The 72089-nt window shown below is 38.3% G+C and overlaps 1 non-coding gene and 1 pseudogene across 1 annotated transcript; both read left to right on the forward strand.

The window, feature by feature from the left end:
- The first annotated feature begins 15063 nt into the window (after positions 1–15063).
- On the forward strand, positions 15064–20443 carry LOC112438213 (cobalamin trafficking protein CblD-like; annotated as a pseudogene).
- Positions 20444–42346: 21903 nt separating this feature from the next.
- Positions 42347–42453, forward strand: LOC112438523 (U6 spliceosomal RNA). Its single transcript, XR_003026938.1, has one exon. It is a non-coding gene; the product is annotated as a U6 spliceosomal RNA (small nuclear RNA).
- Positions 42454–72089: the final 29636 nt, after the last annotated feature.

The following is a 72089-nucleotide window of genomic DNA, read 5'->3' on the forward strand; positions in this document are numbered from 1 at the left end:
CAGAGTAACCTTGAATGACCTTTTGTATTTCTTTGGTGCCAGTTGTAATATCTCTCGTTTTATTTCTTGTTGAGGTTATTTGGATTTTCTCTCTTCTTTTCCTGGGTAATCTTGCTAACGGTTTATCAACTTTAGTTATCTTTTCAAAGAGCCAGCTTTTTAAAAACAAATTATATTTTGTATTTTGTTTTGTTTTAATTTCATTTAGTTCTCTGATCTTGGTTATTTCCTTTCTTCTGCTGGCTTTGGGCTTGATTTGTTCTTGTTTCTCTAGTTCCTTGGGGTGTGACCTTAGATTGTATGTTTCAGCTCTTTTAGTCTTTTTGATGTAGACATTTAGGGCTGTTAACTTTTCTATTAGCACCACCTTTGCTGTATCCCACAGGTTTTCATAGGTTATGTCACTATTGTCATTCAGTTTGAATAATTTTTTAATTTGTATTTTAATTTTGTTTTTGATCTAATGCTCATTCAGGAGCAGGTTATTTAATTTCCATTCATTTTCATGGTTTTGAAGATTCATTTTGAAGTGAATTTCCAGTTTTATTCCACTGTGGTCTGAGAGAGTGCTTGGTATAACTTCAATTTTCTTGAATTTATTCAGGCTCATTTTGTGGCCTATCATATGGTTTATCTTGGAGAAATTTTCATGTGCTGTTGAATAAAATGTGTATTCTGAGGTTGGATGGAATATTTTGTATATATCTGTTAAGTCCATCTGTTCCAAAGCACAGTTTAAATCCATTGTTTCTTTGTTGACCTTCTGTCTTGATGTCTTGTTTGCTAGGTCTCTAGCAAATCCAGGGATGTTTTCCTCAATTATTCCCCCAATATATTTTCCAATGTTTTAGAATTCTCTTCTTGCTCAGGGACACCGATTATTCTTAGGTTGGGTCATTTAACATATTCTCAGACTTCTTGGAGGCTTTTTTCATTTCTTTAAAATTCTTTTATATTTGTCTTTGTTGGATTGGTTTAATTCAAAGACCTTGTCTTCGAGTTCTGAATTTCTTTCTTCTATTTCTTCAATTCTATTGCTGAGACTTTTCAGAGCATTTCCCATTTCTATAGGTTTGCCCAATGTTCTGAGAAGTTTTGATTGTTTTTTATTCATGCTGTCTATTTTCTTGATTATTTCTCCCTTCACTTCTTGTATCATTTTTTGGGGGATTTTCTTGCATTGGGCTTTGTCTTTCTCTGGTGCTTCTTTGATTAGCTTAGTAACTAACCTCCTGAATTCTTTTTCAGGTAAATAATGAATTTCGTCTTGGTTTGGATCCATTGCTGGTGATCTAGTGTAATTTTTTGAGGGTGATAAATAGCCTTTTTTTGGGGTCATATTACCAGAGTTGATTTTCTGGTTTCCTCTTATTTGGGTAGGCTCTGTCAGAGGAGAGGTCTAGGGTTGAAAGCTGTTATTCAACCCTAGACCCACGTGGTGTTCCCTTGATGTAGTAGTCTTCCCCTTTTCCTATGGATATCACTTCCTGAGAGCCAAGCTGTAGTGATTGTTATCTCTTCTGGATCTAGCTACCCACCAAGTCTACCAGGCTCCAGGCTGGTACTGAGGGTTGTCTGCACAGAGTCCTGTGATATGAACTGTCCATGGGTCTCTCAGCTGTGAATACCGGCACCTGTTCCAGTGGAGGTGGCAGGGGGTTGAAATGGATTCCATGAGGGACCTTAGCTTTGGTAGTTCAATGCTCTATTTTTGTGCTGGTTGGCCTCCTGCCAGGAGGTGGTGCTTTCCAGAGAGCATCAGCTGTGGTAGTATGGAGTGGTAGTGGTGGTGGGTGGGGCCCTAGAACTCCCAAGAGTATATGGCCTTTGTCTTCAGCTACCAGAATTGGTAGAAAAGGACCATCTGGTAGGGGCAGAGCTAGACCTGTCTGAGCTCAGACTCTTTTTGGGTGGGTCTTGCTGCGGCTGCTGTGGGTTACGTGGGTGAGGTCTCAGGTCAACGTATTGATGTACCTAGAAAGATTATGGCTGTCCTTGCTGAGTCCTGCAGGTTGTCAGGAAAGTGGGGGAGAGCCAGCAGTCACAGACCTCACCCAACTCCCAGACAATTTGAAGGGCCAGTCTCACTCCCACCATGTCCCCCATAACAGCACCAAGTCTGTTTCCAGGCAGTAGGCAAGCAGGGCTGAGAACTTGCCTCAGGCTACCCTCCTCCCAACTCCAAAAGAAAAGGGCTTTATTTCTTCTCCTGCCTGTGGAGTCTGCATGCCAGATTTGTGCCCTCCTCTGAGTTTTGACCAGGAGGCTTCTTGACTAGTTCAAATTGTTACAAAGTTTAGCTGGAGACTTCCTTCTCCCTGGGGTGTTTTTCCCACATCTCTGGCTGCCTTCCCAAAGGATTCCTGTGATGCCAGGCAGAAGTGGCCTACTTGGGGACTCAGCAAGCTCCCAGGGCCTTTTTTGCTGCTTCCTCTACCCTTGTATTTGGCTCAGCTCTCTAAATTGACTCATCTCCAACTAAGGTTGAAATATTTTCTCACAAAGTAGACCTTCAACTTTCCCAATGAAGGTTTGTGTTCATGGGTGGAGGATCTCCCTTTCCTACTTCCACAGTTTGGGCACTCATAGTATTTGGAGTGTCTCCCGGGTCCTGCAGTAGGAGTCCGCTTCCTTCAGAGGGTCTGTGGGTCCACTCAGGATACCTGATTCATTTCCACAGTTGTTCTGGAGCTAAAATTCACAATGCTAAAATTCTGCATGCTGCTCTGTTTGTCTGAGTTGGAGCTGTAATCTAGTCCTGCCTCCTGTACACCCTGATGATCCTGAGTCTCCATTTTTATATTTTCCAAAATTCTTGTTATTAATTTCTAGTATTATTCCACTGTGGTCAGAGAAGATGCTTGATATTATCTCATTTTTTGAATGACTTAATATGTGTTTTGTGACCTAACATATGGTTTATCCTAGAGAATGATCTGTGAGGTGAGGAAAAGAATGTTTATGCTGTAGTTGTTGAATGAAATATTCTGTAAATATCTATTAGATCCATTTGGTCTATAGTGCAGATTAAGTCTGACGTTTCTTTGTTGATTTTTTTGTCTGTCATAGCTAGAAGGAGGTGCTGAAGTTTCTAGCTATGATTGTATTGAGGCCTATCTCCCTCTTGAGCTCTAACAATTTTTCCTTTATGTATCTTTGTTCTCCAGTGTTGGGTGCGTATATATTTAAAATTATTATATCCTCTTGCTGAATTGTCCGGTTTATCATTATATAGTGACCCTCTTTGTCTCGTCTCATAGTTTTTGTCTCGAAATCCATTTTTTCTGATATAAGCATAGTGACTCTTGCTTTTTTTTTTTCTCCATTGGTGTGGCATATTTTTTTCATCCTTTTTTTCAGTCTATGTGTATGTTTATAGGTGAAGTGTGTTTCTTGTAGGTCACAGATCAATGAGTCTTGTTGTTTTATCTGTCTAGTTATTCTATGTTTTTTAATTGGACAGTTTTGTCCATTTTCATTCAATGTATTTTTGATAAGTAAAAACTTATTATGGCCATTTTGTTATTTGTTTTCTAATTGTTGTATGGTCTTCTTTTCCTTCCTTCCTTCCTTCCTTCCTTCCTTTCTTTCTTTTCTTTCTTTCTTTCTCTTTCTTTCTTTCATTCCTTTCTGTCTTCCTCTAGGGAATAATATTTTCTCTGATAATATAATTTAGTTTTTTGCTTTTTGCTTTTTATTTTTTGTATATCCATTTTGTTTTCTGGTTTGAAGTTACTATGAGGCTTGCAAATACTATCTTTCAACCCATTATTTTTACCTGAGAACAACTTAACACTATTTGTATAGACAAACAAAAAGAAAACTCTGTGCCTTAACTTCATCCCCCTACCTTTTAACTTTTTGTTGTTTATATTTGTTATTGTCTTTACTATGTATTGAAAAGCTGTTGTAGTTATTATTTTTTATTAGTTCATTGTTTAGTTTTTCTAGTTATGATAAAAGTAGCTTATACACCATAGTCACAATGTTATAATATTCTGTGTTTTTGTGTGTACTTACTGTTACCTGTGAATTTTATATGTTCAGGTGATTATTTGTTGCTCATTAATGTTTTTTTCTTTCTGATTGAAGTACTCCCTTTAGCATTTCTTCTAGGACAGGCCTGGTATTGATGAAATCCTTCAGCTTTTGTTTGTCTGGGGAAGTATTTATTTCTCTATGTTTGAAGAATGTTTTCACTGGATACACTCTTCTAGGGTAAAAGTTTTTTCCTTTCAGCACTGTAAATATGTTATGCCACTCTCCTTTAGACTGTAAAGATTCCACTAAAAAGTCTGCTGCATTGTACGTTATTTGTTTCTTTTCTCTTATTGCTTTTATAATCCTTTCTTTATCTTTGACTTTTCAGAGTTCAATTATGTCTTGAGGTAGTCTTCTTTAGGTTAAATCTGCTTGATGTCCTATTATCTTCTTGTACTTGAATATTGATGTCTATTTCTAGGTTTGAGAAGTTCTCTACTATTACTTATCTACCCCCATTTCTTTCTCTGTACCCTCTTTAAGGCCAATAACTTTTAGATTTGCCCTTTTGAAGATATTTTCTAAATCCTTTAGGCATGCTTCATTGTTCCTTATTCTTTTTTTGTTTGTCTCTTCTGACTGTGTATTTTCAAATAACCTGTCTTCAAGCTCCCTAATTCTTTATTCTGCTTGATCAATTTTGCTGTTAAAGAACTCTGGTGCATTCTTCAGTATGCCAATTGCATTTTAAATCTCCAGAATTTCTGCTTGATTCTTTTAAATTATTTTAATTTATTGGTTAAGTGTATTTGAGAGAATTCTGAATTTGTCCCCTATGTTATCTTGAATTTCTTTCAGTTTCCTCAACATAACTGAGTTCTCTTTCTGAAAGGTCACATATCTCTGTTTCTTCAGGATTGATCCCTGGTGCCTTATTTAGTTTATTGGTGGGGTCATGTTTTCCTGGATGGTGTTGATACCAGTAGATATTCTTTGGTGTCTGGGCATGGAAGGGTTAGGTATTTATTGTAGTTTTCACGGTCTGTGCTTATTTGTAGTCATTCTTCTTAGGAAGACTTTTCAGATATTTGAGAGAAACTAGTTGTTATCATCTAAGTTGTATCTGCTTTAGGGGGCACCCCAAGCCCTGTAATGCTGTAGATCTTGCAGACTCATATATGTACTGCCTTGATGGTCTTGGATAAGATCCAGGAGAATTCCCTGGGTTTCTAGGCAGAGACTTTTACTCCTTTCTTTTACTTTCTCCAAAAAAATACAGAGTCTCTCTTTTCTGAGCCCCCTAAAGCTGGGGGTGGAGTGATATTATTGCCATTACCTCTATGACTGCACTGGGTCAAACCTAAAGCCAGCACAGTGCTGGGTCACCTCAATAACTGCTGTCACCACTCTCTGGCTACTGCCTATGTTCACTCAAGTCCCTGGGGCTCTACAAACTGCAGATAGCAATGCCAGCCAGGCCTGTGTCCTTCGTTCAGGGCAGTGAGATCCCTCAATTACCAGGTGGGTTCAGAAATGCTATTTGGGAGTTAGAAACCATAGTCAAAAATTTTAGAATTCTACATGGCATTCTATTTTGTAGTGACTGAGCTGGTACTCAATTCACATGATGCAGTCCTTTCCACTTTTCTCTCCCCTGTCCAAAGGCAGAGAAGGCTCATCCTGTAGACATTGCCTTCACAGATCATGAAGAGTACTGCTGGACTACTGAGAATGGTCCTTTAAGGCACAAGGTCTTTCAAGGCAGCTTGCTGTGAATGCTCCCTGGCTTAGGAGTCAAACCTCAGGGCAGTGGACTCCCCTCTGGCCCAGGGCAGATCCAGAAATGCCATCCAAGAGTCAAGTCCTGAAATTGGTGACCCCAAGAGCTTACTTGGTGCTCTACCCACTTGTGATGGTTATGTGCTGAGTCTTACCTGGAGCCAGCAAGTCTCAGAGGCTCACCCAAGCCCGTGATATAGTACCAGGTATTCCTGCTGGTTATTCAGGACTCAAGGGCTATTTAGCTAGCACATGATGATTACTGTCAGGATTTCATCCTTTACTTCAAGACAACGGGTTTCCTTTTGGCCCTGTATGTGTCTTGAAATGTCATCTGGGAACTTGGACCTGGAATGGGGGCCTCATGACTCTGACTAGTGCCCTATTCTGCTGTGGCTGGTCTGATATTCTAGATATAAGACACAGGCCTTCTTACTATTCTTTCTCCTCTCCTCAAGTGGAAGGAAAAGGGTCTATTTATGGAGTCTGGGTTTAGGGGAGGAATGATGCCAGGATTCCCTTGGCTGCCCCAGCTGGAGTCTCAGTATGTCATGTCCCCCACCCCACCCCCAGTCCACTGTCTCTGGGCCTAGTTCTACCATAGGACTCACCTAAGAATTGTAGTCATTATGGCCTAGACTGCCTTTCAAGTTTACTTGGAGATACAGAGCACTGTAGCCCTTGGTTTGCAAGTATTCAACTTTGGATCCTGGGATTAGCAATTCCCTTCTGGCTAGGGCTGGTTTAAATGCTCCCTTTGTGGGCGGGCATAAGCTGAGTTTGTTGTGTTTTTCCTTTCTGCTCTAATAGGAAAGCACTGAGTTCGACGCCTCACAATTGCTGTGTTCTCCTTCCCCTAGCACCCTGAGACACTTTCCGCACCATGCTGCTGCCGCCCAGGGTTTGGGAGGGGTGGCGTCAGAGGTTCAGGACTGTTTTTTTAAATCTCTTCAGTACCAATTTTAGCACTATGAAGTTAAAAGCAGGTGCTATGAGCGCTCACCTAATTTTTTCATCTTATGAAGGTATTTTTTCTGGGTAGTTTTTAACTTGGTGTCCTTGTGGGGTAGGGTTGGGGAGTCAACCAGTGGCACTTTCTATTCCACCATCTTGCTCTTCCCTTTTCATATATGACCTTTATTGTGTTTAGGTATTTTTTTGTACCTCATTTTTTGAGTTTTTTAAAATGAAAGTTTGTTGAATTTTTTCAACTGCTTTTTCTGCATGAATTGAGATGATTATATGATTTTTGTCCTTCATTCTGTAAATGTGGTATGTCACATGTATTGATTTGTGTATGTTTAACCTCCCTAGCATCACAGGGATAAATCCCACTTGATCATGATGTATGACCATCTTAATGTGATGTTTAGTTTGGTTTGCTAGTATTTTGTTGAGGATGTTTGCATCTATGTTCATCAGGGATATTGGGACTATAGTTTCTTTTCTTGTAGTATCATTGTCTGGCTTTGATATTATGGCAGACCAATTCTCCCTGATGATCACACAGACAGGCCTGCATAACACTTCAGTTACACAGACAAATTTCCACAGAGCTGTCTTAACATTGGGCAAATAGTTAAACCTAGGGAAATCAGTGCCCATATATCAAAGCTAGAAATGAAACATATGGTCAGCAGGAGCCTTTGATGGGCTTCTCTCTAACCTGGAGCAAGCCAAAATAATAGAGACAGACAGTCTTACATTCCTAGTGCCAGGACCTGTCTCAGGTCAAAGAAATCTGAGACACATCAAGGTAATAGAGGCAGTTGTTTGAATAGAGTCATTGGAGATCTAAGGCATGTGTCCCGACCAAGCTGTGAAGGAGATAAGACAGAAATAATCACTCCATTACCACAGTAAACAAGACTTGAAGGTACTGGAGCCTTTTTAATCAGACTTAGCAAGCATTTTTTTTTTTTTTTGCCTCTGACCTTCTAGTTGTAACAAAATTAGTTATCAATAGACTTAGCCGAATGCTATACTGCACATAGACACATAACCCCAACCTATATAAGCACTACGAAAATTTTAACACTTTGAATTGGTCTGGTGAAATTATCTGCAGCCTTTTCCGTATATTCGGTAACAGCAATAAATTCCCTTCTTTCCTAGTTTGTCTGCTTCTCATTACTAGGTCTCGAGAAAACACAGCCAGACCCAGCTTGGTTCCGAGAACACTATCAGGGTAATGCTGGCATCATTAAATGAGTTTGGAAGTATTTCCTTCTCTTCAGTGTTTTGGAAAGAATTTTAGAAGGATTGTTATTAATTCTTTAAATGTTTGATATAATTCACCAGTTAAGCCATATTTTGCCTTTTTTCTGATATTAGTCCTGATATTAGTCTGTTCAGATGATCTGTTCCTCATGACTTAGTTTTGACAGTTTGTATGTTTTTGGAAATTTATCCATTTCTTCTTGGTTATCAAATTCATTGGTTTTAATTGTTCATAGTACTTTCTTTTAATCTTTTATATTTCTGTGGTATGAGTTCTGAAAACCAAAAAGTATTGGAGACAAGTCTCAATTAATTTATAAAGCTTATTTTGCCAAGATTAAGGACACACCCATGACACGGCCTCAGGAGGTCTTGACGACATATGCCCCAAGTGGTCAGGGTACAGCTTGCTTTTATACATTTTAGAGACACATAATACATCAGTCAGTACATGTAAAATTTACATTTATTCAATGTGGAAGGGTGAGACAACTGGAAGTGGGGGCTTCCAGGTCAGAGGTAGATTAATTAATTTTTATATATTTTTAAAATTTTTAAATTTTTTCATAAGTTATTGCGGTACAGGTAGTATTTGGTTACATGAGTAAGTTCTTTAGTGGTGATTTGTGAGATTTTGGTGCACCCATCACCCAAGCAGTATACAATGCACCACATTTGTTTGTAGTCTTTTATCCCTCGCTCCCCTCCCACTCTTTCCCCCAAGACCCCAAAGTCCATTATATCATTCTTATGCCTTTGCATCCTCAGAGCTTAGCTCCCATATATCAGTGAGAACATATGATGTTTGGTTTTCCATTCCTGAGTTACTTCACTTGGAATAATCGTCTCCAATCTCACCCGGGTCACTGCAAATGCTGCTAATTCATTCCTTTTTATGGCTGAGTAGTATTCCATCATATATATATATATATATATATATAGATATATATATATCTATATATATATAGATATATATATATCTATATATATATAGATATATATATATCTATATATATATATAGATATATATATATCTATATATATATATCACAGTTTCCTTAACCACTCATTGATTGATGGACAGTTGGATTGGTTCCACAATTTTGCAATTGTGAATTATGCTGCTATAAACATGAGTGTGCAAGTATCTTTTTCGAATAATGACTTATTTTCCTTGCAGTACATACCCAGTAGTGGGATTGCTGGATCAAATAGCAACTCTACTTTTAGTTCTTTAAGGAATCTCCACACTGTTTTCCATAGCAGCTGTACTAGTTTACATTCCCACCAGGAGTGTAGAAGTGTTCCCTGATCTCTGCATCCATGCCAACATCTACTGTTTTTTAGTTTTTTGATTATGGTCATTCTTGCAGGAGTAAGGTGGTATTGCATTGTGGTTTTGATTTGCATTTCCCAGATCATCAGAGATGTTGAGTATGTTTTCATATGATTGTTGGCCATTTGTATATCTTGCTTTGAGAGTTGTCTATTTATGTCCTTAGACCACTTTTTTATGGGATATTTTTTTCTTACTGTTCGGTTTGAGTTACTTGTAGATTCTGGATATTAGTCCTTTGTCAGATGTATAGACTGTGAAGACTTTCTCCCACTCTGTGGGTTGTCTATTTACTCTGCTGACTGTTCCTTTTGCTGTACAAAAGCTCTTTAGCTTAATTAGGTCCCAGCTATTTATTTTTTGTTTTATTGCATTTGCTTTTGGGTTCTTGGTCATGAGAACCTTGCCTAAGCCAATGTCTAGAAGGGTTTTTGCCAATGTTATCTTCTAGAATTTTTATAGTTTCAGATCTTAGGTTAACTCCTTAATCCATCTTGAGTTGATTTATTATAAAGTGAAAGATGAGGATCCAGTTTTGTTCTCCTACATGTGACTGGCCAATGATCCCAGCACCATTAGTTGCAAAGTGTGTCCTTTCCCCCCCCCTTTATTATTTATTTATTTATTTATTTATTTATTTATTTATTTATTTTGCTTTGTCGAAGGTGAAGGTCAGTTGGCTGTAAATGTTTGGGTTTATTTCTGGCTTCTCTATTGTGTTCCCTTGGTCTTTGTGCCTATTTTTACACCAGTACCACGATGTTTCGGTGATTATTGTCTTACAGTATAATTTGAAATCAGGTAGTGTGATGCCTCCAGATTTGTTCTTCTTTCTTAGTCTTGCTTTGGCTATGCGGGCTGTTTTTTGGTTGCATGTAAATTTTAGATTTTTTAAAAAATTCTGTGAAGAAAGATGGTGGTATATTGATGGGGATTGCATTAAATTTGTAGATTGCTTGTGGCAGTATGGTCATTCTCACAATATTGATTCTACCTGTCCATGAGCATGGGAGGTGTTTCTATATGTTTGCATCATCTATGATTTCTTTCAGCAGTATTTTGTAGTTTTCTTTGTAGAGGTCTTCTGACTCCTTAGCTATGTATATTACTATGCATTTTATTATATTTCTGCAGCAATTGTAAAAGAAGTTGAGTTCTTCATTTGATTCTCTGCTTGGTCGCTGTTGGTGTATAGAAGATCTACTGATTTGTACGGATCTCTCGGCAGAAACTCTACAAGCCAGAAGAGAGTGGGGGCCAATATTCAACATTCTTAAAGAAAAGAATTTTCAACCCAGAATTTCATATCCAGCCAAATTAAGCTTCATAAGTGAAGGAGAAATCAAATACTTTACAGACAAGCAAATGCTGAGAGATTTTGTCACCACCAGGCCTGGCCTAAAAGAGCTGCTGAAGGAAGCACCAAACATGGAAAGGAACAACCGGTACCAGCCGCTGCAAAATAATGCCAAAATGTAAAGACCATCGAGACTAGAAAGAAACTGCAACTACTAACGAGCAAAATAACCAGCAAACATCATAATGACGGGTTCAATTTCACACATAACAATATTAACTTTAAATGTAAATGGACTAAATGCTCCAATTAAAAAACACAGCCTGGCAAATTGGATAAAGAGTCAAGATCCATCAGTGTGTTGTATTCAGGAAACCCCATCTCACGTGCAGAGACACACATAGGCTCAAAATAAAAGGATGGAGGAAGATCTACCAAGCAAATGGAAAACAGGGGTTGCAATCTTAGTCTCTGATAAAACAGACTTTAAACCAACAAAGATCAAAAGAGACAAAGAAGGCCATTACATAATGGTAAAGGAATCAATTCAACAAGAAGAGCTAACTATCCTAAATCTATATGCACCCAATACAGGAGCACCCAGATTCATAAAGCAAGTCCTGAGAGACCTACAAAGAGACTTAGACTCCCACACATTAATAATGGGAGACTTTAACAACCCACTGTCAACATCAGACAGATCAACGAGACAGAAAGTCAACAAGGATACCCAGGAATTGAACTCAGCTCTGCACCAAGTGGACCTAATAGACATCTACAGAACTCTCCACCCCAAATCAACAGAATATACACTTTTTTCGGGACCACACCACACCTATTGCAAAATTGACCACATACTTGGAAGTAAAGCTCTTCTCAGCAAATGTAAAAGAACAGAAATTATAACAAATTGTTTCTCAGACCACAGTGCAATCAAACTAGAACTCAGGATTAAGAATCTCACTCAAAACCGCTCAACTACATAGAAACTGAACAACCTGCTCCTGAATGACTACTGGGTACATAACGAAATGAAGGCAGAAATAACGATGTTCTTTGAAACCAACGAGAACAAAGACACAACATACCAGAATCTCTGGGACACATTCAAAGCAGTGTGTAGTGGGAAATTTATAGCACTAAATGCCCACAAGAGAAAGCAGGAAAGATCCAAAATTGACACCCTAACATCACAATTAAAAGAACTAGAAAAGCAAGAGCAAACACATTCAAAAGCTAGCAGAAGGCAAGAAATAACTAAAATCAGAGCAGAACTGAAGGAAATAGAGACACAAAAAACCCTTCAAAAAATTAATGAATCCAGGGGCTGGTTTTTTGAAAGGATCAACAAAATTGATAGACCACTAGCAAGACTAATAAAGAAGAAAAGAGAGAAGAAACAAATAGACGCAATATAAAATGATAAAGGGGATATCACCACTGATCCCACAGAAAAACAAACTACCATCAGAGAATACTACAAACACCTCTATGCAAATAAACTAGAAAATCTAGAAGAAATGGATAAATTCCTTGACACATACACCCTCCCAAGACTAAACCAGGAAGAAGTTGACTCTCTGAATAGACCAATAACAGGAGCTGAAATTGTGGTAATAATCAATAGCTTACCAACCAAAAAGAGTCCAGGACCAGATGGATTCACAGCCGAATTCTACCAGAGGTACAAGGAGGAACTGGTACCATTCCTTCTGAAACTATTCCAATCAATAGAAAAAGAGGGAATCCTCCCTAACTCATTTTATGAGGCCAGCATCATCCTGATACCAAAGCTGGGCAGAGACACAAGCAAAAAAGAGAATTTTAGACGGATATCTTTGATGAATATTGATGCAAAAAACCTCAATAAAATACTGGCAAACCGAATGCAGCAGCACATCAAAAAGCTTATCCACCATGATCAAGTGGGCTTCATCCCTGGGATGCAAGGCTGGTTCAATGTACGCAAATCAATAAATGTAATCCAACATATAAACAGAACCAAAGACAAAAACCACATGATTATCTCAATAGATGAAGAAAAGGCCTTTGACAAAATCCAACAACCCTTCATGCTAAAAACTCTCAATAAATTAGGTATTGATGGGATGTATCTCCAAATAATAAGAGCTATCTATGACAAACCCACGGCCAATATCATAGTGAATGGGCAAAAACTGGAAGAATTCCCTTTGAAAACTGGCACAAGACAGGGATGCCCTCTCTCACCACTCTTACTCAACATAGTCCCTGTTTGCAGACGACATGATTGTATATCTAGAAAACCCCATTGTCTCAGCCCAAAATCTCCTTCAGCTGATAAGCAACTTCAGCAAAGTCTCAGGATACAAAATCAATGTGCAAAAATCACAAGCATTCTTATACACCAATAACAGACAAACAGAGAGCCAAATCATGAATGAACTCCCATTCATAATTGCTTCAAAGAGAATAAAATACCTAGGAATCCAACTTACAAGGGAAATGAAGGACCTCTTCAAGGAGAACTACAAACCACTGCTCAAGGAAATAAAAGAGGATAGAAATAAATGGAAGAACATTCCATGCTCATGGGTAGGAAGAATCAATATCGTGAAAATGGCCATAATGCCCAAGGTAATTTATGGATTCAATGCCATCCCCATCAATCTACCAACGACTTTCTTCACAGAATTGGAAAAAACTACTTTAAAGTTCATATGGAACCAAAAAAGAGCCCGCATCACCAAGTCAATCTTAAGCCAAAAGAACAAAGCTGGAGGCATCACGCTACCTGACTTCAAACTATACTAGAAGGCTACAGTAACCAAAACAGCATGGTACTGGTACCAAAACAGAGAAATAGATCAATGGAACAGAACAGAGCCCTCGGAAATAACGCTGCATATCTACAACTATTTGATCTTTGACAAACCTGAGAAAAACAAGCAATGGGGAAAGGTTTCCCTTTTTAATAAATGGTGCTGGGAAAACTGGCTAGCAATATGTAGAAAGCTGAAACTGGATCCCTTCCTTACACCTTATATAAAAATCAATTCAAGATGGATTAAAGACTTAAATGTTAGACCTAAAACCACAAAACCCCTGGAAGAAAACTTAGGCATTACCATTCAGGACATAGGCATGGGCAAGGACTTCATGTCTAAAACATCAAAAGCAATGGCAACAAAAGACAAATTTGACAAATGGGATCTAATTAAACTAAAGAGCTTCTGCACAGCAAAAAGAAACTACCATTAGAGTGAAGAGGCAACCCACAAAATGGGAGAAAAAATTTTCACAACCTACTCATCTGACAAAGGGCTAATATCCAGAATCTACAATGAACTCAATCAAATTTACAAGAAAAAAACAAACAACCTCATCAAAAAGTGGGCGAAGGATATGAACAGACACTTCTCAAAAGAAGACATTTATACAGCCAAAAGACACATGAAAAAATGCTCACCATCACTGGCCGTCAGAGAAATGCAAATCAAAACCACAATGAGATATCATCTCACACCTGTTAGAATGGCAATTATTAAAATGTCAGGAAACAACAGTTGCTGGAGAGGATGTGGAGAAATAGGAACACTTTTATAGTGTTGGTGAGAATGGAAACTAGTTCAACCATTGTGGAAGTCAGTGTGGCAATTCCTCAAGGATCTAGAACTAGAAATACCATTTGACGCAGCCATCCCATTACTGGGTATATACCCAAAGGTCTATAAATCATGCTGCTATAGAGACACATGCACACGTATGTTTATTGGGGCACTATTCACAATAGCAAAGACTTGGAACCAACCGAAATGTCCAACAATGATAGACTGGATTAAGAAAATGTGGCACATATACACCATGGAATACTATGCAGCTATAAAAAATGATGAGTTCATGTCCTTTGTAGGGACATGGATGAAATTGGAAATCATCATTCTCAGTAAACTATCACAAGAACAAAAAACCAAACACCGCATATTCTCACTCATATGTGGGAATTGAACAATGAGAACACATGACACAGGAAGGGGAACATCACACTCTGGGGACTGTTGTGGGGTGGGGGGAGGGGGGAGGGATAGCACTGGGAGATATACCTAATGCTACATTACGAGTTAGTGGGTGCAGTGCACCAGCATGTCACATGTATACATATGTAACTAACCTACACATTGTGCACATGTACCCTAAAACTTAAAGTATAATAAAAATAAAAAAAGAAGATCTACTGATTTGTGTACATTAATCTTGTATCCAGAAACTTTGCTGAATTCTTTTATCAGTTCGAGGATAGTTTTTAGAGTTTTCAGGGTAAACAATAATATTGTCAGCAAAGAGTGACAGTTTGACTTCCTCTTTATCGATTTGGATACCCTTTATTTCTTTCTCTTTTCCAATTGCTCTGGCTAGGATTTCCAGTACTATGTTGAAGAGGAGTGGTGAGAGTGGGCATCATTGTGTTTTTCCCATTTTCAGACGGAATGCATTCAGTTTTTCCCCATTGGGTATTATGTTGACTGTGGGTTTGTCATTCGTAGATGGCTTTTATTACATTAATGTAATAATGTTTCTTTATGCTATTTTTCCTGAGAGTTTTATTCATAAAGGGATGCTTAATTTTGTCGAATTTTTTTTCATCTGTTGAGATGATCATGTGATTTTTCTTTTTAATTCTGTTTATATGATGTATCACATTTATTCACTCGCATATGTTAAACTATCCCTGCATCCCTGGCATAAAACCTGCTTAATCAGGCTGGATTATCTATTTGATATGTTTTTGGATTTGGCTAGCTAGTATTTTGTTAAGAATTATAGCATCTATGTTCATCAGGGATATTGGTCTGTCATTTTCTCTTTTGGTTATGTCCTTCTTTGGTTTTGGTATTAGAGTGATGCTGGTTTCATACAATGAATTATGGAAGGTTCCTTCTTTTTCTTTCCTCTGAAATAGTGTCAAAAAGATTGCTATCAATTCTTCTTTCAATGTCTGATAGAATTCTGCTGTGAATCCTTCTGGTCTTTTACTTTTTTTATTGGTAATTTTTTAATTACCCTTTCAGTGTCTCTGCTTGTTATTGGTCTTTTCAGGGTATCTAATTCTTCCCGATTTAAGCTAGAAGGGTTGTATTTTTTCCAAGAATGTATCCATCTCTTCTAGGTTTTCTAGTTTTTGTGTGTAAAGGTGTTCATAGTATCCTTGAATAATCTTTTGTATTTCGGTAGTGTCAGTTGTAATTTCACCTGTTTTGTTTCTTAGTGAGGTTCTTTGGATTTTCTCTCTTCTTGGTTAGTCTTGCTAATGGCCTATCAATTTTATTTATCTTCACATAGAACCAGCTTTTTGTTTCATTTATCTTTTCTATTGTTTTTCTTGTTTCAATTTTATTTCATTCTGCTCTGATCTTGGTTATTTCCTTTCTTCTGCTGGGTTTGGGTTTGGTTTGCTCCTGTTTCTCTAGTTTTTTGAGGTATGACCTTAGAATGTCATTTTCTGCTCTTTCAGTTTTTTTAAGGTAGGCATTTAGGGCTGTAAACTTCCCTCTTGGCATAGTCTTCGCTGTATTCCAGACGTTTTTGTAGGTTGTATGGTTATTGTCATTCAGTTGAAAGAAATTTTTAGTGTCCATCTTGATTTCATTTTTTATCCAAAGCTCATTCAAGAGCAGTTTATTTAATTTTCATGTATTTGCATGATTTTGAAGGTTCCTTTTGGAGTTGATTTCCAGTTTTATTCCACTGTGGTCTGAGAGAATACTTGATATAATTTCAATTTTCTTAAATTTATTGAGGCTCATTTCATGGCCTATCATATGGTCTATCTTGGAGAAAGTTTTCGGTACTGTTGAATAGAATGTGTATTCTGTGGCTGTTGGATGAAATGTTCTCTATATATCAGTTAAGTCCATTGGCCCAAGGTATAGTTTGGATCCATTGTTTCTTTGTTGACTTTCTGTCTTGATGACCTGTTTAGTGTTGTCAGTGGAGTATGGAAGTCCCCCACTATTAGTGTATTACTGTCTGTCTCATTTCTTAGGTCTATTAGTAACAGTTTTATTAATTTGGGAGCTCCAATGTGAGGTTCATATATGTTTAGGATTGTAATATTTTCCTGTAGGACAAGGCCTTTTACTATTACATAATGTCCCTCTTTATCTTTTTAAACTGCTGTTGCTTTAATGTTTGTTTTGTGTTATATAAGAATAGCTACCTCTGATCACTTTTGGTGTCCATTTGCATGACATGCCTTTTCCCACCCTTTTACTTTAAGTTTTTGTGAGTCCTTATGTGTTAGGTGAGTCTCCTGAAGGCAGCAGATAGTTAGGTGTTGAGTTTGTATCTGCTCTGTGGTTCTGTATCATTTAAGTGGAGCATTTAGGCCATTTGCATTCAATGTTAGTATTGAAATGTGAGGTACAATTGCATTCATTGTGCTCTTTGTGCCTGTGTACTTTTTTGTGTGTATTGTTTTTGCTTTTTAACTTGTATACTTGTTTTATAGGTCCTGTGTCATTTATGCTTTAAAGAGGCTCAGTTTTGATATATCTCCAGGATTATTTTCAAGATCTAAGCTCCTTGTAGCAGTTCTTGTAGTGGTGGCTTGGTAATGGCGAATTCTCTCAGCATTTATTTGTCTGAAAAAGACTATATCTTTCCTTCATATATGATGCTTAGTTTCACTGAATACAAAATTCTTGGCTTATAATTGTTTTGTTAGAGGAGGCTAAAGATAGGTCTCCAATCCCTTCTAGCTTGTAGAGTATCTGCTGAGAACTCTGCTGTAAGTTTTTCTTTATAGGTTACCTGGTACTTCTGTCTCACAGCTCTTAAGATTTTTTCCTTTGTCTTCATTTTGGATAACCTGATGACAATGTGCCTAGGCATGATATTTTTGTTCTGAAATTTTCAGGTGTTCTTTGTGCTTCTTGTATTTGGATGTCTAGGTCTCTAGCAACACCAGGGAAGGTTTCCTTTATTATTTCCCCAACTATGTTTACCAAGTTTTTAGAATCCTCTTCCTCAGGAACACCAATTATTATTAGGTTTGATCATTTAACATAATGCCAGACTTCTTTGAGGCTTTGTACATATTTTCTTATTCTTTTTTCTTTGTCTTTGTTGGATTGGGTTAATTCAAAGACCTTGTCTTTGAGCTCTGAATTTCTTTCTTCTTTGTTCAATTCTATTGCAGAGAGTTTCCAGAGCATTTTGTATTTTTAAAAGTGTGTCCAAACTTTCCTGAATTTTTGATTGTTTTCTAATTTAAGCTATCTTTTTTTTAAATATTTCTTTCTTCACTTCTTGTATTGTTTCTTGGATTTTCTTTCATTGGGCTTTGCCTTTCTCTGGTGCCTACCTTATTAGCTTAATGACTAACCTCCTGAATTTTTTTTTTTTTCAGATAAATCAGGGATTTCTTCTTGGTTTGGATCTGTTGCTGGTCAACTAGTCATATTAACATACTTGGTTTTCCGGTTCCTTCTCATTTGGGTAGGCGCTGTCAGAAGGAAGATCTAAGGATGAAAGCTGTTGTTCAGATTCTTTTGTCCCATTGGTTTTTCCCTTGATGTAGTACTTTTCCCCTCTTCCTATGGATGTGGCTTCCTGTTAGTCAAACTGCATTGATTGTTGTGTTTCTTCTGGGTCTAGCCACCCCGTGAGTCTACCTGGCTCAGGGCTGGTACTGGGGGTTGTCTGCACAAAGTTCTGTGTGGTGAACTGACTATGGGTGTCTCAGCCATGGATACAAGTGCCTTTTCCTGTGGAGGTGGTGGGTGGGTGCAATGGACTTCATGAGCTTTCCTACCTTTGGTGGTTTAATGCTCTATTATGTGCTGATTTGCCTCCTGCTGGGAGGTGGTGCTTTCCAGATAGCACGAGCTGTAGTGGTATGGAGAGGGACTGGTGGTGGGCAGGGCCCTAGAACTTTTAAGATTTATATTCCCTTTGTCTACTGCTACCACGGTGGGTAGGGAAAGACCAGGAGGTGGAGACAGGGGTAGGCATGTCTGAGCTCAGATTCTTTTTTCAGTCAGGTCTTGACGCAGCTGCTGTGGGAGATGTGGATGAGATTCCAAGGTCTGGATTTGTGTACCTAGGAAGATTATGGCTGCCTCTGCTGAGTCCTGCAGGTTGTCAGAGAAGTAGGGGAAAGCTGGCAGTCTCAGGCCTCATCCAGCTCCCATGCAAACTGAAGGACCAGACTGACTTTCACCGTGAACCCCCAACAGCTCCTGAGTCTGTTTCTAGGTGGTGGGCAAGACAGCCTTGAAAACTTACCCCAGGGTACCCACTTCCCAGCTGCAAAAAAGAAAAAAAAAAAAAAGAAAAAAAAGAGAAGAGAAGAAAAGAAAAGAAAAAGGGCTTAGTTCTTCTCCTACCTGTGTAGTCTGCACACTGGATTTGTGTCCTCCCCTGAGTTCTGGTCAGGAGGCTTCTTGCTTTGTTCAAGTTGTTACAAATTTCAGCTGGATACTTCCTTCTCCCTGTGAAGTTTTGCTCCCTGCTTCTCTGGCCACCCTCCTGACGGATCTCTGTGGTGCCAGGCAGGAATGGCCTGCCTGGGGACCCAGCTAGCTTCAAGGGCCTTTCCACTGCTTCCTCTACCCCTGAGTTTCACTTGGCTCTCTAAATTGACTCAGCTCCAGGTGAGGTCGGAAACATCTCCCACAAACAGACCTTCAGTTTCTCCTGTGGGTGGATGTGTTTGGCAGAGAAGTTTCCCACTTCTGCAGATGGAGCACTCACAGTATTTGGGGCACCTCCTGGGTCCAGCAGGAGCAGTCTACTTCCTTCAGAGGGTCTATGAGTCCTGTCAGGATTGCTGGATTGTTCTTGCTAAAATTCACAATGTGAGACTCTGCATGCTGCTCTGTCTGGAGCGGCAATCTAGTCCTGCCTCCCCTTCATCATGATCCAATGTTCTCAAGTCCTTCTGGTTTAGATGCTCTAGTGGTTTTTATTTCTTCGATTAGATTTTTTTTTTTAATGGAGTCTTGCTCTGTCACCCAGACTTGAGTGCAGTGGCATGATCTCAGCTAATTGCAACCTCCTCCTCACAGGTTCAAGTGATTCTCCTGCCTCAGCCTCCCGAGTAACTCAGATTACAGGCCCATAGGTAGACCATAAGTATATTTAAACTTATTCTGATTGGCAATTGGTTGAAAGAGTTATTACTTGTAGAAAGAAATGTCTGATTATGATAAGGGGTTGTGGAGACCTAGGTTTTATCGTGTAGATGAAGCCTCCAAGTAGCAGGCTTTAGAGAGAATAGACTGTAAATATTTTTAATCAGACTAAAGGCTTGTGTTAATGTTAATGCTGGAAGGGTGTAATGAGACATGTCCAACCTTCATTTTCCCACATGGTCCAAACCAGTCTTTCACTTTGAAAGTGCCAGAGTAGAGTGTGCAACCCAAGCATGTCCAGAATTGCTGTGAAGAGATTTTGAATCATTATTTCCAGAAGTGGCTAATAGCAAACTAATGATTCTGACTATAACACCACAAAACCAAGAATGATATGATAGTTTGACATGAAGAAGTAGAAATTGAAAGAGAAATGCTCTTGGAAAAGTTTATCAATAGTGCTAAAGAAATTTGCTATGCACTTCAAGCTGAGGATAGTGGGCTGACTTAATTGGTTTGGCATTTTTTGGACCATGTATAAACAACCCTCTTTTTAAAACAGATGAAAGCTACTAACATTTAGGATTATCTGTTGATGATCTTGGATAATGTGAAGCGATTTATCATAGTCTCTGGGGCACCCATGTAGTTGTCAGAAGTATGTTCACTAATGCAACACCAGACAGCCATATTATAGAGAAATTAAGGAGAAATTAGCAGTAATATTAATTCATTTGCTGTACTATTTTTATGTAACCTTGGGGTTAATATATAGGCACTGTCAAACTAAAGTCTCTAAAAGATACTTATTTGTAAGTATTTATTTCAACATTTATGAATTTACAACATTGACAAGTAATAATGGGGTTTTAAAATTTCAAATGTTCATTATTCATATTATCATTGACTACATGTTGAGCACAACCACATTGTATAGGATGTGGTAATTAGCTTGTAACCAGGATATAATCTGTTATTGTTATTTCTCTTCTTTATTGGAAAAAACCCTCATTTTAATTATTTTTATCAAAAAAAATCACACATTTGGTTATTGATGGCTGGATATGGTGGCTCATGACTGTAATCCCAGCACTTTGGGAGGCAAGTGGATCACTTGAGGTCAGGAGTTCAACACCAGCCTGGCCAATACAGTGAAACCCTTTCTCTTCTAAACATACAAAAATTAGCCAGGTGTGGTGGCAGGCACCCATAATCCCAGCTACTTGGAAGACTGAGGCAGGAGAATAGCTTGAACCCGGGAGGTGGAGATTGTAGTGAGCCGAGATCACAGCATTGCACTCCAGCCTGGGTGACAGAGCAAGACTCCGTCTCAAACAAACAAACAAACAATTTTATGAATCTTAAACTGTGTTGTGGCCTAATATATGATCTATCCTGGAGCATGTTCTAAGTGCATTTGAGAATGTATATTCTGCAACTATTGAATGGAATGATCTTAATATGTATGTTGGGCCTATGTGGTCTATAGTTCAAGCCTAATGTTACATATTGATTTTCTGTCTGCATGATCTGTCTATTTTTGACAGTGGGGTATTGAAGTCCCTTTCTGTTATTGTATTGCTGTCTATTTCTCCCTTCGCGTTTATTATTTGCTTTATATATTTAGGTGTTCTCATATTTGATGCATACATACATGCTATTGTTATATCTTCTAAACAAATTGACTTATTTGTCATTATGTAGTGACCTTTGTCTCTTGCAACAGTTTTTGACTGAAAGTCTATTTTATCTGATACGAATATAGCCAACTCAGCTGTCTTTTGTTTACCATTTTCAAGGAATATCTTTTTCCATCTATTTCAGCCTATGGGTATGTGGCCTTTCACCTTCACTGTCTTCAAAATTTTTTGTCTTTTTTTTTTTTTTAGATAGAATCTCACTGTGTCACCCAGGCTGTAGTGCAGTAGTGTGATCTCAGCTCACTGCAATTTCTGCCTCCCAGGTTCAAGTTAGTGGATTGCAAACCACAATGGCAGTGTTAAAGTATTTTTATTTTGCTATGTATTTACTTTTACTAGTGGGTTTTATACCTTTAAATGTTTTCATTTTGCATGTTACTGTTTTTATTTTCTTTCAGACTGAAGAACTCCCTTCGCCATGTTTTGTAAGTTGGTTCTGGTGGTGATAAATTCTGTCAGCTTTTGCTTATCTGGAAAATACTTTATTTCTCCTTCATGTTTGCAGAATAGTTTTGCTGGGTAAAGAACTCTTGGTTGGTAGTTTTTTTCTTTTAGACACTTGAATATGTCATCCCACTCCCTCCAGTCCTATATGATTTTCACTAAAAATAAAATCCAGATGAAAATGAGCTCCAGATGAATTGGAGCTTTTTTGTATGTTATTTGCTTTTTTTCTCTTGCTCCTTTTAGAATCCTCTCTTTGTCCTTGACCTTTGACAGTCTGATTATTATGTTGTTGTAGTTGTATTTGGGTTGAATCTCTGTGCTCTGTGCTGTTCTCAGACTTCCTGTATCTGGACATTTATATCTTCCTCAAGTTTTTAAGTTTTCTTTTTTTTTATTTCTTTGAATGAGGTTTCTGCTCCTTGCTCTTGCTCAGATCCCTATTGAACATCAATAATTCTTAGATTTTCTATTTTGAGGTAATTTTGTATATCTGGTAGGCATTTTTTATTTAATTTCTTTTTTTGTTTTTTCTTTTCTGATTGTGTATTTTTCATTTTCTTTTTTTATCATTATACTTTAAGTTCTAGGGTACATGTGTACAACATGCAGGTTTGTTACATAGGTATACATGTGCCATGTTGGTTTGCTGCACTCATTAACTTGTCATTTACTTTAGGTATTTCTCCTAATGCTATCACTCCCCCTAACCCCCACCCCATGACAGGCCCCCGTGTGTGATGTCCCCCACCATGTGTCCAAGTGTTCTCATTGTTCAATTCTCACCCATTAGTGAGAACATGCGGTGTTTGGTGTTCTGTCCTTGCAATAGTTTGCTCAGAATGATGGTTTCCAGCTTCATCCATGTCCCTGCAAAGGACATGAACTCATCCTTTTTTATGGCTGCATAGTATCCCATAGTGTATATGTGCCACATTTTCTTAATCAAGTCTATTATTGATGGACATTTGGGTTGGTTCCAAGTTTTTGCTATTGTGAATAGTGCCCCAATAAACATACGTGTGCATGTGTCTCTATAGCAGCATGATTTATAGACCTTTGGGTATATACCCAGTAATGGGATGGCTGCGTCAAATGGTATTTCTAGTTCTAGATCCTTGAGGAATTGCCACACTGATTTCCACAAGGGTTGAACTAGTTTACAGTCCCACCAACAGTGTAAAAGTGTTCCTATTTCTCCACATCCTCTCCAGCATCTGTTGTTTCCTGACTTTTTAATGATCGCCATTCTAACTGGTGTGAGATGGTATCTCATTGTGGTTTTGATTTGCATTTCTCTGATGGCCAGTGATGATGAGCATTTTTTCATGTGTCTGTTGGCTGCATAAATGTCTTCTTTTGAGAAGTCTGACAGTGTATTTTCAAATAGTCTGTCCTTCAGCTAACTGATTATTTTCTCTGCTTGACCCATTCTGCTGTTGAGAGCCCCTAATAAGTTTTTCGCTTCAGCAAACGAATTTTTCAGTTCTAGGATTTTTGTTTGAGTTTTAACAAAATATTTTAATATCTTTGTTACATTTCTCTAGTAAATCTCTGAGTTGCTTTTTTGTGTTACATATAATGCTGAGTTTTCTTAAAACTTTTATTTTGTATTTTGTGTTTTTTTAAAATTCAACTTTGTGCATTCAGGGGGTACAGGTACAGTTTTGTGACATGAGTATATTGCATAATGCTGAGGCTTGGGATACAGGTGTTAGCATCACCCAGGTAGTGAGCATAGTGCCAAATAGGTAAAAACAGCTGTTTTAAATTCTTGATCAGGGAACTTTCCTATTGCCATTTCATTATAATTGGTCACTGACTCCTTGCTTTGTCTCTTTGGGGAGGTCACGGTTCCCTGATTGCTATTGTTTCTTTTGTACATATGTCTGCATCTTCACACTGAAGGATTAGTTACTACCCTTCTCTCCCTGGCTTGTTTAAATTTCTATTGTAAGTGTTTACTTTGATATTTCTTTGCAATATAACTGTTGAATATACTTTTTTGCTAGGTCATTGCCTCCTATTTGGCACTAGATGACCCCTTATGCCCAAGTTTGTCTGGGTTCTAGTAAATGGCCCAGCTACTGGTCCCAGATGGGGAAGGCTCCAAAGAGCATATGAAAGCACTGTGGGAAGTCTGGTTAGAGATTTGCACCCAGGGCACATGTGGAATGCACTTCTTACAGTATGGTGCACTGAACAGCCATTCTGATTTGACCTCTCTTTTGGCCTGGAAACAGAGCAGGTCCTGCTTTCACCATTTTTCTTTGGCTGTTTTCAGGATTTTTTTCTCCCTTCAGGTACTTGCAATGTTTTCTGTGGATTGAGGTGGAAACAAATCTTTAGGATCCCAAGATTGCAGGAAAGCTCATTGTCAACATCAATTTCACTTTTTTCTAGTATAGTAACTGAGTTATGGGAAAATTTTCTGGATGCTTGGTGTCTGGCAGAATGTAGGATGGGCATCAGAGCTATATTCAATTATCTTACTATCTGTATGAAGTTTTTTCACTTCTACTTGACCACAACATCTATTTTATCCTCATATTTGAGTTCTGGAATTTTGCTGTTGATAAGCTTGGCACTGCATATTTGGTTTTGATTTTCTGGTAGTGGGGAGAGAAGCGTGCTAGCTTCTACTCTACCATTTTGGTGATGTCTCTGCATAAAAGCATTTGACAAAATTTAACATCCTTTCTATCATGATAATAAGAAATATCTGAAAGTTTTTATTCTCAGATTTAGTACCAGGCAAAGATGAGTTTTCTCATCTCTTTTATCCAATGTAATACCAGAAATACAAGCCAGAGCAATCAAGCAAGAGAATAAAATAAAGTTCATCCAAGTTTGAAATGAAGTCAAATTATCATTGTTTGCAGATGACATGATCTTATAGTTGGAAAATCCTAAAGACTCCACTAAAACATTGTTAGAGCTGATAAATTCAGTAAAGTTATAAGCAACACAATTAACATACAAAAATTAGTAGCATTTCTATACATAAGAAAGAATTTAATGAAACAATCTTATTTAAAATAGCATGAAATATGTTGGAATAAATTTAACCAAGGAGGTGAAAGACTTGTACACATAAAACTATAAAACTTTGTGAAAAAAATTGAAGATGACACAAATAGATGAAAAGTTACTGTGTGTTCATGAACCAGAAGTATTAATATTGTTAAAATATTTTTACTGCCCTAAGCAATATACTTATATTTGTGTGAACCATGGAGAAAATGGAACAAGTATAATGTTGACCTGAAATACTAGCAACCTCTATTGATCTGTTGCCAGATGGAAAACAAGACATTTCCATGGAAATTGCAGAGTAAGTACCACCAGTGTCTATCCAATAAAGATATATTAACCTTCATTTCCATGGAAATTGCAGAGTAAGTACCACAAGTGTCTATCCAAAAAAGATATATTAACATAAGGAAAAGTTATTGAGACATATGATTCATCAGTTTTTATTTCCAAGATTTTTAAATCTATCAGTTTAGAGCCAATTGTAAAGTTTTCTTAGCTGAGGGTTTTATCCTTCTATTGGCTTTACTGATTTTCTTATTCCTGAAATTTCTTCATCCTGTGGTATTTTTATCTATAGATTTTCCTAAAATGTTCTTTTTTTTTAAAATAACATATAGTTTTCTTTGTTTTCTCCCTTTATATATTGACAAATATAGGAATTACTTCTGTTAGTAAAATGTTCTAATTGAGTGGTTAAAACAGTAGTTTTGCATTTCTTCTTTATATTTCTCTAGATTGTCCCCAAACTGAATAGCTGCTGAGCAATAGTCTGTCCTTGTCATACTGCCATTTTTTACTCAACCTGGGTTTGGATAGTTGTCAAGATAACCAATACTCAGTTTGCTAAGACTAGAGTGCAATTTTGGTCCTCAACTCTGTCCATGCCAGTGATTTTTCAAAAAGCCTCAACAAACCACTTACAGAAATCAGTGGAGGCACTCGCCCTTTTCTGGGTACAATGCTGTAACATTTTCTAGCTCACCTTTGTAGAAAGCCTTCAAGTAAAGTCACCAAGAAATCCCTTTAGTGGGCTGCTAGTGCACTTAATTCTTCTGTAGTTGTAGGTGGTGGTGGATAATAGCCCTCTCTTGGTCACAGTGACTTTTTATGTAGGGGACCTATTTTTAGACTGTCTACTTGTTGCTAGAAAGTCTGCTGATTGCAAAATCTTCTGCAGCAACCAGTGTAAGCAACCATGCTTGGGTCTGTAAACACAAAACATGCTGTGCAGTATTTCTGCAAACTTCTATGAGTCTTCCAGGTCACAGAAAAAGAAGTCTTTAGATAATTGATACCAACCAGTGAGAAAAGCATGTATATTCTTTTTCTTTTCTTTTGTTTTCTTTTTTTTTTTTTTGAGACAGAGTCTCGCTCTGTTGACCAGGCTGGAGTGGAGTGCAGTGACATGATCTTGGCTCACTGCAACCTCTGCTTCCTGGGTTCAAGTGATTATCCTGCCTCAGCCTCCCAAGTAGCAGGGATTATAGGCACCTGCCACCACGCCGGGCTATTTTTTATTTTTTTATTTTTTTAGTAGAGATTGGGTTTTATCATGTTGGCCAGGCTGGTCTCAAACTTCTGACCTCAAATGATCCACCCACCTCGGCCTCTTAAAGTGCGGGGATTACAAATATGAGACACCATGCCTGGCCACACATGTGTATTCTTAATTAATTTACCCCCGATGGGTGTGGGTGACCTCTCAATGGCATAAGCTTTGTTGGTGATCTGAATATAATGGATTTATTTATTTTTTGTCTAGAGAAAGAAAAAATATAGAGTTATATGGCACTTTTGTCCCCTTTTCTGTATTAGTGAGCAGTCTAATACCTTTTTTCTATTTTTTTCAAGTGACTAATAAAAATACTCTCCATCATTCTGCCTATATATGAAGACACAGCCTGATCTTCAAATTATCAATTATTCTGTGGTCATGTTTATTTTTTTATGTCTGTTTTCCTAGCTGTATGGTGTGTGAATGAGAACAGACTCTTGGATGTGGAATCTGGGCTCAGATATGAAGTGGACTTGGCTAGGTCATAAAGCACACAAACCCATGTCCTCATACAGAGCAGAAAATGTACTACCAATGAAACAATTTGTGCCCTCATTTATTATTTTTTTTCAGGGAAATACACTAATGAAGAGAAGTAGCCATCTGAAATATTAGCATCTCTCTATTTTTTAAAGTAGTCAGATTAATGCAAGGACATCATAGAGAGAATAAATGGCAGAAAAAAGTAGAAAGGGTTTTTTTTTTTAAAGACAAGGTGCCTTTAATTTTCATATATATTTTCCATTTCCTTTAACTATTTTCTGGCTATCCAAATGATTTTTAACTTCACTCTTAGAATGGTAGCAATACCATAAATACTAGTAATTTATTTACTTGAAATGAGACCCTGCCAAGAACCTCCACAAATATGTCAATTTATACCAATCAAAAGAACTATTCTTGGGTCATTACAAGACTAGATTATCACATGTGTACTCATTCCAACCAGGACAGAGATATTTTAGTTCTTAAACAGAAATAACTGGAAGTAATCTTTCTGGCTTCCAGTACTTTTCCATGATCAAAACTAGTGATGACCTTGATGAGATTTTAAAGGCTATTTTACCATGCTTTTTCAATAGCAAAATACTGAATTTGGAAGGGTCAATTTATTCAGCTAGTATTCTAAAAAGTATGGAAGTAGAAGGGAGATTTTTTAATATATACAATTAAGGCTCTACCTGACTTTTATGGAATCACAAAACTTTCAATTGGTCTGCTAAATTCAACTACTGCCAATCTCATCCTCATCACTAAAATTTTGGGGAATACATAATTTAAAACAAAACTTGCCCTCAATCTGAAAACCTCTTCACAAAGGTAGAAAAAAAGAACACTTTTTAAAATTAAATAAGCATTAAACCAGGCTGTGATACACATATAAGGCAATTCACTTGAGATACTGAAGACAGAATGAAAACTTACTTGTATATAGCAAAGTGGATACAACACATTACATTCATGCTTTCAAAATAAAATTGCTAGTTTTATACTATTTTTATCATACAAGTAGAGCTTGCAGTTTGGAGTCAGGTGACAGCTAAAATTAGGCCCATTATCTCCCAGAAGACTGAGAGATCAGGTATTATTTTATACTTCAAAGAGTTGGCTCTCAGGTCCTAAGTTGTGAAGTCCATGACAGGCTTATTTAATATTTGACTTTATGGTGGGTTCTTATTTTCTGGGATTTTACTATGTCACTTTTCAACCACCATAGTAGCCACAGGTTCCATCATTGCAGTTTTGTAATGGAGTTATAGGTATTTTGGGCCACAGGGGCTGGGATATGCCCTCAAGCAAAAAGCAAAAGTCTCTCTAAACATAAATTTGTATCCTCTTTACTTCTTTGCTATTGACTCCTCTCCAGTTTCTGCTTGCTCTGGTAGCTCTCCAGTTCCACTGGAGTCGCTGTCATTTCAAGAGTATATTTTGTGCAGATTTTATAATGTTTATCTGTGGGCAGGTCATTTCTATACAAGCTACTCTGGCATTACTAAAAACTTAATTCTTCTCTTTTCAGCACCCAATATTATAACATTATTTCTCAATCTTATCTTTTGTTTTTCCCATGTGTTGCTTCTTATCAAAGACTATCTTGATGCAACATTATAATTTTTATGACTTCTTGCCATTTATTTAAAAATCTTGTATACTCAGATTCCTAATCTAGAAAAGATTCAATTATATATGTGTTACCAAATAGAAATCTAGTTTTATTTTTCCATATAGGTAGCACAGTTTCTAATCTTATTTATTGTACAGTCCATTATTTTTCCACTCAACTGAAAAACCATTTTTGCCATAAAAAACCTTGCATATATTCACTGATCTTTAAATGGGCTTTTCATGTAGTTTTTCTAATCAATTTAATTATTAGAATTTTAAGAGAAGTATTAGCTGAGGCTCCAGAACCACATCTGTAAATCCATGTTCCACATCAGCCCCTGCAGCCCCAGACACCAGGCCCACTACAACTGAATCTGGTTCCAGGTGAACCCCAGCAATAGTATAACACAGTCTTTGTGGTGTGTAAACTACTGTTATCTTAAGTAGAAATACTAAATAATGAACCAATTCAAAATAATAAGTACAATTTTTCCAACATAGAGAATACAATGAGATATAAAAGAAAACAACAAATAATTAAAAAGTGGGGGGATGATATTAAAGTGTAGAGTTTCCATTAGTTTTATTTGTGTGTGTGTGTGTGTGTGTGTGTGTGTGTGTTTAGACAATAAGTGGTAAGTTGTCATCAATTTAAAATGATGGGATACAAGATATTTGCAAGCTTCAAGGTAACCTCAAATTGAAAAATAAACAGTTGATACATAAGAAAACAAACAGCAAAAATGTATATTATACCACCATACAAAATCACCTTCACTAAAAGAAAGACAGGAAGAAAGAAAAGAAGAGGAAGCTTCAAAACAACAGAAAACAAATGAAAAATGGCAGAAGTAAACCCTTACTATCAATAATAACACTAAATGTAAATTGACTAAACTCTCCAAAAACATAGACTGGATGAATGGATAAAAAACAAGACCCTATCATCTGTTGACAAAAAGAAACACACTTTACTTATAAAGCTTTACATAGATTTAAAATAAAAGAATGGAAAAAGATATTTCATGGCAATTGAAACAAAAAGAAATGCAGGAGTAAGTATATTTATATCAGGCAAAATTTACTTCAAGACAAAAATTGTAAGAAGAGATAAATAAGGTCATTATATAATGATGAACAGGTCAATTCAGCAAAAAAACTAATTGGAAATATATATGCATTCGATAATAGAGCACCTAGATATATAAAGCAAACATTATTAGAGCTAAAGAGAGGGATAGACACCACTACAACAATAGCTGGAGACCTCAACATCCCACTTTCAGCATTGGACTGATCTTCCAGAAAGAAAATTTGAAAGATATATCACACTTAATTTGGACTATAGAACAAATAGATGTAATAGATACTTACAGAACATTTTTTTCAATGGCTGCAGAATACACATTCTTCTTCTCAGTAGGGGGATTATTCTCATGGATGGACCATATATTAGGTCACAACAAAACTCTTAAACCATTTCAAAAGTGAAATAATATCAAGCATTTTCTCTGACCACAGTGAAATAAAACTAGAAATCGAGCACAAGAGGAATTTTGAAAACTATGCAAACACTTGGAAATTAAACAACACACTCTTGAATGATGAATGGGTCATAAAGAAATTAAGATGAAAATTTTTAAAACTATTGAAACAAATGAAAATGGAAACACAACATACCAAAACCACTGCATCAGATATAGTGAAAGCAGTATAAAGAGGAATACTTATTGCTATAAGTGCCTACATCAAAAAAGTAGAAAAACTTCAAAATAATAACAATGTATTTCAAAGTATTAAAAATGCAAGAACAAACCAAAACAAAAATTAGTAGAAGAAAAGAAATAATAAAGATTGAGCAGAAACAAATGAAATAGAAATAAAGAAAACAATACAAAAATCAATAGAATGAATAGTTGGTTTTTTTGAATTGATAAACAAAATGTATAGAATGTATTCTAATGAAGAAGAAAAGACCCAAATAAGTATAATCAGAGATGGAAAGGAAACATTACAACTTACACTACAGCAATTTAAGAAATCATTAGTGGCTACTATGAGCAACTATATGTCAGTACATTTGAAAATCTAGAGGAAATGGATAAATTCCTAGACACGGAGGAGATCTGGCAAGATGGCCGAATAGGAACAGGTCCGATATGCAGCTCCCAGTGAGACCAACACAGAAGGAGGGTGATTTCTGCATTTCCAAATGAGGTACCCAGTTCATTTCACTGGGACTGGTTAGGCAGTGTGTGCAGCGCACGGAAGGTGAGCAGAAGCAGTGTGGGTCATCGCCTCACCCAGGAAGTGCAAGGAGCCAGGGAGCTCCCTCCCCCAGCCAAGGGTAGCCATGAGGGACTGTGCTATCCTGCCCAGGTACAACACTTTTCCCACGGTTTTTGCAATCCACAGATCAGGAGATTCCCTTGTGTGCCTATACCACCAGGGCCCTGGGTTTCAAGCACAAAACTGGGCAGCTGTTTGAGAAGACACCAAGCTAGTGCAGAGTTTTTATTTTATTTTATTTTTGTAGCCAGTGGTGCCTGGAACCCCTTTGAGGCAGAACCATTCACTCCCCTGGAAAGGGGGCTGAAGCCAGGGAGCCGAGCAGTCTCACTCAGCAGATCCCACTCCCATGGAGGCCAGCAAGCTAAGAAACGCTGGCTTGAAATTCTCACCGCCAGCACAGCAGTCTGAAGTTGACCTGGAATGATTGAGCTTGGTGGCAGGAGGGGCGTTCATCATTACTGAGGCTTTAGTAGGTGGTTTTCCCCTGGCAGTGCTAAGTAGGCCTGTTGGTTTGGATTGGGTGGAATTCACCACGGCATGGCAAAGCAGCTGTGGCCAGACTGCCTCTCTAGAGTCCTTCTTCATGAGTAGGATATCTCTAAAAGAAAGGCAAGAGCCCCAGGCAGGTGCTTTTAGATAAAACTCCCATCTCCCTGGGACAGAGCACCTGGGGGAATGGGCAGCTGTGGGTGCAGTTTCCGTGGACTTAAACATTCTTGCCTGCTGGCTCTGAAGAGAGAATCTGATCCTGACAAGACTCTCCCAGCATAACACTCAAGCTCTGCTAAGGGACAGACTTCCTCCCCAAGTGGGTCCCAGACCCCTGTGTCTCCTGAATGGGAGAGACCTCCCAACAGAGATTGACAGACACCTCATACAAGAGAGCTCTGGCTGCATCAGGTCAGTTCCCCTCTGGGACAAAGCTTCCAGAGGAAGAAGCAGGCAGCAATCTTTGCTGTCCTGCAGCCTCCACTGGTGATACCCAAGCAAACAGGGTCTACAGTGGACCCCCAGCAAACTTCAACAGACCTGCAGAAGAGGGGCCTGACTGTTAGAAGAAAAACTAACAAGCAGAAAGCAACAACATCAACATCAACAAAAAGAACCCCCACATAAACATCCTATCCAAAGGTCATCAGCCTCAATGACCAAAGGTAAATAAATCCATGAAGATGAGGAAAGACCAGTGCAAAAATGCTAATTCCAAAAACCACAATGACTCTTCTCCTCCAAATGATCGCAACTCCTCTCCAACAAGGGCACAAAACTGAACAGAGAATGAGATTGATGAATTGACAGAAGTAGGCTTCACAGGTGGGTAATAACAAACTCCTTTGAGCTAAAGGAGCATGTCCTAACCAACACAAGCTGAGAACCTTCATACAAGATTACAGTAACTGCTAACTAAACAAACCAGTTTAGAGAGGAACACAAATGACCTGATGGAGCTGAAAAACAGAGCACAAGAACTTCATAAAGCATACACAAGTATCAATAGCCGAATTCATCAAGCAGAAGAAAGTATATCAGAGATTGAAGATCAACTTACTGAAGTAAGGCATGAAGACAAGATTAGAGAAAAAAGAATAAAAAGGAACAAACCAAGCCTCCAAAAAATATGAAACTATGAGAAAAGATGAAACTTACGATTGATGTATATACCTGAAAGTGATGGGTAGAATGGAACCAAGTTGGAAACACACTTCAGGGTATTACCCAGGAGAACTTCCTCAACCTAGCAAGATAGGCCAACATTCAAATTCAGAAAATACAGAGAAAACCATTAAGACTTCTAGAGAAGAGCAACTCCAAGACACATAATCATCAGATTCTCCAAGGTTTAAATGAAAGAAAAAATGTTAAGGGCAGCCAGAGAGATAGGTCAGGTTACCTACAAAGGGAAGCCCATCAGACTAACAGTGGATCTCTCTGCAGAAACCCTACAAGCCAGAAGAGAGTTGGGGCCAATATTCAACATTCTTAAAGAAAAGAAATCAACCCAGAATTTCATATCCAGTCAAACTAAGCTTCATAAGCAAAGAAGAAATAAAATCCTTTCCAGAAAAGCAAATAGCAAGATATTTTTGTTTCTACCATACCTGTCTTACAAAGAGCTCTTGAAAGAAGCACTAAATATGAAAAGGAAAAACCAGTACCTGCCACTGCAAAAACACACCGAAATATAAAGACCAATGACACTATGAAGAAACTGCTTCAACTAATGTGCAAAATAAGCAGCTAGCATCATGATGACAGGATGAAATTCACACATAACAATATTAACCTTAAATGTAAATGGGTTAAATGCCCCAATTAAAAGACACGGACTGGCAAATTAGATAAAGAGTCAAGACCAATCGATGTGCTGTATTCAGGAGACATATATCACCTGCAAAGACACACATAGGCTCAAAATAAAGGGATGGAGGAATAGGAATTTTACCATACGAATGGAAAGCAAAAAAAAAAAAAGCAGGGTTTGCAATCATGGTCTCTGATAAAACAAACTTTAAACCAACAAAGATCAAAAAAGACAAAGAAGGGCATTATATAATGGTAAAGGCATCAATTCAACAAGAAGAGCTAAGTATCCTAAATATATATGCACTTAATACATGAGCACCCAGATTTGTAAAACAAGTTCTTACAGACCTACAAACAGAGTTAGACTCCCACATAATAACAGTGGAAGACTTTAACACCCCACTGTCAATATTAGATCAATGAGACAGAAAATTAACAAGGATATTCAGGACTTGAACCCAGCTCTGGATCAAGTGGACCTAATAGACAAATACAGAACTCTCCACCCCCAAGTAAACAGAATACACATTCTTCTCAGTGCCACATAGCATGTAGTTTAAAATCGACCACATAATTGAAATTGAAACACTCATTAGCAAATGCAAAAAAAAAAAAAAAAAGGAAATCATAACAAACAGTCCCTCAGACCACATGTAATCAAATTAGAACTCAGGATTAAGAAACTCACCCAAAACCACAAAATTACAAAAAAACTGAACAATCTGCTCCTGAATGACTAAGGGGCAAATAATGAAATTAAAGTCGAAATAAAAAAGTTCTCTGAAAGCAATGAGAACAAAAACACAATGTACCAGAATCTCTGGGACACAGCTAAAGCCATGTTAAGAGGAAAACTTATAGCACTAAATGCCCACATCAGAAGGCTGGAAAGACCTAAAATCAACACCCTATCATGACATTAAAAGAAGTAGAAAAGCAAGAGCAAACAAATTCAAAAGCTAGCAGAAGACAAGAAATAACTAAGATCAGAGCAGAACTGCAGGAGATGAAGACAGGAAAAACCCTTCAAAAAATTCATGAATCCAGGAGCAGGTTTTTTTTAAAAAGGTTAACAAAATAGATGGACCACTAGTTAGACTAATGAAAAAGAAAAGAGAAGAATCAAATAGACACAATAAAAAATGATAAAAGGGACATCATCAGTGATCCCACAGAAATACAGCCTAGCATCAGAGAATACTATAAACACCTCTACACAAACAAACCAGAAAATCGAGGAGAAATGGATAAATTCCTGGACACATACACCCTCCCAAGACTAAACCAGGAAGAAGTCGAATCCCTGAAGAGACCAATAAAAAGTTCTAAAATTGAGGCAGTAATTAATAGCCTACCAACCAAAAAAAGCCCAGGACCAGACAGATTCACAGCCAAATTATACTAAAGAGGAGCTGTATCATTCCTTCTGAAATTATTCCAAACAACAGAAAAAGAGGAAATCCTCCCTAACTCCTTTTATGAGGCCAGCATCATCTGGATACTAAAACCTGGAAGAGACACAACAACAACAAAATATTTCAGGCCAATATCTCTGATGAACATCGATGTGAAACTCCTCAGTAAAATACTGGCAAACTAATCCAGCAGCACACCAAAAAGCTGATCCACCATGATCAAGTCGGCTTCATCCCTGGGATGCAAGGCTGGTTCAACATACACAAATCAATAAACATAATCCATCACATAAACAGAACCTATGACAAAAACCACATGATTATCTCAATAGATGTAGAAAAGGTCTTTGATAAAAATTCAACACCTTTTCATGCTAAAATCTCTCAATGAACTAGGCATTGATGGAACATATCTCAAAATAATAAGACCTATTTATAACGAACACATAGCCAATATCATATTAAATGGGCAAAAGCTAGAAGCATTCCCTTTGAAATCCAGCAGTAGAAAAGGATGCCCTCCCACACCACTCCTATTCAACATGGTACTGGAAGTTCTGGCCAGGGCAATCAGGCAAGAGAAAAAAATAAGGGGTATTCAAATAGGAAGAGAGGAAGTCAAATTGTCTATGTTTGCAGATGACATGATTGTATATTTCAAAAACCCCGTCATCGCAGCCCCAGAACTCCTTTAGCTGATAAACAACTTTAGCAAAGTCTCAGGATACAAAATCAATATGCAAAAATCACAAGCATTCCTATACATTAGGAATAGACAAACAGAGAGCCAAATCATGAGTGAACTCTCATTCACAATTGCTACAAAGAGAATAAAACACCTAGGAATACAATTTATAAGGGCGGTGAAGGACCTCCTCTAGGAGAACTACAAACCACTGCTTAAGGAAATAAGAGAGGACACAAACAAATGAAAAGAATTTCATGCTGGTGTATAGAAAGAATCAATATTTCGAAAATGGCCATACTGCCCAAAGTGATTTATAGATTTAATGCCATTCCCATGAAACTATCATTGGCTTTCTTTGCAGAATCAGAAAAAACGACCTTAAATTTCATATGGAAACAAAAATGAGCCTGTATAGCCAAGACAATCCTAAGCAAAAAGAGCAAGTCTGGAGGCATCATGCTACCTGACTTCAAACTATACTACAAGGCTACAGTAACCAAAACAGCATGGTACTGGTCCAAAGCAGATATATAGACCAATGGAACAGAACATAGGCCTCAGAAATAACACCACACATCTACAACCATCTGATCTTCAACAAACCTGACAAAAACAGCAATGTTTATTTAATAAACAGTGCTGGAAAAACTGCCTAGCTATATGCAGAAAATTGAAAATAGATCCCTTCCTTACAACTTATACAAAAATTAACTTAAGGCAGATTAAACACTTAAATGTAAAACCTAAAACTATAAAAACCCTAGAAGAAAACCTAAGCAATACCATTGAGGACATAGGCATGGGCAAGGACTTAATTACTAAAACACAAAAAGCAATTACAACAAAAGCCAAAACTGACAAATGGGGTCTTATTAAACTAAAAAGCTTCCGTAAAGCAAAAGAAACTGTCAGCAGAGTGAACAGGCAACCTATAGAATAGGATAAAAGTTTTGCAGTCTATCCATCTGACAAAAGGTTAATATCCAGAATCTACAAGGAATTTAAACATATTTATAAGAAACAAACAAACAAACAAACAACCCCATCAAAAAGTGGGCAAAGGATATGAACATACACTTCTCAAAAGAAAACATTTATGTGGCCAGAAAACATATAAAAAAGGCTAATCATCACTGGTCATTAGAGAAATGCAAATCAAAACCACAATGAGATACAATCTCACATCAGATAGAATGGTGATCATTAAAAAGTAAGGAAACAGCTGGGCGTGGTGGCTCAGGCCTGTAATCCCAGCACTTTGGGAGGCCAAGGTTGGCCGATCATGAGTTCAGGAGTTCAAGACCAGCCTGGCCAACATGGTGAAACCCCACCTATACTAAAAATACGAAAAAATTAGCTGGGCATGGTGGTGTATTCCTGAAATCTCAGCTACTCGGGAGGCTGAGGCAGGAAAATTGCTTGAACCAGGACCCGGGAGGCAGAGGTTGTAGTGAGCCGAGATCATGCCACTGCATTTCAGCTTGGGCTACACAGTGAGACTCTATCTCAAAAAAATAATAATAATAAATTAAATAAATAAAAGAAGGAAACAACAGATCTTGGTGAGGCTGTGGAGAAAAAGAATGCCTTTACACTCTTGGTGGGAGTATAGATTAGTTCAACCATTGTGGAAGACAGTGTGGTGATTTCTCAAGGATCTAGGACCAGAAATACCATTTGACCCAGCAATTCCATCACTGGATATATACCCAAAGGATTATAAATCATCTTACTTTAAAGACACATCCACACGTATGTTTGTTGCAGTACTATTTACAATAGCAAAGACTTGGAACAAACCCAGATGCCCATCAATGATAGACTGGATAAAGAAAATGTGGCACATATGCACCATGAAATACTATGCAGTCATGAAAAAAACCAAACACCACATGTTCTCACTCATAAGTGGGAGTTGAACAATGAGAACACATGGACACAGGGAGAGGAGCATCACACACTGGGGCCTGTTGGGGGTGTGGGACAAGTGGAGGGAGAGCCTTAGTACAAATTCCTAATGCACACAGGGCTTAAAACCTAGATGATGCATTGATAGGTGCAGCAAACCACTATGGCACATATATACCTATGTAACAAACCTGCACGTTCTGCATATGTATCACAGTATTTAAAAAAAATTCCTAGACACATACAGCCTATCAATATTGAACCATGAAGAAATACTTAACTTGAACAGACCAATAGCAAGTTATAAGATGGAAGCCATTCTAAAATGTCCCCTAGCAAACAAAGCTGGTGATCCTATAGCTTCACTGCTCAATTGAATTGTACCAAGCATTTAAGGAAGAACTAGTAGTAATCATACTCAAAATGTTCTGAAAAAATAGGAATACTTTCACCCTCAGTCTGAAAGGCCAGTGTAACCCCAATACCAAAAGTAAACAATGACTTATCTAGAAGACACTGCAGGCCAATATCATTGATGAATACTGATGCAAAAATCTTCAGCAAGATACTAGTAAAACGAATATATTAAAGTGATCAGTTATTATGATCCAGTAGGATTTATCCCATTGATAAAAGGATGGTTCAACGTATGCAAAACAATCAATATGATACCTCACCTCATGTCACAGAATGAAGAAGAAAAAGTTATATACTCCTTTCAATTGAGTCTGAAAAAGCATTTGTTAAAATCCAAAATACCTTCATGATTAAAAAACTTTCACAAAAGTATGTATAGAAAAACATACATCAGGAAAATAAAAACCATATATGAAAACCCACAGCTAGTATCATACTTAATGGGGAAAAACTGAAAGTCTTGCTAGAACAACAACAGACAGGTATAAATGGCATCTACAATGGAAAAGAAGAAGTCAAAGTATCCTCGTTTGCAGAAGATATAACCTTATATTTGAAAAAACCTAAAGACCCCACAAGAAAACTATTAGAACTGAAACAATTTCAGTAAAGTTGCAGGATACAACGTCAACATAAAAAATTAGTAGCATTTCTATATGCCAACAGTGAACAATGTGAGAAAGAAACAAAAGAGTAATCTAATTTAGACTCACCTAAAATTAAATACCTAGGAATTAACTTAATCAAATAAGTGAAAGATCTCTATAATAAAAACTATAAAAAACTGATGAAAATAATTTAAAAGGACACCGAAAAATGGAAAAATATTTTATCTTTATGTTTTGGAAGAATATTGTTAAAATGTCCATCTACCAAAAGCAATCTACAGATGCAATGCAATCCCTATGAAAATACCAATGACATTATTCAGGGAAATATAATAGCAAAAACAATCCTGAAGCTTCCATGGAATCACAAAAGTCCCAGAATGGTCAAAGCTATCCTGAGCAAAAAAAAAAAAAAAAAAAAAAAAAAAAAGAAAAAGAAAAACTGGAGGACTCTCATTACCTGATTTCAAACTCTACTATAGAGCTACAGTAACCAAAACAACATGGAACTGGCATATAAATAGGTACACAGAATAATGGAACAGAATAGAACCCAGAAACAAATCCATACACCTAGAGTTAACTCTTTTTCAAGAAAGTTGCCGGGAACATACATTGCAAAAAGACAGTCTCGCCATAAATGATGCTGGGAAAACTGGATATCTATGTGCAGAAGAATTAAAATAGACCCCTATCTCTTGACATATGTGAAAATTAAGCAAAATATTATTAGACCTGATATTTGATATATCAAAAATCAAAATATTATTAGACCTGATATTTGATAGCATGACAGTGTGACTATAGTCAATAATTATGTAATTGTCCATTTAAAAATAACTAAAGGAGTACAATTGGATTGTTTGCAACACAGAGGATAAATATTTGAGGTGATGAATATCTCATTTAGCGGGAAGTGATTATTACTTTTTTCATGCCTATATCCAAGCATCCTATGTACCCTATAAATATATACACCAATATTTACCCACAAAACTTAAAAAATTAAAAAGAAGAAATAACATTATAAACATTTTCAAATCTGGGGAAATATATAGATGTAACTGAACAATCTCCTATTATGTTCAATCCAAACAAGACTACACCAATCATGTTAACAATCATACTATCAGAAATCAAATGCGAGAGAGAATCATGAAAGGAGGAATAGTTAAAAAATCACACAGAAAGAAATGTTAATATGCTGATTTCTGCACAGAAACCTTAAAAGTCAGTAGCGTTGGATGATACATTCATGATACTGAAAGAAAATCCTGCCAACCAGGAATAATTTACCCCAAAATGCTGTTCCCCACAGGTGAAGAAGAGATAAAGACTTTCTGAGACCAGACATGGTGGCTCATACCTATCATCACAGCACTTTAGGAAGCTGAAGTGGGTGAATTGCTTAAGCCCAGAAATTCAAGACCAGCCTTGGCAACATGACAAAACCCTGTCTTCACAAAAGGAAAACACAGAAAAATTTACTGCACATGGTGGAGCATGATTGTAGTCCCAGCTATTCAGGATGCTGAGGTGGGAAGATCACCTGAGCCTGGGAGGTTAATGATGCAGTAAGCTGTGATTGCACCACTACACTCCAGCCTGGATGACAGAGTGAGACCTTGTTCAAAAAAAAAAAAAAAAATCTCTGAGACAAAACCTAGTTAGGTCATTCCCACTATACCTGCCTTGGAGGAAATGCTAAAGGGAGTTCTTCAGGCTGAAAGAAATAGAAACTACTGAGAAACTTTAAAGCATGAAAGTATAAGACTCATGGGTAAAAGTAAGTATATAATCAAATTCAGAATACTCTAATACTGCAATGGTCTGTGTAAATCATTTATATATTTAGTGTGAAGGTTAAAAATACACAATTATTAGAAAAATAATAGCTACAGTAATTTGTAAGAGATACACAATATAGATATAAATTGTGACATCAAAAAGAAAACGTGAAAGGAGAGTAAAAGTGTAGTTTTGTATGCTAGTGAAATTCAGTTCTCATTAGCTGAAAATGATCTCTCATAGTATAAATTATTTTATGTTTGCCTCATTGTAACTGCAAAGCAAAATCTATAAGAAGTACAAAAAAGAGAGAAATTAAGGTATTAAAGCGCTACTCCAGAAAATTATCTAATCACAAAGGAAGACAAGAGTACAGAAACAAAATAGCGAAAGATTTATAAAACAACCAGAAAATATTTAATAAAATGGTAGTAGTAAGTCCTTATTATCAATAATTAACTTGAGTTTAAATGGATTAAGTTCTTCAATCAAAAGATACATGGTGGCTGAATGGATTAAAGAAGAAAATAAGAATGCTGCCTACAACAAACTTGCTTCATCTTTAAGGATACACATGTACTGAAAGTGAAGGAATGGAAAACGATTCCATGCAAATCAAAACAAAAAGAGATCAAAGATAGCTATACCCACATCAAATAAAATAGACTTTAAGTAAAAAAGATTAAAAAGATACAAAGTACATCATTATATAATGACATAATTCATATAATTCATCAAGAAAATGTAACAATTGTAAATATGTATGCCCACAACATCAGAGAACCAATATATATAAAGCTGACATTAGTAGATCTAAAGGATGAAACAGGCTGCAATAAAATAATAGTAGGGGACTTCAATACCCCACTTTTAAGAGATGGACAGATAGTGGCCAGGTGGAGTGGCTCACGCCTGTAATCGCAGCACTTTGGGAGGCCAGTGTGAGCAGATCACCTGAAGTCAGGAGTTCTAGACCAGCCTGGCCAACATGTAAAAACCCCATTTCTCCCAAAAAATACAAAAAACAAAACAAAACAAAACAAAAACTAGCTGGGCATGGTGGCACATGCCTGTAGTCCCAGCTACTCAGGAGGCTGAGGCACAAGAATTGCTTGAACCCGGGAGGCAGAGGTTGCAGTGAGCCAAGATCATGTCACAGTACTCCAGCCTAGGTGACAGAGCGAGACTCTGTCTCAAAAAACAAACAAACAAAAAACAAAAAAGAAAAATAAACAAAATGGATGGAAAAACCAAACAGAGAAATCAATATGTAGTCAGCACGCTTGAACTACTCTTTAGACCAAATGAATCTAACAGATATATACAGAAAATTCTATCCAGTTGAAGAATAAAACACATTATTTTCAAATATACATAAAACATTCTCCAGGATAAATGATAAATTATTTATTAGTCCACAAAATAATTTTTTTTCTCTTATCTTTTTTTTTTTTTTGAGACTGAGTCTTGCTCTGTTGCCCAGTCTGGAGTGCAGTGGCGTGATCTCTGCCTACTGCAAGCTCCACCTCCGGGGTTCACGCCATTCTCCTGTCTCAGCCTCCTGAGTAGCTGGGACTACAGGCGCCCGCCACCATGCCCGGCTAATTTTTTGTGTTTTTTTTAGAGATGGGGTTTCACCGTGTTAGCCAGGATGGTCTCGATCTCCTGACTTCGTGATCCGCCCGCCTCGGCATCCCAAAGTGCTGGGATTACAGGCCCAAGCCACCGCGCCCGGCAACGTGCTTCCGAACAACCGATCTATCAAGGTAGAAATTAAAAGAGAAACTTAAAAATATCTTGAATCGGCGGGGTGCGGTGGCTCACGCCTGTAATCCCAGCACTTGGGAAGGCCGAGGCGGGCAGATCACAAGGTCAGGAGATCGAGACCATCCTGGCTAACACGGTGAAACCCCGTCTCTACTAAAAATACAAAAAATTAGCCGGGCGTGGTGGCAAGCGCCTGTAGTCCCAGCTACTCGGGAGGCTGAAGCGGGAGAATGGCGTGAACCTGGGAGGCGGAGCTTGCAGTGAGCAGAAATCGCGCCACTGCACTCCAGCCTGGGTGACAGAGCGAGACTCTGTCTCAGGATATATATGTGTGTGTGTGTATGTATGTATGTATGTATATATATATATATATATATATATATATATATCGAGACAAAGAAAACTTAAAGGGCCATATACCAAAACTTTCAAAGGGCTGCAAACGGTGTTCTAAGATAATTTATAGCAATAAATTTCTACATTAAAAGATAGCTTAAATAAACCAGCTAACATTACATGTGAAGGAACTAGAAACAGAAGAAAAAACTACTCTCAAAGTTAGTAGAAGGAAGGAAATAAAGAATACAGCAGAGTGCTCACTTCAGCAGCACATATACTAAAATAGAAACGATACAGAGAACGTTAGCATGAGCCCTGTGCAAGCATGACATGCAAATTTTTGAAGTGTTCCATATTTTAAAAAAGAACAGAGCAGAAATAAATTAGAGGCTGGAGAAAATATAAAAGATGAACAAAATTAAGAGTTTGTTTTTTGAAAAGACAAACAAAATCAACAAACATTTAGCTAGACTAAAAAAATGAGAGAAGATTCAAATAAAATTAGAAAAGAAAGAGGAGACATTACAGTGGATCCCACAGCAATACAAAGAATCATAAGAGAATATTATGAATAATTTTACATCAACAAATTGAATAATCTAGAAGAAATGTGTAAATTCCTAGAAACATACAGCCTACCAAGACTGAATCATGAAGAAAAAGAAAACCCAAATAGAGCAATAATGAGTAAGGGGATTGAATTGATTGTAGTTTCCAATTAATATAACTCCCTTATATTAGGGTTTGGAGGCAAGGGTATACATAAGCTTGGAGGTGAATGTAAAGCTGATGGAATGATGGAATAATTACATATGCATATAATCCCTGAGAATGGCTCTTTCCCAATTGAAGGATTCTGCCATCCCACACTATCATCAAAATTTGAAACTCTCATCTTATATGGCAGAAATCTCATAAGTTTTGAAGAAAATAAGATGGGAGTGATTTGTTTTCTAGTGCTTTACTCTCTAGTGGTCTCCTTTTCTTAAGCTAAGGACTAAAAAGAAGTTTGAACAAGAAGTCCCATTTCCTCTAGTAATAACTGTGAGAGGAATCTTTATTGAGCTTAGCTTCACAGATTCCTGCCCACCATGATTTGTTGCATGGAGTGCAATACACTTTCTCATGTTTCAGAAAAGGCCTGCTGTTTATCTAAAAAGTAAAACATGAGGTGTTGGCTAACAGGTTAGCAGGGTTCTTGTGTTTGGGATTGGGTGAAGCCCTAGTAGAGGATGCTAAATAGAATGTCTTTGTGAGTGTCTAATAAGAACATGATTACATCTCACAGGATGCTAATATATGCAGGTTTGGGCTCCTAATAATCTGTCACAATAACCAAAGCAATAGGAATACAAATATAATAGCAAATACCAACCAGTGTTGTAGCAGGACACCGATCAAAATCTGACTCTTTGACTCTATATAAGTGAATTCAGAGCTTCGTTGGAGCTCAGGGAAGAAGGAAGAAAATCCTGAGTTGTTTTAAAAGAGAAATGACTGAGAAAACACTAAAATTGATTTATTGAACTGAAGTTGATTTTATTAAGTTTTTAGCCCATGGCTGATATGGGTACTTTAAGTTGAGTTATGTAAAAATACAAATGCTTTCTACTGAGGAATTTAAGGTTTAACCTTTCAGAAATTTATTGTTTAAGAAAATGTTCTAATTAACAGTATTGCTTTTGCTGCTTATCCTGGGTGCTGTCATACATATTTTTCCCTTTGTGCTAACTTAGCACAGTTATCATCCGCTCATGTTTTAGATAGACACTTTATATAGATTCTGGTTAAGGTCCCCAGATTAACTCCTACGAGCACCCAGTTGTACAAAGAAAATATAACTTTTTCGTTTTCGGCAAAGTGGCCACATTTTATTTTAGAGTCCCAGTTTTCCTCTGGGGAAGATAAAGTGGGGAGAGTAACTGTGAATAATGGCTTCTCAGCCTTTTCTCAGAAGTGTTCCTTATTGTTTCACTGGTCAATTCAAAGTTAAACTCCCTAGTTATATCTGTTTTCCCCTTACTCTCTTCCAGAATCTTGTCTCAATATATGAGAAGGCTTATTATTATTTAAGGTCCTCAACATTTTTATGCATTTATTTAAATTGACAGATTAATTTGTATGTATTTATTATGTGCAGCATGACATTTAAGTATATACATATACTGTAAAATGGTTAAATCCAGGCAATCGACAAATGCATCACCTCACATAGTCAAAGTTTTTGTGGTGAGATCCCTTAACATTAAATTCTTGTGTGTTTTTTAATAATACAATATATCATCACCACTATAGTGACCACGTTGCACAGTAGATCTCTTGAACTTATTTCTTTTATGTAACTATAGCTACGCATTCTTTGGCCACCATCTCTCAAATTCCCACTCCCTGCTAAATACCCCTGCCATTGGTAACCACCATTCTACTCTCAACTTTTTAAGATTCCACATATGAATAAGATCATGTAGTATTTTTCTTTCTGTATTTGGCTTATTTGATTTAAGATAATGCCCTCCAGTTCATCCACATTGTCGCAAAAAACAGGATTGCCATCGTCTTTATGGATGCATAGTATTCTATTGTGTAGTTTTTAAATTTGTGTTTCTGATTGTTCACTGTTGGACTATAGAAATGCTACTGATTTTTGTAAATTAGTTTTGTATCCTCTAACTTAACTGAAATTATCAGTCCTAATAGTTTTTTGTTGAGTCTTTAGGTTTTTTCAAATATAAGATTATATCTTTTGCAAATAAGGAAAATATGACTCCTTTCCTTTCAATTTGTATACCTTTCATTTCATTCTCTTGTCTGATTTTGCAGCTTGAACCTTAAATACTATTTTGAATAACAGTGGTGCAAGTGGGCATCCTTGTGTTCCAGATCTTAGAGGAAAGGCTTTCAGTTTTTCCCCATTCAGGATAACACTAACTGTGGGTCTGTCATATATGCCTTTTATTATGTTGAAGTATATTCCTTCTATACCAAGTTTTTTTAGGGTTTTTATTATAAAAGGGCATTTGATTTTATCAAATGGTTTTTCAGCATCAATTAAAATGATCATATGGTTTTATCCTTCATTTGATATGATGTATTACATTGATTTGCATATGTTGAACCGTTCTGACATCCTGAGAATAAATCCCTCTTCCTAGTGATAATCTAACTAACGTATTTTGAATTCCACTTGCTCATATTTTGTTGAAGATTTTTGCATCAATATTCATCGGTGATATTGGCCTGTAATTTCCTTTATTCCATGTGTCCTTGGTTTCTGTATCAGGATAACATTGGCTTATAGAATGAGTTTGGAAGTATTCTCTCCTCTATTTCTTGGAATGGTTTGAGTACAATTGGTATTAGTTCTTTAAATGTTTGGTAGAATTCAGCAGTTAAGTCATTTGTTCCTGGGCTTCTCTTTACTCAAAAACTTATTATTATGGCTTTGATCTTGTTACTTGTTGTTGGTCTTTTCAGGTTTTGGATTTCTTTCTTGTTCAATCTAGATATGTTGTATGTGTCTAGAAATTTGTCAATTTCTTCTAGGTTTTCAAATTTATTGGCTTATAGTAGCCACTAATGATTGGTTCATAGTAGCCACTAGTGATTTTTGAATTTCTGCAGTATCTGCTGTAATGTCTCCTTTTTCATGTCTGATTTTATTTACTTGGATCTTCTTTCTTTTTTTCTTTGTTAATCTGGCTAAAGATTTTTCAATTTTGTTTAGCTTTTTTAAAAAACAAACTTTTTGTTTCATTGATGTTTTGTATTTTTTCATTTAATTTTATTTATTTCTGCTCTGATATTTATTACTTCTTTTCTTCTACTAACTTCATATTTTGTTTGCTCTTGCTTTTCTAGTTCTTTAAGATGTATCACTAAATTGCTACTTGAAGTTTTTCTTTTTTTGATGTTGCCACTTATAGCTATAAATTTTCATCTTAATACAACTTTTGCTGTATCCCATAGATTTTGGTATATTTTATTTCCATTATCATTTCCTTTAATAATTTTTTCATTTTTTTTCTGAATTCCCTCATTGATGCCCTGGTAATTCAGGAGCATATTGTTTAATTTTTATGTATTTTCATAGTTTTCAAAGTTGCTCTTCTTATTAATTTCTAGTTTTATTCCGTTGTGGTCAGAGAATATGCTTAATATTATTTCACTTTTAAAAAATGTTTTAAGACTTGTTTTATAACCTAACATATGGTCTATCCTTGAGAATGATTAATGTGTTGAGGCAAAGAATGTGTATTTTGTAGCCATTGCATGAAATATCTGTAAATCATTAGATCCATTTGTTCTATAGTTCAAATGAAGTCTGATATTTCTTTGTACATTTTTTTGTCTGAAAGATCTGTCCAGTGCTGAAAGTGAGGCATTGAAGTCTCTAGCTATTATTGTATTATTGTATTGGACTCTATATTTCTCTTTAGCTCTAATTATATTTTGCTCGATTTTCACATATCTGGGCGCTTCAGTGTTGGGTGTGTTACCAGCGATGGGTCTGCAACTGGTGGCATTTCCACAGCAATTCCAGCCCTTGTCTTCTTAGAAAAAAGAGTTCAACTGAGAGATGGAGGCAAATTTTAAAGCAGAGGCAGAATTTTGTTAAAAGAAGCAAAGTACATTTGGAAGACGGCCAAGAGAGGAACTTGAGAGATCAAGTGCCATACTCAGTCTGTGGCTTGGGATTTTTATATCCTGTCTTGGTTCCAGGTTTTCTTTTCTATTCCTTTGATTTATCCCTCCCTTGGGCTGGGATATTTCTTTGATTCATGAACAGTGACCTGTCATCAATTTCGAGGGGCCACATGTGCAGTGTGTTTACTGAGGTTGTGCCCATGCTCACTTGGGGCATTTCTTTTACTGATCGAGTGCCCCCAGAGGAAGGCCATATACCAGTCAAACTCGGTCATTTTGCCCCCTACTGTGCATATTTAAGACCTTATCAAGGAATTGTGGTTTGCTGGCTCCAGATATCTCCTATCCTTTGGGAACTTCTCTACCGCTTAGTGCCAGTCGTGGCCACTTATCATTTCAGAGAAACAGTTTTATGATTGCCTAACCATCATCTGATGAGTGCCTACATTTCTGGGGCCCTCACTTATTATCCCAGAGGAAGAAGTTGTATAATCACCTGATTATCAGCCAGTGAGTGCCTGCCATTTTGGCAGGGCCCTCTCCCACTCTGCTCATATCTGTATAACTACCTACTCTAACATTCTGCCTTCAAAAGTCTGAGACCCAATTCTTTGGGATAATGGGTGAAGGTCAGTCTTCTGTAACTGCTTCTTGCTGACAGAGGGGCAGTGTTTGGCCCATGGGTCTCAGACTCTTGCTAGTTGTCAGGGAAGGGTGGCTCCATAGGCCAGCAACAATGGTGCCCAACCAGGTTCAATGAACACAGGTAGGGTTTTGCCTCTGTCATATTCCGCTGATGGGCAATCCAGTGGTCCCCTATAGAAGGCTGACTCGTGAGTATTGAGAGGACAGTATCCTTTACTTATCCTTCACTGATGATCTTCTGGAGCTTGACAGCTTGAATGCAAGAGGAGAAAAATTGGGTTATTAGATTGAGAAGATATGGACCAAAAAGGAGCAAAAGTAATAGAATGAAAAGATGGCCTAAAAAGGGAAAAGTCCAGAAAAACCATTTCAGGTTCCTTCTTAATTTCTCATAAATTGTTCTCATAAATGGGAGGCTTGATTTTTGAGTTGTCTGATGCTGTCTTGCATTTTTCCTAATTGATTTACCCAGAAACAACATTTTTCATCTAAGGTTAAACAAATTCTTCCCTGTGCTACCATTAACATATATGGCTCTTGGCATTTCTAGAGGACCATGGCTGTGAAAGAGTCAATTTTTTCTTGCATGGCTGCTAAGGTTTTAGCCATGGCATCAATACTGTTGGCTATTTCTGTTGAGAGTTGGCTATAGGTTTAGGAGGCATGTGTGACTCCAGCAATTTCTGCTCCTGTACTGGCTGTGATGTCGAGTCCCACAAGAAGTGGAATTAATTGGATAGCCCTCCTCAACCTGGGCAAGATGGAATGCCCATGGATTGGTATTGGAAGGGAGTGATTTCCAGGAGCTATGAAGATGTCCAGGGATACATAGCATATAGTATAAGTTCCAGTTCATTCAGTGGGGAGGCATTGGTGAACTGAATGACCAACAATATGAAAGACTTCTCAGGTTTTAAGACAAATAGAGATGTCAAAACCAAATAAGGGGGTAAAAGTAGGTATAGAAAATCCTGAGGTTGCTGACTTGCTCAGATTGATGGTGGATATGGTCATGACCGCCAAGATTTGGGTGCATGAGGTGTGGCTCTGATTAGCTCCCTTGTTTCTATTCTCCCAAAAAAGAGAATTTTGAGTTTGTTCCAATAGAACCCATTCTTCTGTAGCACTGAGATTGGCAATTTGCATACATGGGTGTAATCAGTAGGATGGAACCAGAAATTTTGAGTACTGCATGTGTTTGGGCATTCCCGACAAAACTGAGTGGATTTATCTTGCAGTGTCCCTTGAGGAAAGGTAATACTTGGAGGTTTGGGAAATACTGGTTGATGTTGGACCTGGCTGTGGGGGTATGTTTGGTAGATCTGTTGGCTAGAGTCTATGGTGATAGTGACATTATAGACTGTACTGGGAAGAGCATTTACATCCATTCCATTTTCCTTTTTGATTATGACACAAATAGGGGCTGCCCCCACTAAGGTGATATTAGTAAAGAGGGGCTCAAAAATGGGAGACTTCTCACAGGTATCAGGGAAATCTTGCTTTACTTTTGTAAGAAGCCTATTTGAAGACCTGATTATTCCTTTTAGATTATGATGCCATTGATACAAATTGTGTAGTTCTGCCTCTATTCTCATCCAATCTCTGGGCGACACAGGATAAGTTATCTCTGGTGTTTTAGAAGAAGAGCTAGTGCATAACCAGCAGTTGTTGGAGTAAGGAAATTCTGTGCTTTGAAGCAACTGTAGTGCTTTTTCCAATTAAGAAAAATCAAGATGGTACTGTGCTGCTAGTAAAGAGGTGAAAATGAGAATTAGCAGGAGTGGGCCCATTGTGCCATAATGAGATTGTGAAAAAGAGAAATTAGTAACAAATCAAGTTGTAAAGGGAATTGCCCGAAAGTAAGTTAAGGTGAAGAAAAATTAGCAACAAAGTAGTTTCTATTGGGACTTTGGGGGGGCATACAGGTTAGGGTTAAAATAAGGTGAATAAGTGATGCTATTGCAAACAGTATTCCTAATATTGGAATTATATTACTTTGAGGTGAAAGGATCTGCGGAGGCATTGGTTATCTTTCCATCTAAAGAGGAATTTCAGATCCTTCAATTGTTCACAATGTATTCTGGAGTTGAAGTCGTTGGATTCAGTTCCAGTGTTTAAGGGCCTTTCCAATACTTCACTCAGGTGTAGTGTATCCAGCTGCTAATCTCTGTTACTTTAATGGCTGTGAGGGTAGAAATAGAAAATGCAACAGTAAAGGGTCTCTCTTTGACTGGAGTTAGTTGGGAATTTGGGGTTCTATTCTTCCAAGCTTTGAGGAGAACCAGTGAGTTTGGAGGATATAGAGGTGGAGATTTTTTCTCTTCTAATTTTGTGTTTGTTTTTAACCCATATTCCTGGAGGGCTTGATGGAGGTCTGCTAGAAAAGAGACATACTGGTTGATTTTAGCAGTTTCTTCATCTAGCAGTAAGTCAGAATACAGGAATGGCCTAACATATAAGGCCTTGAAGGGGCTTAATTGCAAAGGGGTCTGAGAGGCAACACAAATCTGAAGGAGAACTAAAGGTAAGAGGTCCACCCATGTCTGTACTGTTTCCTGACAGAGTTTATTGAGGATGTGTTTGAGGGTTTAGCTAGTTCTTTTCAGGTTCCCTGAAGATGGTGGTCTCCAGGCAAAGTGAAGGTACCCTTTTATGCCTAGGCAGAACTGACCTGCTGATTCGTTTGGGAAATTAAGGATGGACCATCGTCTATTTGCGGTGACCTAGGAAGCCCGAATTGGGGAATGAGTTCCCTTAGGAGGAATTAGCTGCCTCTTGTGTCTTTTCAGTCCTTGTGGGATAGGCCTGTACCCATCCTGTGAAGGTGTCTACACAGACCAAGAAGTACTTATGCCCACAGCATGTGGTGAGCTGAGTATAGTGCAACTGCCAGTCCTCCCCAGGGTATGTACCTGTCCTTTGGGTTGGACTTGGGGGCTCCCTCTTTGGGGATTACTTATGATGCACAAGTTGAAAGGTTGACAAACATGTTGAATAGTTTTGTTTATTCTCTTCCTATCTACTTGATATAGTTTGGATCTGTGTCTTAACCAAATATCATGTCAAATTGTTGCAGGTGAGGCCTGGTGGGAGGTCGTTGAATTATGGGGGTGGATCCTTCATGAATTGTTTAGCATCATCCTCTTGGTGGTGTTCTTGTGAAAGGTAGCTAGCCTTTTTGTACAGCCTGTAGAAGTATGAGACAATTAAACTTCTTTTCTTTATAAATTACCCAGTCTCAGGCATTTCTTCACAGCAATGCAAGAATGGAATAATACACTACTAAACATTAATTTACATATTTGCCGTAGATTGTCCTTTTCAACGTGGCAGGAGTTGTGTGAACTCGTGATGACCTTCTACCCTTGGGAGGCCCTTGGTAGATGGAGAAGTTCCCCAAGTTTGTACCATTTATTGGTTTCTTTTTGATACCTACGTTGGGTGGTTCAATTTATTTCTTCCTGAGTATATTGGAGAGGGGATAATTCAGTGGGGAGCAATGGGAGTAAGGCCCCAGGTAAGTATCCTTTGAGACAGCTGCCTCTTTAGTTTGGGGTTGGTCATCCTATTTTCTTGTGCAGTTTCATTGGAGCCCCTCTGGTGTCTCTCACAGGGTACTACTGCCACCTCCTGGGTCAAGTGAACAGCATCTAGTAGATCTAAGATTTGGGATCTGTACTGCCCTTGTCAACGTGATGAGTTCCACTAGTTGTGCTGAGGTCCCCACGGGACAGAGCTTTTATCACTATGACTTGGGAAAGGGACACTATAAAGTACCCTGCATGTCTAGCTCTATTCCAGATAAAACTACTCCCATCTGAAAATCATATTTTGTTTGGATTGTCCAGAAGCTGATCCTCTAAGTCCTCCAAGCTGGCATAAATTTGGTTAAGTATTTCACAGCATAAATGTGCCAGGTTATTGTTTCCTGGTAGTGGAAGTAAGGTTGGCTGAGTTGAGGATGGAGTACCGCTAAACTCTTACCTGTGGGTTTTCTAGTAACAGGCCCTGGTACTTCAACAGTTTGTTGTCAGTGAACCATTGTGGCCCTTTTATGTTCAATAAGGGGCCTGTATGGTGTGATGGCAGGATCTGGATTAACTGTCCCATGGTGATTTTGAGGGCCTCCTAGTATGGGAGCCCTGCTGCACTCACTATCTTGAGGCAGTGTGGTCACCCTCATGCAACTGGGTCTAGGTTCGTTGAAAAGGTACCTACTGGAGATTTGATTAGCCCTATGGTTTGAATTAGGACTCCTAAGGCTACAACTTGTCTTTCAGTAACAAAAAGCTGAAATGGTTTGGTTAGTTTGGGTGGTCCAAGGGCTAGAACTTGTGAGAGGGCAGTTTTTAGCTGCCTAAAAGCTTGCTCCTGATATTTTCCCCAGAAAAGCGAGTTTCTATTAGTCATTTTTTTTTAAGTCTGATTAAGGACTTAGCAATTCTATCATACCCCAGTATCCAAAGTCTGCAATATCCTGTGATTCCCAGAAAGGCCTGAAGTAGCTTTTGGGTGGTTGGGGTAGGTATTTTAAGGATGACCTATATTCATTCTGGGGAGAATTTAGGATCTCCACAGGTCAGGATTATCCCCAGGCATTGGACCTCTTGTCTTAGTAGTTGTGACTTGGATAGTTGGACACTTCATACCCTCTGGGTATTTAACCTCTTGTCTTAGTAGTTGTGACTTGGACACTTGGACACTTCATACCCTCTGCCTGCAAGGAAATTTAGTGTTTGAACTAGATGCTGGATTCCCAGCTCATTCGTAGATTACTAGGTTAATAGGCTATTTACATAATCTATTATGCAGATTAACAGGTTATTTATGTAACATAGGAGAAAGGCAGTCTAGGCCACAAGGCCTGCAACTCTTAGATGAGTACTAGTACTGGACTAGGCCCAGAGAGAGTAGACTAGTGGGGCATGCAACCTACTGAGACACCAGCTGGGGCAACTAACAGAGTGCTGGCATCACCCATCCCCTGAAACTAGGCTGCAAAGCATGGGTCCAAAAGAGACCCCATTCTTCCACTTGTAGGGAGGAGAGAAAAGAGTGGTGAGAAGTTTGTCTTACATCTTAAATGCCAGCTAAGCCAAAGCAGCATAGGGCACTTCTCAGAGTTGTGGGGCCCTGTTCCAGGCCCTAGCTTCCAGATGACATTTTAGACATGCCCGAGCCAACTTCGTACTTTATGCTCAAGATTGCTATAGCGATTTGACATCTTTTGTGATACTGTAAGAATTTTAGAATTACTTTTTCTAAATTTGTGAAAAATGTAATTGGTATTTTGATAATGATTAAATTGAATCTATAGATTGCTTTCAGTAGTATTGATATTTTAACAATATTCTTATTTTTTCTTTTTTTTGTACCTCATGTTCTAGGGTACATGTGCACAACGTGCAGGTTTGATACATAGGTATATAGTTGCCATGTTGGTTCGCTGCACCCATCAACTCGTCATTTACATTAGGTATTTCTCCTAATGCTGTTCCTCCCCCAGCCACCCACCCCACGACAGGCCTCAGTGTGTGATGTTCCCCACCCTGTATCCAAGTGATCTCATGATTCAATTCCCACCTATGAGTGAGAACATGTGGTGTTTCGTTTTCTGTCCTTGCGATAGTTTGCTCAGAATGATGGTTCCAGCTTCATCCATGTCCCTGCAAAGGACATGAACTCATCCTTTTCTATGGCTGCATAGTATTCCATGGTGTATATGTGCCACATTTTCTTAATTCAGTCTATCATTGATGGACATTTGGGTTGGTTCCAAGTCTTTGCTATTGTGAATAGTGCTGCAATAAACATATGTTTGCATGTGTCTTTATAGTAGCATGACTTATAATCCTTTGGGTATATACGCAGTAATGGGATTGCTGGGTCAAATGGTAATTCTAGTTCTAAATCCTTGAGGAATCACCACACTGTCTTCCACAATGGTTGAACAAATTTACACTCCCACCAGCAGTGTAAAAGCATTCCTATTTCTCCACATCCTCTCCAGCATCTGTTGCTTCCTGACTTTTTAATGATTGCTATTCTAACTGGCGTGAGATGGTATCTCATTGTGGTTTTGATTTGCATTTCTCTGATGACCAGTGATGATGAGTATTTTCTCATGTCTGTTGGCTGCATAGATGTCTTCTTTAGAGAAGTGTCTGTTCATATCCTTTGCTCACTTTTTGATAGGGTTGTTTGTTTTTTTTCTTGTAAATTTGTTTGAGTTCTTTGTAGATTCTGGATATTAGCCTTTTGTCAGATGGGTAGATTGCAAAAATTTTCTCCCATTCTGTAGGTTGCCTGTTCACTCTGATGGTAGTTTCTTTTGCTGTGCAGAAGCTCTTTAGTTTAATTAGATCCCATTTGTCAATTTTGGCTTTTGTTGCCATTGCTTTTGGTGTTTTAGACATGAAGTCCTTGCCCATGCCTATGTCCTGAGTGGTATTGCCTAGGTTTTCTTCTAGGGTTTTTATGGTTTTAGGTCTAACATTTAAGTCTTTAATCCATCTTGAATTAATTTTTGTATAAGGTGTAAGGAAGGGATCCAGTTTCAGCTTTCTACATCTGGCTAGCCAGTTTTCCCAGCACCATTTATTAAATAGGGAATCCTTTCCCAATTTCTTGTTTTTGTCAAGTTTGTAAAAGATCCGATGGTTGTAGATGTGTGGTATTATTTCTGAGGGCTCTGCTCTGTTCCATTGGTCTATATCTCTATTTTGGTACAAGTACCATCCTGTTTTGGTTACTGTAACCTTTTAGTGTAGGTTGAAGTCAGCTAGTGTGATGCCTCCAGCTTTGTTCTTTTGGCTTAGGATTGACTTGGCAACGCAGGCTCTTTTTTGGATCCATATGAACTTTAAAGTAGTTTTTTCCAATTCTGTAAAGAAAGTCATTGGTAGCTTGATGGGGATGGCATTGAATCCATAAATTACTTTGAGCAGTATATCTATTTTCACAATATTGATTCTTCCTATCCATGAGCATGGAATGTTCTTCCATTTGTTTGTGTCCTCTTTTATTTCGTTGAGCAGTGGTTTGTAGTTCTCCTTGAAGAGGTCCTTCACATTTCTTGTAAGTTGAATTCCCAGGTATTTTATTCTCTTTGTAGCAAATGTGAATGGGAGTTCACTGATTATTTGACTCTCTGTTTGTTGGTTAATTGTGTATAGGAATGCTTGTGATTTTTGCACATTGATTTTGTATCCTGACACTTTGCTGAAGCTGCTTATCAGCTTCAATTAAGGAGATTTTGGGCTGAGACGATGGGGTTTTCTAAATATACAATGATGTCATCTGCAAACAGAGACAATTTGACTTCCTCTGTTCCTAATTGAATACCCTTTATTTCTTTCTCTTGCCTGATTGCCCTGGCGAGAACTTCCAATACTATGTTCAATAGGAGTGGTGAGAGAGAGCATCATTGTCTTGTGCCAGTTTTCAAAGGGAATCCTTCCAGTTTTTGCCCATTCAGTATGATATTGGCTGTGGGTTTGTCATAAATAGCTCTTATTATTTTGAGATACATTCCATCAAAACCTAGTTTATTGAGAGTTTTTAGCATGAAGGGCTGTTGAATTTTGTTGAAGGTCTTTTCTGCATTTACTGAGATAATCATGTGGTTTTTGTCATTGGTTCTGTTTTCTGATGATTTACGTTTATTGATTTGGGTATGTTGAACCAGTATTGCATGCCAGGGATGAAGCCCACTTTATCATGGTGGATAAGTTTTTGATGTGCTGCTGGATTTGGTTTGCCAGTATTTTATTGAGGATTTTCACATAGATGTTCATCAGGGATACTGGTCTAAAATTCTCTTTTTTTGTTGTGTCTCTGCCAGTCTTTGGTATCAGGATGATGCTGGCCTCATAAAATGAGTTAGGGAGGATTCCCTCTTTTTCTATTGATTGGAATAGTTTCAGAAGGAAAGCTACCAGCTCCTGTTTGTACCTTGGTAGAATTGTGCATCCTTTTTTTTGTTGGTAGGCTATTAATTATTGCCTCAATTTCAGAGCCTGTTATTTGTCTATTCAGGGATTCAACTTCTTCCTGGTTTAGTCTTGATAGGGTGTATGTGTCGAGGAATTTATCCATTTCTTCTAGATTTTCTAGTTTATTTGCATAGAGGTGTTTATAGTATTCTCTGAAGGTAGTTTGTATTTCTGTGGCATTGGTGGTGATATTCCCTTTATCATTTTTTATTGCATCTGTTTGATTCTTCTCTCTTTTCTTTTTTATTAGTCTTGCTAGCGGTCTATCAATTTTGTTGATCTTTTCGAAAAACCACCTCCTGGATTCATTGATTTTTTGAAGAGATTTTTATGTCTCTATCTCTTTCAGTTCTGCTCTGCTTTTAGTTATTTCTTGCCTTCTGCTAGCTTTTGAATATGTTTGCTCTTGATTCTCTAGTTCTTTTAATTGTGATGTTAGCGTGTCAATTTTAGATCTTTTCTGCTTTCTCTTGTGGGCATTTAGTGCTATAAATTTCCCTCTACACACTGCTTTAAATGTGTCCAAGAAATTCTGGTATGTTGTGTCTTCATTCTCTTCGGTTTCAAAGAACACCTTTATTTCTGCCTTCATTTCATTATTTACCCAGTAGTTTTCAGGAGCAAGTTGTTCCGTTTCCATGTAGTTGTGCAGTTATGACTGAGTTTATTAATCCTGAGTTCTAATTTGATTGCACTGTGGTCTGGGAGACTGTTTGTTGTGATTTCTGTTCTTTTACTTTTGCTGAGGAGTGCTTTACTTCCAATTATGTGGTCAATTTTACAGTAAGTGTGATATGGTGCTGAGAAAAATGTATATTCTGTTGATTTGGGGTGGAGAGTTCTGTAGATGTCTATTAGGTCTGCTTGTTGCAGAGCTGAGTTCAGGTCCTGGATATCCTTGTTAACCTTCTGTCTTGTTTATCTTTCTAATGTTGACAGTGGGGTGTTAAAGTTTCCTGTTATTATTGTGTGGGAGTCTAAGTCTCCTTGTAGGTCTCTAAGGACTTGCTTTATGAATCTGGGTGCTCCTGTATTGGGTGCATATATATTTAGGATAGTTAGCTCTTCTTGTTGAATTGATTTCTTTACCATTATGTAATGTCCTTCTTTGTCTCTGTTGATCTTTGTTGTTTTAACGTCTGTTTTATCAGAGTGTAGGATTGCAACCCCTGCTTTATTTTTTGCTTTCCATTTGCTTGGTAGATCTTCCTCCATCCCTTTATTTTGAGCCTATGTGTACCTTTGCAGTTGAGATGGGTCTCCTGAATACATCACACTGATGGGTCTTGACTCTTTATCCAATTTGCTAATCTGTGTCTTTTAATTGGAACTTTTAGCCCATTTACATTTAAGGTTAATATTGTTATGTGTGAATTTGATTGTGTCATTATGATGTTCCCTGGTTATTTTGCCTGTTAATTGATGCAGTTTCTTCCTAGCATCAATGGTCTTTACAATTTGGCATGTTTTTGCAGTGGCTGGTACCAGTTGTTCCTTTCTGTGTTTAGTGCTTCCTTCAGGATCTCTTGTAGGGCAGGCCTGGTGGTGACAAAATCTCTCAGCATTTGCTTCTCTGTAAAGGATTTTATTTCTTCTTCACTTATGAAGCTTAGTTTGGCTGGATATGAAATTCTGGTTTGAAAATTATTTTCTTTAAGAATGTTGAATGTTGGCTTCCACTGTCTTCTTGCTTGTAGGGTTTCTGCCAATAGATCTGCTGATAGTCTGATGGGCTTCCCTTTGTGTGTAACTCGACCTTTCTCTCTGGTTGCTCTTAACACTTTTTCCTTCATTTCAACCTTGGTGTATCTGACAATTATGTGTCTTGGGTTTGCTCTTCTTGAGGAGTATCTTTATGGTGTATTAATAAACTCAGTCAAAACTGCACAACTACATGGAAACTGAACAACTTGTTCCTGATAACTACTGGGTAAATAATGAAATGAAGGCAGAAATAAAGGTGTTCTTTGAAACCAAAGAGAATGAAGACACAACGTACCAGAATTTTTTGGACACATTTAAATACAGAACACTCTGTATTTACTGAATTTGAATGTTGGCCTGCCTCGCTATGTTGGGGAAGTTCACCTGGATAATATCCTGAAGAGTGTTTTCCAACTTGGTTCCATTCTTCCCAGCACTTTCAGGTAGACCAATCAAATGTAGATTTGGTCTTTTCACTTAGTCCCATATTTCTTGGAGGCTTTGTTTGTTTACTCTTTTTTCTCTAACCTGTCTTCTCACTTTATTTCGTTAATTTGATCTTCAATCACTGATACCCTTTCTTCCACTTGATCGAATTGGCTATTGAAGCTTGTGCATGCCTCACAAAGTTCCCATGCCATGGTTTTCAGTTCCATTAGGTCATTTAAGATCTTCTCTACACTGGATATTCTAGTTAGCCATTCATCTAACCTTTTTTCAAGGCTTTTAGCTTCCTTGCAATGGTTTCAAACATCCTCCTTTAGCTCGCAGAAGTTTGTTATTACCGACCTTCTGAAGTCTACTTTTGTCACCTCATCAAAGTCATTCTCTGTCCAGCTTTGTTCCATTGCTGGCGAGGAGCTGCGATCTTTTGGAGGAGAACAGGCACTCTGATTTTCAGAATTTTCAGCTTTTCTGCTCTGGTTTGTCCCCATCTTTGTGGTTTTATCTACCTTTGGTCTTTGGTGTTGGTGACCTGCAGATGGGGTTTTGGTGTAGATGACCTTTTTGTTGATGTTGATTCCTTTCTGTTTGTTGATTCCTTTCTGTTTGTTAGTTTTCCTTCTAGAAGTCAGGTCCCTCAGCTGCAGGTCTGTTGGAGTTTGCTGGAGTTCCACTCCAGACCCTGTTTGCCTGAGTATCACCAGCGGAGGCTGCAGAACAGCAAATATTGCAGAATGGCAAATATTGCTACCTGATCCTTCCTCTGGAAGCTTCGTCCCAGAGTGGCAGCTGCCTATATGAGGTGTCTGTCAGCCCCTACTGGGAGGTGTCTTTCAGTTAGGCTACACAGAGTTAAGCGATCCACTTCAGCAGGCTGTCTGTCCGTTCTCAGAGCTCAAACGCTGTGCTGGGAGAACCACTGTCTTCTTGAGAGCTGTGAGACAGGGACATTTAAGTCTGCAGAAGTTGTCTGATGCCTTTTGTTCAGCTATGCCCTGCTCACAGAGGTGAAATCTAGAGGCAGTAGGCTGCAGTGGGCTCTGCCCATTTCTGGCTTCCCGGCAGCTTTGTTTACCTACTCAAGCCTCAGCAATAGCAGATGCCCCTCCCCCAGCCAGGCTGCTGCCTCACAGATCGATCTCAGACAGCTGTGCCAGCAGTGAGCAAGGCTCTGTGAGCATGGGACCGCCAAGCCAGGCATGGGAAGATCTTGGGAAAAGTGCAGTATTTGGGCAGGAGTGCTCCTTTTTTCCAGGTAGCCTGTCATGGCTTCCCTTGGCTAGAAAAGAGAAATCCCCCAACCCCTTGCACTTCCCGGGTGAAGTGATGTCCCGCCTTGCCTCAGTTCACCCTCTGTGGGCTGCACCCACTGTCCAACCTGTCCCAATGAGATGAACCAGGTACCTCAGTTGGAAATGCAGAAATCACCCATCATCTGCGTCCATCATGCTGGGAGCTGCAGACCGGAGCTGTTCCTATTTGGCCATCTTGCTCTTAAATCTCTCTCTCTCTCTTTTTTTTTTTTTTGACAGAGTATTGCTCTGTCACCCAGGCTGGAGTTCAGTGGTGCAATCTCGGCTCACCACAACCTCCACCTCCTGGGTTCAAGCAATTCTCCTCTATTAATTCTTTTATTATTATTATACTTTAAGTTCCGGGGTATATTTGCAGAACATGTAGGTTTGTTACATATGTATACACATGGCAAGGTGGTTTGCTGCACCTGTCAACCCATCATCTACATCAGGTATTTCTCCTAATGCTATTCCTCACCTATCCCCCACCCCCTGAGAGGCCCCAATGTGTGATGTTTCTCTCCCTGTGTGTGTGTGTTCTCATTGTTCAATTCCCACTTATGAGTGAGAACATGTATCCTTTGGTTTTCTGTTCTTGTGTTAGTTTGCTGAGAATGATGGTTTTCAGCTTCATCCATGTCCCAGCAAAGGAGACGAACTCATTTTTTAATGGCTGCATAGTATTCCATGGTGTATATGTGTCACATTTTCTTTATCTAGTCTATCATTGATGGGCATTTGGGTTGGTTCCATGTCTTTGCTATTGTGAACAGTGCTGCAATAAACATACATGTGCATGTGTCTTTATAGTAGAATGATTTATAATCCTTTGGGTATATACCCAATAATGGGATTGCTGTGTTAAACAGTATTTCTAGTTTTAGATCTTTGAGGAGTTGCCACACTGTCTCCCACAACGGTTAAACTAATTTACACTACCACCAACAGTGTAAAAGCTTTCCTATTTCTCTACATCCTCTCCAGCATCTGCTGTTTCCTGACTTTTTAATAATTGCCATTCTAACTGGTGTGAGATGATATCTCACTGTGGTTTTGATTTGCATTTCTCTAATGATCAGTGATGATGAGCTTTTATTTTCTTCATATGTTTCTTAGCTGGTAAATGTCGTCTTTTGAGAAATGTCTGTTCATATACATTGCCAACTTTTTGATGGGGTTGTTTGTTTTTTTCTTGTAAATTTGTTTGAGTTCTTTGTAGATTCGTGGTATTAGCCCTTTGTCAGATGAATATATTGCAAAAATTTTCTCCCATTCTGTAGGTTGCCTGTTCACTCTGATGATAGTTTCTTTTGCTGTGCAAAAGCTCTTTAGTTTAATTAGATCCCATTTGTCAATTTTGGCTTTTGTTGTCATTGCTTTTGATGTCTCAGTCATGAAGTCTTTGCCCATGCCTATGTCCTGAATGGTATTGCCTAGTTTTTCTTCTATGTTTTTTATGGTTTTAGGTCTTAATTCGTCTTGAGTTAATTTTTGTATTAGGTGTAAGAAAGTGATCCAGTTTTAGTTTTCTGCATATGGGTAGCCAGTTTCCCAACACCATTTATTAAATAGGAAATTATTTCCACATTGCTTGTTTTTGTCAGGTTTGTCAAAGATCAGAGGATTGTATATGTGTGGTGTTATTTCTGAGGCCTCTGTTCTGTTACATTGGTCAATATATCTGTTTTGTACCAGTACCATGCTGTTTTGATTATTTTAGCCTTGTAGTATAATTTGAAGTCAAATGGTGTGATGCCTCCAGCTTTGCTTTTTTGCTTAGGATTCTGTTGGCTGTGTGGGCTCTTTTTTGGATCCATATGAAATTTAGAGTAGTTTTTTAAAATTCTGTGAAGAAAGTCAGTTGGAGCTTGATGGTGATAGCATTGAATCTATAAATTACTTTGGGCAGTATGGCCATTTTCATGATATTGATTCCTTCTATCCATGAGCATGGAATATTTTTCATTTGTTTTTGTCCTCTCTTATTTCCTTGAGAACTGGTTTGTAGTTCTCCTTGAAAAGGTCCTTCACATCCTTTTTAAGTTGTATTCCTAGGTATTTTATTCTCTTTGTAGCAATTGTGAATGAGAGTTCACTCATGATTTGGCTGTCTGTTTGTCTGTTATTTGTGTATAGAAATGCTTGTGATTTTTGCACATGGATTTTGTGTCCTGAGACTTTACTGAAGTTGCTTATCAGCTTAAGGAGATTTTGGTCTGAGATGATGGGGTTTTCTAAATATACAATCATGTCATCTGCAAACAAAGATAATTTGACTTTCTCTTTTTCTAGTTGAATACCCTTTATTTATTTCTCTTGCCTCATTGTCCTGGCCCGAACTTCCAGTACTATGTTGAATAGATGTAGTGGGAGAGGGCATCCTTGTCTTGTGCCCATTCAGTAAGATATTGGCTGTGGGTTTGTCATAAATAGCTTTAATATTTTGAGATATGTTCCATCAATACCTAATTTATTAAGAGTTTTATTGCGAAGGGATATTGAATTTTGTCAAAGACTTTTTCTGCATCTATTGAGATAATCATGTGGTTTTTGTCATTGGTTCTGTTTATGTGATGGAGTACATTTATTGATTTGCATATGTTGAACCAGCATTGCATCCCATGGATGAAGCAAACTTGACCATGGTGGATAAGCTTTTTGATGTGCTGCTGGGTTCGTTTTGCCAGTATTTTATTGAGGATTTTCACATTGATATTCATCAGGGATATTGGCCAGAAATTTTCTTTTTATGTTGTGTCTCTGCCAGGTTTGGTATCAGGATGATGCTGGCCTCATAAAATGAGTTACGGAGGAGTCCTTCTTTTTCTATTTTTTGGAATAGTTTAAGAAGGAATGGTACCAGTTCTTCTTTGTACCTCTGGTAGAATTTGGCTTTAAATCCATCTGATCCTGGACTTTTTTTCATTGGTATGCTATTAATTACTGCCTCAATTTTATAAATTTTTTTGGTCTATTCAGAAATTCAATTTCTTCCTGGTTTACTCTTGGGAGGGTGTATGTGTCCAGGAATGTAACCATTTCTTCTAGATTTTCTAGTTTATTTGCACTGAGGTGTTTATAGTATTCTCTGATGATAGTTTGTATTTCTCTGGGATCAGTGGTGATATCCCTTTTATCATTTTTTATTGCATCCATTTGATTCTTCTCTCTTTTCTTCTTTATTAGCCTGCCTAGCTGTCTATCTATTTTGTTAATCTTTTCAAAAAACAGATCCTGGATTCATTGATCTTTTAAAGGTTATTTCCTGTCTTCATCTCCTTCAGTTCTGCTCTGATCTTAGTAATTTTTTTATATTCTGTTAGCTTTTGAATTTGTTTTCTCTTGCTTCTATAGTTCTTTTAAATGTGATGTTAGGGTATCAACTTTAGATCTTTCCTGCTTTCTCCTGTGGGCATTTAGTGCTATAAATTCCACTCTAAATCTGCTTTAAATGTATCCCAGAGTTTCTGGGATGTTGTATCTTTGTTCTCATTGCTTTCAAAGAACATCCTTATTTCTGCCTTAATTTCGTTATTTACCTAGTAGTCACTCAGGAACAGGTTGTTCAGTTTCTATGTAGTGCGATTTTGAGTGAGTTTCTTAGTTCTGAGTTTTAATTTGATTGCACTGTGGTCTGAGAGACTGTTTGTTATGATTTCCATTCTTTTGCATTTTCTGAGGAGTTTTTACTTCCAGTTATGTGGCCAATTTTAGAATAAGTGCGATGTTGTATTGAGAAGAATGTATATTCTGTTAATTTGTGGTGGAGGATTCCGTAGATGTCTATCAGGCCTGCTTGGTCCAGAGCTGAGTTCAAGGCCTTAATATCCTTGTTAATTTTCTGTCTCATTCATCTGTCTAATATTGACAGTGGGAAGTTAATTTCTCCCACTATTATTATGTGGGAGTCTGAGTCTCTTTATAGGTCTCTAAGAACTTTCTTTATGAATCTGGGTGCTCCTGTATTGGGTGCATATCTATTTATGATGGTTTGCTCTTCTTGTTGCATTAATCACTTTACCTTTATGTAATGCCCTTCTTTGTCTCTTTTGATCTTTGTTGGTTTAAACTCTGTTTTCTCAGAGACTAGGATTGCAACCCCTGCTTTCTTCTGCTTTCCATTTTCTTGGCAAATATTTTTCCATCCCTTTATTTTGATTGGGGGCATTTAGCCCGTTTATATTTAAGGTTAATATTGCTATTGTGAATTTGATCCTGTCAGTAGGATGCTAGCTGGTTATTCGGCCCATTAGTTGATGCAGTTTCTTCATAGTGTCGATGGTCTTTACAATTTGTTATATTTTTGCAGTGGCTGGTTCCAGTTGTTTCTTTCCATGTTTAGTGCTTCCTTCAGAAGCTCTTGTAAGTCAGGCCTGGTGGTGACAAAATCTCTCAGCGTTTGTTTTTCTGTAAAGGATTTTAATTATCCTTCACTTAGGAAGCTTAGTTTGGCTGGATATGAAATTCTGGGTTGAAAATTATTTTCTTTAACAATGTTGAATATTGGCCCCCACTGTCTTCTTGCTTGTAGGGTTTCTGCTGATAGATCTGCTGTTAGTCTGATGGGCTTCCCATTGTGGGTAACCCAACCTTTCTCTCTGGCTTCCCTTAACATTTTTTCCTCATTTCAACCTTGGTGAATTTGACAATGATGTGTCTTGGTGTTGCTCTTCTCGAGGAATATCTATGTGGTGTTCTCTGTATTTCCTGAATTTGAATCTTGGCCTGTCTTGCTAGATTGGGGAAGTTCTCCTGGATAATATCCTGAAGAGTGTTTTCCACCTTGGTTTCATTCTCCCCATCACTTTCAGGTACACCAATCAAATGTAGATTTGGTCTTTTCACATAGTCCCATATTTCTTGAAGGCTTTGTTTGTTTCTTTTCACTCTATTTTCTCTAATCTTGTCTTCTTACTTTATTTCATTAAGTTGATCTTCAATCTCTGATATTCTTTCTTCCACTTGATCAATTTGGCTATTGATACTTGTGTATGCTTCCCAAAGTTTGTTCTTCTCTAAGCTGGTTATTCTAGTTAGCAATTTATCTAACCTGTTTTCAAGGTTCTTAGCTTCCTTGCATAGGGTTAGAAAATGCTCTTTTAGCTCAGAGGGGTTTCTTATTACCCACCTTCTGAAGCTTACTTCTGTCAGATCATCAAACTCATTCTCCATCCAGTTTTGTTTCCTCACTGGTGAGGAGTTGTGATTCTTTGATGGGGAAGAAGCGTTCTGGTTTTTGGAGTTTTCAGCCTTTTTGAACTGGTTTCTCCCCATCTTCGTGGATTCATTTACCTTTGGTCTCTGATGTTGGTGACATTCGAATGACGTCTCTGAGTGGACCTCCTTTTTGTTGATGTTGATGCTATTTCTTTCTGTTTGTTAATTTTCCTTCTAACAGTCAAGGCCCTCTGCTGCAGATCTGCTGGAGTTTGCTGGAGGTCCACTTCAAACCCTGTATCCCTGGGTATCACCAGCAGAGGCTTCAGAACAGCAAAGATTTCAGCCTGTTCCTTCCTCTGGAAGCCCCGACCCAGAGAGGCATCTGCCAGATGCCAGCCAGAGCTCTAGTATATGAGATGTCTGTTGGCGTCTACTGGAAGGTATCTCTCAGTCAGGATACACAGGGGTCAGTGACCCTCTTGGGGAGGCTGTCTGACCCTTATCAGAGCTCCAAAGCTGTGCTGGGAGATCCGCTGCTGTCTTCAGAGCCATCAGTCAGGGACAGTTAAGTCTGCTGAAGCTGTGCCCACAGCCACCTCTTCTCCGAAGTGCTCTGTCCCAGGGAGAGGGGGGGTTTATCTATAAGTCCTTGATGGGCTGTTACCTTTTTTTCAGAGATGCCCTGCCCAGAGAGGAGGAATCTAGAGAGGCAGTCTGGCTGCAGGGGAGTTGATGAGCTGTGATGGGCTCCAGGCAGTTCAAAATTCCTCGTGGCGGGGGAGGAGCCAAGATGGCCGAATAGGAACAGCTCCAGTCTACAGCTCCCAGCGTGAGCATTGCAGAAGACGGGTGATTTCTGCATTTCCATCTGAGGTACCAGGTTCATCTCACTAGGGAGTGCCAGACAGTGGGCGCAGGTCAGTGGGTGTGCGCACCGTGCACGAGCCAAAGCAGGGCGAGGCATTGCCTCACTTGGGAAGTGCCAGGGGTCAGGGAGTTCCCTTTCGGAGTCAAAGAAAGGGGTGATGGACGCACCTGGAAAATCGGGTCACTCCCACCCAAATATTGCGCTTTTCGGACCGGCTTAAAAAACGGCGCACCACGAGATAATATCCCGCACCTGGCTCGGAGGGTCCTACGCCCACGGAGTCTCGCTGATTGCTAGCACAGCAGTCTGAGATCAAACTGCAAGGCGGCAGCGAGGCTGGGGGAGGGGGGCCCGCCATTGCCCAGGCTTGCTTAGGTAAACAAAGCAGCCAGGAAGCTCGAACTGGGTGGAGCCCACCACAGCTCAGGAGGCCTGCCTGCCTCTGTAGGCTCCACCTGTGGGGGCAGGGCACAGACAAACAAAAAGACAGCAGTAACCTCTGCAGACTTAAATGTCCCTGTCTGACAGCTTTGAAGAGAGCAGTGGTTCTCCCAGCACGCAGCTGGAGATCTGAGAATGGGCAGACTGCCTCCTCAAGTGGGTCCCTGACACCTGACCCCCGAGCAGCCTAACTGGGAGGCACCCCCCAGCAGGGGCAGAATGACACCTCACAGGGCAGGGTATTCCAACAGACCTGCAGCTGAGGGTCCTGTCTGTTAGAAGGAAAACTAACAAACAGAAAGGACATCCACACCAAAAATCCATCTGTACATCACCATCATCAAAGACCAAAAGTAGATAAAACCACAAAGATGGGGAAAAAACAGAACAGAAAAAGTGGAAACTCTAAAACGCAGAGCGCCTCTCCTCCTCCAAAGGAACGCAGTTCCTCACCAGCAACGGAACAAAGCTGGATGGAGAATGACTTTGACGAGCTGAGAGAAGAAGGCTTCAGACGATCAAATTACTCTGAGCTACGAGAGGACATTCAAACCAAAGGCAAAGAAGTTGAAAACTTTGAAAAAAATTTAGAAGAATGTATAACTAGAATAACCAATACAGAGAAGTGCTTAAAGGAGCTGATGGAGCTGAAAACCAAGGCTCGAGAACTACGTGAAGAATGCAGAAGCCTCAGGAGCTGATGCGATCAACTGGAAGAAAGGGTACCAGCGATGGAAGATGAAATGAATGAAATGAAGCGAGAAGGGAAGTTTAGAGAAAAAAGAATGAAAGGAAATGAGCAAAGCCTCCAAGAAATATGGGACTATGTGAAAAGACCAAATCTACGTCTGATTGGTGTACCTGAAAGTGATGGGGAGAATGGAACCAAGTTGGAAAACACTCAGCAGGATATTATCCAGGAGAACTTCCCCAGTCTAGCAAGGCAGGCCAACGTTCAGATTCAGGAAATACAGAGAATGCCACAAAGATACTCCTCGAGAAGAGCAACTCCAAGACACATAATTGTCAGATTCACCAAAGTTGAAATGAAGGAAAAAATGTTAAGGGCAGCCAGAGAGAAAGGTCAGGTCACCCTCAAAGGGAAGCCCATCAGACTAACAGTGGATCTCTCGGCAGAAACCCTACAAGCCAGAGGAGAGTGGGGGCCAATATTCAACATTCTTAAAGAAAAGAATTTTCAACCCAGAATTTCATATCCAGCCAAACTAAGCTAAATAAGTGAAGGAGAAATAAAATACTTTACAGACAAGCAAATGCTGAGAGATTTTGTCACCACCAGGCCTCCCCTAAAAGAGCTCCTGAAGGAAGTGCTAAACGTGGAAAGGAACAACCGGTACCAGCCGCTGCAAAATCATGCCAAAATGTAAAGAACATTGAGACTAGGAAGAAACTGCATCAACTAACGAGCAAAATCACCAGCTAACGTCATAATGACAGGATCAAATTCACACATAACAATATTAACTTTAAATGTAAATGGAGTAAAAGCTCCAATTAAAAGACACAGACTGGCAAATTGGATAAAGAGTCAAGACCCATCAGTGTGCTGTATTCAGGAAACCCATCTCACGTGCAGAGACACACATAGGCTCAAAATAAAAGGATGGAGGAAGATCTACCAAGCCAATGGAAAACAAAAAAAGGCAGGGGTTGCAATCCTAGTCTCTGATAAAACATACTTTAAACCAACAAAGATGAAAAGAGACAAAGAAGGCCATTACATAATGGTAAAGGGGTCAATTCAACAAGAAGAGCTAACTATCCTAAATATATATGCACCCAATACAGGAGCACCCAGATTCATAAAGCAAGTCCTAAGCAACCTACAAAGAGACTTAGACTCCCACACAATAATAATGGGAGACTTTAACACCCCACTGTCAACATTAGACAGAATTACGAGACAGAAAGTCAACAAGGATATCCAGGAATTGAACTCAGCTCTGCACCAAGTGGACCTAATAGACATCTACAGAACTCTCCACTCCAAATCAAAAGAATATACATTTTTTTCAGCACCACACCACAGCTATTCCAAAATTGACCACATTCTTGGAAGTAAAGCTCTCCTCAGCAAATGTAAAAGAACAGAAATTATAACAATCTATCTCTCAGACCAAAGTGCAATCAAACTGGAACTCAGGATTAAGAATCTCACTCAAAACCGCTCAACTACATGGAAACTGAACAACCTGCTCCTGAATGACTACTGGATACAAAACGAAATGATGGCAGAAATAAAGATGTTCTTTGAAACCAATGAGAACAAAGACACAACATACCAAAATCCCTGGGACGCACTCAAAGCATTGTTTAGAGGGAAATTTATAGCACTAAATGCCCACAGGAGAAAGCAGGAAAGATCCAAAATTGACACCCTAACATCACAATGAAAAGAACTAGAAAAGCAAGAGCAAACACATTCAAAAGCTAGCAGAAGGCAAGAAATAACTAAAATCAGAGCAGAACTGAAGGAAATAGAGACACAAAAAACCCTTCAAAAAATTAATGAATCCAGGAGCTGGTTTTTTGAAAGGATCAACAAAATTGATAGACCACTAGCAAGACTAATAAAGAAAAAAAGAGAAGAATCAAATAGACGCAATAAAAAATGATAAAGGGGATATCATCAGTGATCCCACAGAAATACAAACTACCATAAGAGAATATTACAAACACCCCTATGAAAATAAACTAGAAAATCTAGAAGAAATGGATAAATTCCTCGACACATACACTCTCCAAAGACTAAACCAGGAAGAAGTTGAATCTCTGAATAGACCAATAACAGGATCTGAAATTGTGGCAATAATCAATAGTTTACCAACGAAAAAGCGTCCAGGACCAGATGGATTCACGGCCGAATTCTACCAGAGGTACAAGGAGGAACTGGTACCATTCCTTCTGAAACTATTCCAATCAATAGAAAAAGAGGGAATTCTCCCTAATTCATTTTTTGAGGCCAGCATCATTCTGATTCCAAAGCCAGGCAGAGACACAAGCAAAAAAGAGAATTTTAGACCAATAGCCTTGATGAACATTGATGCAAAAATCCTCAATAAAATACTGGCAAAACGAATCCAGCAGCACATCAAAAAGCTTGTCCACCATGATCAAGTGGGCTTCATCCCTGGGATGCAAGGCTGGTTCAGTATATGCAAATCAATAAATGTAATCCAGCATATAAACACAGCCAAAGTCAAAAACCACATGATTATCTCAATAGATGCAGAAAAAGCCTTTCACAAAATTCAACCACCCTTCATGCTAAAAACTCTCAATAAATTAGGTATTGATGGGGTGTATTTCATAATAATAAGAGCTATCTATGACAAACCCACAGCCAATATCATACTGAATGGGCAAAAACTGGAAGCATTCCCTTTGAAAACTGGCACAAGACAGGGATGCCTTCTCTCACCACTCCTATTCAACAAAGTGTTGGAAGTTCTGGCCAGGGCAATTAGGCAGGAGAAGGAAATAAAGCGTATTCAATTAGGAAAAGAGGAAGTCAAATTGTCCCTGTTGGCAGATGACATGATTATATAACTAGAAAACCCCATTGTCTCAGCCCAAAATCTCCTTAAGCTGATAAGCAACTTCAGCAAAGTCTCAGGATACAAAATCAATGTACAAAAATCACAAGCATTCTTATACACCAACAACAGACAAACAGAGAGCCAAATCATGAGTGAACTCCCATTCACAATTGCTTCAAAAAGAATAAAATACCTAGGAATCCAACTTACAAGGGATGGGAAGGACCTCTTCAAGGAGAACTACAAACCACTGCTCAAGGAAATAAAAGAGGATACAAACAAATGGAAGAACATTCCATGCTCATGGGTAGGAAGAATCAATATCGTGAAAATGGCCATACTGCCCAAAGTAATTTACAGATTGAATGCCATCCCCATGAAGCTACCAATGACTTTCTTCACAGAATTGGAAAAAACTACTTTAAAGTTCATATGGAACCAAGAAAGAGCCTGCATTGCCAAGGCAATCCTAAGCCAAAAGAACAAAGCTGGAGGCATCACACTACCTGACTTCAAACTATACTACAAGGCTACAGTAACCAAAACAGCATGGTACTGGTACCAAAACAGAGATATAGATCAATGGAACAGAGCAGAGCCCTCAGAAATAACGCCAGTTACCTACAACTATCTGATCTTTGACAAACCTGAGAAAAACAAGCAATGGGGAAAGGATTCCCTATTTAATAAATGGTGCTGGGAAAACTGGCTAGCCATATGTAGAAAGCTGAAACTGGATCCCTTCCTTACATCTTATACAAAAATCAATTCAAGATGGATTAAAGACTTAAACGTGAGACCTAAAACCATAAAAACCCTAGAAGAAAACCTAGGCATTACCATTCAGGACATAGGCATGGGCAAGGACTTCATGTCTAAAACACCAAAAGCAATGGCAACAAAAGCCAAAATTGACAAATGGGATCTAATTCAACTAAAGAGCTTCTGCACAGCAAAAGAAACTACCATCAGAGTGAACAGGCAACCTACAAAATGGGAGAAAATTTTCGCAACCTACTCATCTGACAAAGGGCTAATATCCAGAATCTACAATGAACTCAAACAAATTTACAAGAAAAAAAAAACAACCCCATCAAAAAGTGGGCAAAGGACATGAACAGACACTTCTCAAAAGAAGACATTTATGCAGCCAAAAAACACATGAAAAAATGCTCACCATCACTGGCCATCAGAGAAATGCAAATCAAAACCACAATGAGATACCATCTCAGACCAGTTAGAATGGCGATCATTAAAAAGTCAGGAAACAACAGGTGCTGGAGAGGATGTGGAGAAATAGGAACAATTTTACACTGTTGCTGGGACTGTAAACTAGTTCAACCATTGTGGAAGTCAGTGTGGCGATTCCTCAGTGATCTAGAACTAGAAATACCATTTGACCCAGCCATTCCATTACTGAGTATATACCCAAAGGACTATAAATCATGCTGCTATGAAGACACATGCACACGTATGTTTATTGCGGCATTATTCACAATAGCAAAGACTTGGAACCAACCCAAAAGTCCAACAATGATAGACTGGATTCAGAAAATGTTGTACATATACACCATGGAATACTATGCAGCCATAAAAAATGATGAGTTCATGTCCTTTGTAGGGAGATGGATGAAATTGGAAATCATCATTCTCAGTAAACTATCGCAAGAACTAAAAACCAAACACCACATATTCTCACTCATAGGTGGGAATTGAACAATGAGATCACATGGACACAGGAAGGGGAATATCACACTCTGGAGACTGTGGTGGGGTGGGGTGAGGTGGGAGGGATAGCATTGGGAGATATACCTAATGCTAGATGATGAGTTAGTGGGTGCAGCGCACCAGCATGGCACATATATACGTATGTAACTAACCTGCACAATGTGCACATATACCCTAAAACTTAAAATATAATAAAAAAAAAATTGAAATAGCTGACCAAAAAAAAAAAAAGAAACAAATTCCTGGTGGTTTCATTTACACTGTGAAGGTAACATGCCCTACTCAAGCCTCAGCAATGGTGGACACCCCTCCCCTGCCAAGCTGGAGCATCCCAGGTCGACCTCAGACTGCTGTTCTGGCTGCAAGAATTTCAAGCCAGTGGATCTTAGCTTCCTGGGCTCCATGGGGTTGGGATCCACAGAGCCAGACCACTTGGTACCCTGGCTTCAACCCCCTTTCCAGAAGAGTGAATGCCTCTGTCTGACTGATGTTTCTGGTGCCACTGGGAGATTATATATATATATATATATATATATATATATATATATATATTCCTGCAGCTAGCTCAGTGTCCTCCCAAATGGCTGCCCAGTTTTGTTCTTGAAACCCCAGGCCTTGGTGGCATAGGCAGCGGAGGGGATCTCCTGGTCTGTGGGTTGCAAAGACCATGAGTAAAGCACAGTATCTGGGCTGGAGTCTACTGTTCTTCACGGCACAGTCCCTCATGGCTTCCCTTGGCTAGGGGAGGAAAATTTCCCAACCCCTGGCACTTCCCTGGTAATGTGAAATGCCAACGTGCTTCAACTCACCCTCTGTGGGCTGCACCCACTGTCCAACAAGTCCCAATGAGATGAACTGTGTACTTCAGTTGGAAATGCAGAAATCACCCACCTTCTGCATCTATCTCGCTGGGAGCTGCAGACCGGAGCTGTTCCTATTTGGCCATCTTGCCAGCAAATTCAACAATATTAATTCGTTCAATCCATGAACATAGATGTCTTTTCATTTCTTTGTATCGTCTTCAATTTCTTTCATCAATGTTGTATACTTTTCAGTGTAGAGATCTTTTACCTCCTTGGTTGAACTTATTCCTGAACAGTTTATGTTTTGTAGAGATTGTAAATGGGATTGTTCTCTTATTTTCCTTTTGAATTACTTTGTTGTTAATATATAGACATGCTACTGAATTTTCTATGTTGATTTACTGAACTCATTTACTTTATTGAATTTGTTTTTTACTTCTAGTTCTAGCAGTATTTTGGTGGAGTCTTTAAGTTTTCTGTGTATAAGATTATGTGATCTTCAAACATAAATGATTTTACTTATTTATTTTTAATTTGGAATCCTTTTATTTTTTATAAGCTTTCAACATTTCCTAATTTAGTATGCTGTCTGCTGTGGATTTGTTAGAAATGGTCTTTAATGTGTTGAAATACATTTTTTATTTCTAGTTTGTTGAATGTTTTCACCATGATGGAATGTTGAATTTTGTTGAACAATTTTTGTATATCTA

Source organism: Pan paniscus, chromosome X (genome assembly GCF_029289425.2).
Source record: "Pan paniscus chromosome X, NHGRI_mPanPan1-v2.0_pri, whole genome shotgun sequence".
Lineage (NCBI taxonomy): Eukaryota > Metazoa > Chordata > Mammalia > Primates > Hominidae > Pan > Pan paniscus.